General features: G+C 38.5%; 5 protein-coding genes and 1 non-coding gene across 10 annotated transcripts; 2 read left to right on the top strand and 4 right to left on the bottom strand.

Moving 5' to 3' along the window:
• Positions 1-14,250: 14,250 nt before the first annotated feature.
• LOC122017619 lies at positions 14,251-14,813 on the bottom strand. Its single transcript, XM_042575273.1, has one exon. The coding sequence runs from the start codon at positions 14,668-14,670 to the stop codon at positions 14,467-14,469; it is 204 nt and encodes a 67-aa protein (XP_042431207.1). The 5' UTR covers positions 14,671-14,813; the 3' UTR covers positions 14,251-14,466.
• Positions 14,814-27,263: 12,450 nt separating this feature from the next.
• Positions 27,264-30,025, bottom strand: LOC122017688. Its single transcript, XM_042575360.1, has 2 exons — positions 29,636-30,025; positions 27,264-27,467 (listed from the first exon to the last, which is right to left on the bottom strand). The coding sequence occupies exon 1, from the start codon at positions 29,943-29,945 to the stop codon at positions 29,673-29,675; it is 273 nt and encodes a 90-aa protein (XP_042431294.1). The 5' UTR covers positions 29,946-30,025; the 3' UTR covers positions 27,264-27,467; positions 29,636-29,672.
• A 1,486-nt stretch (positions 30,026-31,511) lies between these two features.
• Positions 31,512-35,853, bottom strand: LOC122017410 (putative RNA methyltransferase At5g10620). 3 transcript variants are annotated; one of them, XM_042575023.1, is made up of 7 exons: positions 35,708-35,845; positions 35,559-35,590; positions 35,276-35,418; positions 34,500-34,566; positions 34,206-34,283; positions 32,120-32,265; positions 31,512-31,779 (listed from the first exon to the last, which is right to left on the bottom strand). In XM_042575023.1, the coding sequence occupies exons 1-7, from the start codon at positions 35,787-35,789 to the stop codon at positions 31,740-31,742; spliced, it is 588 nt and encodes a 195-aa protein (XP_042430957.1). In that variant the 5' UTR covers positions 35,790-35,845; the 3' UTR covers positions 31,512-31,739. The 3 variants fall into 3 exon arrangements, with proteins under 3 accessions (XP_042430957.1, XP_042430959.1, XP_042430958.1); XM_042575025.1 differs by having other exon boundaries at positions 35,276-35,390; positions 35,708-35,805; XM_042575024.1 differs by lacking the exon at positions 35,559-35,590 and having other exon boundaries at positions 35,276-35,390; positions 35,708-35,853.
• An 82-nt stretch (positions 35,854-35,935) lies between these two features.
• Positions 35,936-43,437, top strand: LOC122015971 (endonuclease V-like). 2 transcript variants are annotated; one of them, XM_042573086.1, is made up of 8 exons: positions 35,936-36,096; positions 36,175-36,445; positions 38,148-38,210; positions 38,832-38,871; positions 39,256-39,320; positions 41,188-41,304; positions 42,567-42,695; positions 42,967-43,437. In XM_042573086.1, the coding sequence occupies exons 1-8, from the start codon at positions 36,032-36,034 to the stop codon at positions 43,051-43,053; spliced, it is 837 nt and encodes a 278-aa protein (XP_042429020.1). In that variant the 5' UTR covers positions 35,936-36,031; the 3' UTR covers positions 43,054-43,437. The 2 variants fall into 2 exon arrangements, with proteins under 2 accessions (XP_042429020.1, XP_042429019.1); XM_042573085.1 differs by having other exon boundaries at positions 35,941-36,096; positions 36,166-36,445.
• A 248-nt stretch (positions 43,438-43,685) lies between these two features.
• On the top strand, positions 43,686-43,758 carry TRNAE-CUC. The gene has a single exon. It is a non-coding gene; the product is annotated as a tRNA-Glu (tRNA).
• Positions 43,759-44,383: 625 nt separating this feature from the next.
• LOC122015352 (probable chromo domain-containing protein LHP1) lies at positions 44,384-55,072 on the bottom strand. Of its 2 annotated transcripts, XM_042572199.1 has the most exons (5): positions 54,702-55,072; positions 54,526-54,612; positions 53,673-54,383; positions 44,768-44,828; positions 44,384-44,683 (listed from the first exon to the last, which is right to left on the bottom strand). In XM_042572199.1, exons 1-5 carry the CDS (start codon positions 55,055-55,057, stop codon positions 44,636-44,638), a joined length of 1,263 nt encoding a protein of 420 aa, XP_042428133.1. In that variant the 5' UTR covers positions 55,058-55,072; the 3' UTR covers positions 44,384-44,635. The 2 variants fall into 2 exon arrangements, with proteins under 2 accessions (XP_042428133.1, XP_042428134.1); XM_042572200.1 differs by lacking the exons at positions 44,384-44,683; positions 44,768-44,828 and adding an exon at positions 45,586-46,102.
• Between the last annotated feature and the right edge of the window lie 14,899 nt (positions 55,073-69,971).

Below are 69,971 nucleotides of genomic sequence, written 5' to 3'. Positions count from 1 at the left end.
TCGTTGGAAATTTCCAACGAAAATAGGATTCGTTGGAAATTTCCAATGAATCTCAAATTCGTTGGAAATTTCCAACGAATCTCAAATTCGTTGGTAATTTCCAACGAAAACAAGGATTCGTTGGAAATTTCCAACGAATATGTATTTTCGTTACAGAAATTGGATTTTTTAACTTTTGCAACAAATAATCATTCGTCGCAAATCTATTTGCAACGAATCCATATTTTCGTTGTTAATTTGCGACAAATTTGGAATTCGTTGCGGTTTTTTTCTATTAACTGTTCCAACGAATATTTATTTTCGTTGCAAGATTTCCAACGAATTTTGCTACGAATATGATTTTCGTTGCAATATTTCCAACGAATTTTGCAACAAATATGGTTTTCGTTGCAAAATTTCCAACGAATTTTTAATTTTTCGTCCCAAAAATTTGCAACGGCTCATTTCCAACGAATTTTTTTCGTTGCAATTTTCGTCGCAAATTCAATTTCCAACGAATTTTTTTTAAAAAATTTGTTGCAAAATTCATCCCTAAATGCCAATATTTTTGTAGTGAGAGCATCTCTTAAAAGATAGCAAAAGTTTGATGATGTGGCACAGATTGAAGTACACAATATAAATGCTAATAAAATTGGTGCTTGATTGTAAAACCTGTTGGAACTCAATATATTTGATGCTCATAACTAATATATGTTTTAAAGATGTGTTTGCTCATTTGAGATTTTGTAATTCATTGTATAAATGTTCCTCAATAGAGGAGGGGTGGTTGTTAGTAAAAGAGGTATCTCAAATGTTTTGGATCAATATGCACGTGAGAAGGGGGGGGGGGGGGGGGGGGGAATTGCATAGTTTTTAAAAACTCATCTTTTCTTTTTAAAATTTGAAAAAAGAAATAAGAAAGTGAGAGCAAAGAATACAAGAAAACACAATCGATTTACTTGGTTCGGAGCCTTTGACGACTCCTACTCCAAGACCCGAGTCCCGCAGACCTATCGATGGGTAATTTACTAAAAGTCCCTTTCGGTACCTCCAGAAGAGGGAATCGAATACAAGAATAGGGATAGTGTAACAACCTACACTTTCCTTTTAAAGCAGTATAATTAAGAGTGCAACACTAATAAATAGGTTACCAATAAATTGAAGAGCTCGGTGTGTTGCTGTCAGTCTGCCGGAGATGATTCGGACGTCCCGGAAGCGTAGCTCGAAGGCAGACATACTTTCTAGAGTAGCAGTAGGAAGCAGGAGTAGTCAGAGGCCCAATCGAATGCGTAGTAGCTCGTATATGTGTTATGTGTTGAAGCCTTTTCGAGACCCAATTATATAAGGTATGGAAGGCACCTTCCATAGCAGTTGAAGGCGCCTTCAACATGGTAAATTCGATCCCGAACAGCTCGACACTTATCTGCGGTGAAGTCAAAATTTCATCCTGAGGAAGGCACCTTCCATAACCATGGAAGACACTTTCTATGGACAGTACGAAGGTGCCTTCAGTGAAGGCGCCTTCAGTGAAGGCGCCTTCAGACATTGTTCATTCGAAGGTAAATTTGCTCCTTTTTTTTTTACAAAACAACGTTAGTCCAAATAACCCGCAAAACAAGTATTATGATACTAACAATCAATAATAAAGAGTAGTAATTAGTTCTTGTCCTCTCAGGACCAGGAACTAGTTAGGATTTCAGTTTAGGAATCCCAAATGGACCTAAACTGGATCGACGCCTACTACCCCCTCAATCAGAACGCGTCCTCACTTAGTCACTCTCCTCGAGTGATTATCTTTACTTACAACTTTACAGACATCCGGTCAGCCCGTCAACCTGTCTAGACTTCATGCCAGCTACCCGATCGACCCGTTGACCTAGCTAGACTTCTTGCCAGATATCCGCCGTCAACCTATCTGGACTTCGTACCAACTATCCGATCGACCCATTGACCTAGTTAGATTTCCCGCCAGATATCCAGTCAACCCGTCGACCTATCTAGATTTCTCCTGCACACTTAATCAAGTGGTTAGATCACAACAAAATCTAACTTAATTTACTTATTATTCATCAAAACCTGAGGCAGATCACAACAAAACCTCTTCCCTTAATTTATGTTTGTAGTTATTGTTTTTATTTAACTAAGTATGTCCTTACTAAGAACGATAGCAAGAAAAGTTTTATTTTTAACTTGCAAGTCATTGCCCCCTCTCTAGTTGACCTACTAGGATCAACAAGTGGTATCAGAGCATGATGCACTTTAGAATGACTAACTGCAAACTGAAACAACAAAATAGCCGGAGCGAGTATTCATCCACCGAAATTCAAGGGGGATTTCGCAATCTGGAAAAAGAAAATGAAAGTATTCTTTAGATTTTGATATATTTGCCACTATTAAATATAGTTTTGTAGCACTCATAGACTAACACAAAGTTAAAAAAGAAGAGCACTTATGGAGCAAAAAGGAGTAAGCTGATTTTGTGGCATATGATAAAGCAAAGTGTTATTTGCTGCGCATTCTACCGTCACAAGATGTTAATCAGATCGACACCTACGACTTGGTAAAAGAACTTTAGGAAAAATTTCTAGAGCTGCATGAAGGGACTTCGGAGGCTAAACTCGCAAGACGGGACCTGCTCCGGAACTAACTCAGCAATCTCCAGATGGTAAAAGAAGAAATAGTTGCTCATGTACACACCAAGATTAAGGAATTGATCACCAGACTCATGAATCTCGAAGAATAGGAAACAAATCAGAATTCACTAAGGTATGCGTTAAATGCGTTCCCGAGAACACCGGAATGAACATTCATAGTAGACTCTTACTATATCTCCAAAGATCTCAAGGTAAGTAATTTAGAGAGTTTATTTTCAACTTTTAAATTACATGAGTCTAGATGTACAAGTTTAAGAAAATAAAAGGACCCAAGTCAGAATCTAACGTTGAACACCAACAAGAAGTACAAAATGAAGTCTGATTCATCACTCAATGAAGATGAAGAAGCTTTTACGGTAAGAAAGTTTTCAAAGTTACTAAAGTCTAATAATTTTGATAAGAAACATACAACAAAGCTACTTTGAAGTAAAAAGAAGATTCGGTGCTACAACTATCAAGAAGAAGAGCACATCAAATATAACTGCTCAAAATTGAAGAGCAATGCAAAAGACAAAGGAGTTGCAAAATCGAAACACAAGAATCTAAAGGCAATGTTGGACGAAACGTCTTCAAAATCCGAAGTAGAAGCATATGCCAGACTTGTACTAATGTCAAGTCACCAGGAAAAAGATGACGAAGTCACTTCGGAAGCAAGCAAACAACGATGAAGGGGGAGAATCTACCTACGTGTCCGACATTGTAAGTGAAGTAATATTTCTATCCTTCGATCAGTTATATGAAGCTATAAAAATGCAAAGTACATCATTATGCAAAATTAAACAAAATATATAAATTCAAAAAAAGATTACGCTTGTCAACTAGAGAATTTTGAAAAATTGAAAGTTAAAAATGCAAAACAAAAAGATAAAATAGAATTATTAGAAAAGAATTATACAAGTTTAAATTTCAATTGTTTACCAATTTTAAATTTTAGAAATTATAAAGAACTTTATTGGTATATTAGGAATCATAGGAGTCAAATTACAAAAGTAGCGAGTAATATAATCCAAATCACGCTTAGTCTGATTAAATTAATTTTTATGCAAGTTAAAATTTAAATTTAGTTTAATTTTGAACATTGATTACAAAATAAATTATTTCATATACCTTCTTTTATCTTTTGTGCTGAAATTTTTTCCTGTGAAAAATAAAGACATTATCTATTCACAGAAATATTTTTAAAATTTTTTGACTGTTATATTATTTTTTTTATTCTTCTTTCAAAAAATAAATTTTAATGATTAAAAATGTTTTGAAAATTGATTTCTTAAAACCTTAATTTTTCTATGATAATGAATTAGGTTTTCTATTAGAATAACAATTTTCGAGATTTTTAGACAATTATATGATTTTTTTATAAATTTTTTATCAAAAAATCTAATTTTAAAATTTATTTTTTTTGAAAATTTAATTTTTAAAAATTTGATTTTTAAATACTTAAAAAAATCAATAGGGTGTTTATGTGTGGTTTAAGTTAGGCCTTCATTACCTATGGGGGAGGTCATAGGGGGAGAATGAAGGGAACCAACATTCATACTTTGACATGAATGAAGTTAAGGCTATGGGATTAGCTTAACTCAGAATGGTCCAAACTTAAAGGTATTGTCAAACATCAAAAAGGGGGAGATTGTTGGTGCAATATCCCTTAGGTCAAAGTTGACTGGATGTTGGTTTGGGAGGTTTGAGACTTGGTTTTGGGCAAAAACCAAGTGCTGGATCGATCAGTGGATCGATCCAGACCTTTCCCAGCGAACAGAAAGCCTCTGGATCGATCAGTGGATCGATTGGGACGCTGTTGCTTCGCGCGATAAGCGCTGGATCGATCCGTGGATCGATCCAGGCATTTTTCCAGAGCACAGAGGCGCTCTGGATCGGTCCGTGGATCGATCCAAAGCCTCCCCGATCGATTGGGAATAATCGAATCGATTGGGATCCGACCGTTGCGTCGTATTTGAGCCGCAGGCGAGCGTTGTCTTCGGCATCTCTTCACAGATTCATTTCAGATCTTCACCAGCTCCTCCACAGCTCTTCTCAAGCTCGATATCGCCAGTTCTTGAAGGTTCTTGGAGGCTCTTCCAAGTCAAGAGGCGGATCAAAGCAAGAAGAAGAAACTAGGGTTAGGGTTTGTGCACTCATTGTAAGCTTGTAAGCTTGTATTTCTTTACTACCCTTTCTTCTTCTTGTATTGAGTCTTGTAGGGTTTCTCCGCCCTTGGTAGTTATCATAAAGGAGAGTTTCATTAGTGGAGGGTGCGTGCGTTGTGTGGATCCTTGGATTAGTCACCTCCCTTGGAGGTGGATACCAAGTAAAATCCAAGTGTTAGCGTGTTTGTATTTGTTTCTTTGTGTTTCCGCTGCGCATCCTTGAAGAAACAAGCAACGCCGAACACCGGGCACGCGACGAGCTATTCACCCCCCTAGCTACTTTTGGCCCTAACAAGTGGTATCAGAGCAAGGTTGCTCTTCACCGGAATCACTGCCGGAAGGGGCAAACATAACAAGCAAAGCTAGAGGGTGAAGAAGTTGGAGCAAATTCATCAAAGTCAAAGAATTCAAGAAGCTCAACTTCAAGATGCAATTCCAAGATGGACTTGGATTTGATACAAGGGTGGCTCTACCATACACATCCACAAGCTTCGATCTTGGAGATCAAGAATTGAAAATTTCTTGATGATGGAGATAGAGCAATGGTTTGCTCTAATGGAAGGTTCTAAGGCTCCAAGGAATTCAAAGTGCAAAGTTCTCAAAAGGAGCAAATGGAGCCAAGAACAAATCCAAAGATGTGAGGCCAATGACAAAGTGACCAAGCTTTTGGTCAATCTATTGCCGAGCAACATCTTGGAGAAAATTGGAGAATTTGAAGATGCAAAGGACTTATGGAGCAAATTGGCCAAGCTTCATGAAGAGATTCCCTCCACTGTACAAGAGCAAGAAGTATCCAGAGAGGGTGACTCTTTGGAGCAAGACCAAGAGGAGGACTCCGAGGTTGAGAGATGCTTAACCTCCGAAGAAGAAGTCCAAGAAGAAGCTTCATCCTCAAGGGAATGCATCGAAGGGAACAAGGAGGGAGCATACTCCTTGTTTCATATTCAAGATGATGAAGTCTCCACCTCTAGGATTGAGGGGGAGCGATCCTTGGTGACTCCGGATCAAGAAGAAGGAGAAGCCTCTATATCCGGGTCAATAGACGAAGAGGAGGAAGAAGATTCTACCTCCACAAGTCAAGAAAAATCAAATGGAGGGGAATCAAGGTCCGATCAAGAGGAAGCTTCCACCTCCGGATCCGAAGGAAAAGATGTCATCCCTACACAAGAAGGTATAAATGTTTCAATTAGAAATAAAAATCATATAATATGTTTTGAGTGTAGGGAAAGTGGACACTACAAGAGCAAGTGTCCCAACTTGGCCAAGAAGAAGGGTCAAGTGACACAAAATGGCAAGGAGAAGCCCAAGGAGACCACCCTCGGGACAAAGAAGAGCAAGGAGCACATTGTGTGCTTCTTGTGTCAACAAAAAGGGCATTACCGAAGTCAATGCCCCAAGGGGAAGAAGATGGTCAAGGCTCAAGGAGACACTAGTCAAGGGGGAGCCTCCAAGGTAGAGAAGAAGGTAACATTTATTGAGCCTACCCCTTTACGTTATGGTAAAAAGCATGATGATTCTAATTTTTATCATTTTAATGCAATTTACCATAAGAATAGAAAGCATGAGGGCATTAAGGAAAAGCATGTGGCCCTACATGCCAAGACTACCCAACCTAAGGTTAGGAAGGTAGATAGACATTTGGACAAGAACACTAAGGATAATAGATACAAGCCCAAGAATAAAAATGCTCATGGATCAAATGAAAAATCAAATACTAAGGACTTAGTGAGGGAAAATCAAGTCTTGAGGTCAAGACTTGATAAATTAGAAAAGATCCTAAAAAGATTGAAAAATATCCTATTAGGGCAAAATGAGCATAACCTAGGTTTAGGGGTACAAAAGCCACTAAATGGTCATAGAGGTTTGGGATACAAAACCAAAGTAAAAAATGATGTGCCTAGGTATCATAGGGTTCCATATAGTTATGGAACAAACCCTAAGTCTAGAGGTCAAGTCAAGGATACAAGGGAAGATATCCCTAGAAGTATCTTTGCAACCAAAGTGACTAAGACTTCGAAGAAGTCTAAGAAAGTCACTAACAAGGTCACAAGGGAGGCTATCCCTAGAGTTGACCTAGAAAATGTGACCAAGGCTTCTAAGAAGCCCAACAAGGTCACTAGAAAGGTATCTAGGGAAGTTATCCCTAGTGAATACCTAGAGCATCCAAGGAGCACCAATAGGTTTTGGGTTCCTAGGAGCATTTTCTCTATCCCATAGATGGGTTAGAGAGTGTCAACTCTGAGAAGAAGGGTAGTTAACCCAACTTTGAAGAAATTGACACTCAAGGAGCATTTTCAAGGTTTTTGTTAACTTTTGAAAATGAAATGAATTTATTGTTACTCTTGGAAAGAGTAAAATGTGCTATAAAGGAAGAAATTTGAGATGACTTTAAATGGCACAAGAAATCAAGTGTTAAGAAATACCAAATTGAGACTTTGGTATTGTCTTAGGAATTTAAGGCAAATCAAAGCCTTAATTTAAAGTGATTACTCTTATGGGAAAATGAAATATGCCAACATTTGAGGAATGTTTTAAAATTTTAATTGGCATAATTAATTCAAGAGATTAAAGAAATGTCAAGTTGGGTTTTGACATTTTCTTAAGGAAATTGGGTAATCTAGGGTTTATGCTTTAGGATTAGCTAAGGGTTAAGGATACTTAGATAGATAATCTAGATATATTTTATTTATGCTAAACCTTGCCATGATTGTTTGCCCATCATATGTCATGACATCATGTCTATTTTTACATTCATGTTTTATTATAAAAAATCCAAAAATATCATGTCATGACATTCATACATCATGTAGTTATAGGATATTTTCGTTTGAAAAATTATTTCCTTTTGATGTATGCCATAACATATTCATGCATTAAGCTTAATTCCTTGTAATTAGGGACAAATGACATTTAACAATACTTATTAACAAGTGACATCCTAGGTGGATGTCTAATATCTCTAAAATGCCTAGATATATATGCATGATCCCTAGAATAGGGCAAAACTAAAATCTCACATCTCACAAAGACCTATAAGATGAATTGTATGTGTTTTAGTGCACATTAGATACAAGTGAGATGTTAGGATGATGAACAAAACTCAAGATGTTGATTTAGTGCATTCTTTTGAGTTTTAGGTTCATCAAAACACATAGTTATGTGTTTTCCCATCATTGGGAAAGCTAATGTACAAGTCATGTGCATTAAGCCCAAGGAACATGGTGGGATATTGGTTTTGAAAATGTTTTAAAATAATTTTGGAAAACCTTGGTGAAGGCTATCTTTTGATAGTAATAACCATTGAATAGTTAGACACAAACTTGAAGAAAACACTAAAGTTTTTGCAAGTTCTCAAGTTTGTGTAAATCTTTGAAAATATGATGTATTTTCATAGAAAACTATTTTTCTATCTTTTGATAGTAATAACCATTGAATAGTTAGACACAAACTTGAAGAAAACACTAAAGTTTTTGCAAGTTCTCAAGTTTGTGTAAATCTTTGAAAATATGATGTATTTTCATAGAAAACTATTTTTCCATGATAAATTATACCCCAAATAATGTCTATACAAATTTTTACAATTTTTGGAATTTTGTAGAATTTTCTAGGGGTTTCTGAAATTGGCTGAAATTGAATTTCAGCAATTTCAGGCCTCCAATCGATCAATGGATCGATTGGAGTGCCTCAATCGATCAGCCGATCGATTGAGAAGGCATTTCTCGCGAGCAGAAGCTCGCTGGATCGATCAGCCGATCGATCCAAGGAGACTGAATCGATCAGTGGATCGATTCAGCAGGGTTCAATCGATTGGAACCCAACTCCAATCGATTGAAGATGTTGATTTTGGCTGGGAAAGCTTATTTTCAGCATTTTGAACCTATGTTAGTCTAGGTAACCTTTCCAACCCCTCAAAATACATTTGTATACATAAAAAGGGTGTTTTCGTGTTGAAAACAAGGATGGATTGGTTAAGGAAGACTATATTGAAGTCTAGGGTGAGGTTTGTTTCAAATTTTGAATATTTGAACCTCAAAGCTTCTAAATTTGGGTTTCCTAAAGGATTAGGGATTCCAAGTCATTGTTGGTGTAATGACAGAAGTTACCACCATGTCTTTAGGGGGAGGGACTCTTTAAAGATATGAAAATTATTTTTCATGAACCTTGGAAGGTGATTAACCTTCCGTTAAGTGGATAATGCTCAAGGATGAGCATTTGCCTACATTGAGGAAGAATGTAGGGTTAAGGATAAATGAAGGGTATGAGACCTTCATTTGGGTCATTAGACCATGTTAATGCTCAAGAGCGGGCATTATTTGAAAATGAAGGGAATGAGTCCTTCATTATCGTGTTGATCACAACGAGTGAAGTTGTGAACAACGATGAGCAACTCTTCAGGGGGAGAGTTTTTCAACAATGGGGCATTTGTTGAAGTGTGCTCAAAATTGAGGCACGGGTTGATGTGTGCTCAAAGATGGGTTGATGTGTGCCAATAGGGGGAGAATGTGTGGTTTAAGTTAGGCCTTCATTACCTATGGGGGAGGTCATAGGGGGAGAATGAAGGGAACCAACATTCATACTTTGGCATGAATGGAGTTAAGGCTATGGGATTAGCTTAACTCAGAATGGTCCAAACTTAAAGGTATTGTCAAACATCAAAAATGGGAAGATTGTTGGTGCAATATCCCTTAGGTCAAGGTTGACTGGTTGACCAAGCTTGAGTCTTGGTCATAGTTTCGATGTTTGACAATACATGTAGACACATGGACAATGCAGGTGCAGTTGTTCATATGGGGAGATTCTGATCAGGGACTGATCAGTGTGATTGAAGAAGAGTCAAGTAGGTATACTTGACTGGAAGGAAACCCTGGTGAGTGAAGCCAGGTGAAAGTCCTAGTGAGTGAAGCTAGGCAGATAAAAACCCTGGTGAGTGAAGCCAGGTGAAAGTCCTAGTGAGTGAAGCTAGGCAGATAGAAATCCTGGTGAGTGAAGCCAGGTGAAAGTCCTAGTGAGTGAAGCTAGGCAGTATGGAAGTCCTGGTGAGTGAAGCCAGGCAGAAGGAAAATCCTGGTGAGTGAAGCCAGGTGAAAGACCTAGTGAGTGAAGCTAGGCAGATTGAAAACCCTAGTGAGTGAAGCTAGGTGAAAGTCCAAGTAGGTCAAGAGAGTGACCGGATACTTGGCATGAAAGAAAAGCCCAAGTGGGTCAAAGGGATTGACCGGACACTTGGTGAGGGAGTTCTAGCAGGTCAAGGGAGTGACTAGATGCTAGGCATGACGTACCAACAGGTTAAGGTTGACCGGATGTTGGTTTGGGAGGTTTGGGACTTGGTTTTGGGCAAAAACCAAGTGCTGGATCGATCAGTGGATCGATCCAGACCTTTCCCAGCGAACAGAAAGCCTCTGGATCGATCAGTGGATCGATCCAGAGGTCCCAATCGATCAGTGGATCGATTGGGACGCTACTACTTCGCGCGACAAGCGCTGGATCGATCCATGGATCGATCCAAGTGTTTTTCCAGAGCACAGAGGTGCTCTGGATCGATCCGTGGATCGATCCAAAGCCTCCCCGATCGATTGGGAATAATCGAATCGATCGGGATCCGACCGTTGCGTCGTATTTGAGCCGCAGGCGAGTGTTGTCTTCGGCATCTCTTCACAGATTCATTTCAGATCTTCACCAGCTCCTCCACAGCTCTTCTCAAGCTCGAGATCGCCAGTTCTTGAAGGTTCTTGGAGGCTCTTCCAAGTCAAGAGGCGGATCAAAGCAAGAAGAAGAAACTAGGGTTAGGGTTTGTGCACTCATTGTAAACTTGTAAGCTTGTATTTCTTTACTACCCTTTTTTCTTCTTGTATTGAGTCTTGTAGGGTTTCTCCGCCCTTGGTAGTTACCATAAAGGAGAGTTTGATTAGTGGAGAGTGCGTGCGTTGTGTGGATCCTTGGATTAGTCACCTCCCTTGGAGGTGGATACCAAGTAAAATCCAAGTGTTAGTGTGTTTGTATTTGTTTCTTTGTGTTTCCGCTGCGCATCCTTGAAGAAACAAGCAACGCCGAACACCGGGCACGCGACGAGCTATTCACCCCCCCTCTAGCTACTTTTGGTCCTAACAGTTTAGATAAAAAAAATCATATTTTTAATCATTTAAATTTGAAAATGATTATTCTGTTTAAAACTATTTATTATAGTTAAAATAAAGATATTCTAGTTGTGAAAATTTGTCTATTGGTTTGAATATTTATTCTTCGCATTGGCAAAAAATTTTATAATTTTTTGAAACTTAAAAATAATTTTAAAATTATTTTTATAAAAATAGAGGATTAATTGTAAAAATTACTATATTTGAAGTATAATTTCTATAAAAGAGAAGTTTTTGTATACTGATCTATTCAAACCTCTGGAAAAATTTTCAATATTTTTCTAAATTTTTTTAATTTTTCAAATATATTTTTTTTTATGTCATCAAAGGGAAAGAATATTAATGATTAAGTTAAGGGGAGATATATAATTAAATATTATTTTCTTGAATTTATTGTATTTTTTTAAAATTGTAATAATTACAAATTAACTTGTTTAAATTATTTTATTATTATTTTTAACTCTAACTTAACTTGAATTGATGCACATCAAAAAGTGAGAAATTGTAAGTACTCGGGTTAAAACCACGTGAAACGAGTTGATGGGCTCGGTATATCCAAGAGACGAAATGCTGCAGAAGAGTACACCAGCATATGAGAAGGATGCGAGCAGTGCTTCTGAGGGACTAGAAGTCAGGACGGAAGGCCGCTCGAGGAAAAAGCCAGAGTTGGGTTTGAGTGAGCTGAACTTTGGACTGCCGGAAGATCACCCAAGGCACTGAACAAAGTTAACATCGGAAGTTGACTTCATTCAGGCGCTTGCACCTGGTCCATATACTCGAACCAAGTCCAAGCGCTCGGAGTAGTGCAGGCCAAGTTAGCGAGCAATTCGAGCCGTTGTAGTGAGGATCATCATTGGAGTCCATGTCACTAGACTTCAGGCACCCGGATTGGGTTAAGGCACTCGAGAACTGATAAACGGTTGACGAAGAGCTGTTGTAGAGTGGATCAAGTCAACCAAGTCCATGCGCCCGAACCTTATCCAGATGGTCGGGGAGTGCCGTATCAATAAACGACTAGTTGCAACTAGTGAACTATAAATAAAGCTCTAGTATTCGAAGTTAGAAACACACAACTATACTCGAACTCTTTTCATTGTTTATGTGCTTTCAATAATTGTAAGAAGCTACTCCACCTACTTTGAAGGAGAACATTAGTGGAACTTTTTCATCATCTTAAATTAACAACTATCTAGGTTGTAACAAAGTAATTCTAACCTCTTTAATTTATATTAACCTCTTTAATTTATATTTGTATTTATTGTTTTTATTTAACTAAGTATGTCCTTGCTAAGATCGATAGAAAGAGAAGTTTTATTTCTAACTTGCAGGTTATTCATCCCCCTCTAGCTGACTTATTGGGACCAACATAAGATATTTTGTCAAGTTATTGATATATTTTGTTTGGTAATCCAGGTATCCAGTTCTTTGAACCGATTATTCCTGGAGGTGTCTAGTCCGACCCCATAGAAGTTTCCTATCGGCTACCAGGGTAAATTGAAAAGTGCTAATGGAGGCTTATCCAGACGACCAACATTCTTAGGCCCACTTCTCATTAGAGGAAAAATCTCCTACAATATACCATAGTTGATATTCGAATTTTAAATTTCTTAATTATCCATTGAAGAGTCTAACCATTGCAACATTGTCCGGGGACAAGGTTATTGCTACATTGCACTTATTGCAAATTTATTTTCATTTATCTGATAAGCAGACATCCGTATATACTATTGTTTTACTTTTACTAATCAAATAAGGAAATTGAGTATGTTTCTTTTACTTTTTGTTGAATTATTTATCAGCCCACCAATTGTTAACTAGAATTATTATTTTTTTCTTCCAAGTCTTTGACTTACCGCATATCCTTCTTATTCGATGATTTTGCTCATTTTCTAGTTTCTAAAATTTGTGGAGAAAAATGTTCCAGTAGCTGTTTATACTTCAGGAAAAGGTTCATCTGCCGCATCAGTGATTCATGATAGTAGCTCAGTAAGTTTGGTCTCCGTAAACTCACCTTGTTCTTTTTTCTGTTATGTGCTATTCTTTTTTTTTTCTCGTTCTCTTCTCCACTTATTCAGATGCATTTAAGTGAAGTTGAGTATTATTTACAAAAAAAAAAAAACTTTATACCATTGAAATTATAGATCAGGCTTTACATATCTAGAATTATGTGGGATCAAAACATGCTAGTAAAATCTTCTCTACTAACTACAACTTGAAATTCTCTATGCTCGCGAATTTTTTCTGGAAGAGGATGCCATGGTTTTAGCATATATGGTAGTGCAGTCTGTATTGATGAATTTGACAAAATGAGGCCTGAAGCTAGGTAAAAGTCTGTGGTATTCTGTTTATTTTTTTTAAATAAAAGAGAATTGCAAGTAGTTTTTTTTTATAGTGTTAGAAGTCTAACCAATTTATTGTAGCCACGAGGGTAAAAGTTATTTTTTTTTTCCCTTCGACATAGCATTGATGTATCGATGCAGGGGTTAGAAAATATCTCTACAATAACTTTTACCATGGGACATAGCATTAATATTTTTCTAATGCAAGTGGACATGAGGGGCAAGCCGGTCGGCAAGGTACATAATGTTAATGATAATATCCTAAACTAATGAAAAATAATTTTTATTCAGACTTAAAGAGATTAATTAGTTATTTACATTACAACTGTTTGTAGGAGTCTATAGAGTTAGACACTCAAATCTCCATCTCTCAAGAAGATGTGGATAACTAATAGTTAATGGTTGAATATATCATCGTCAGTAACATAATTTCATCAATTATTAAGTAACCTTTTGGTATGTCAATGCATTCGAAAATTCGAATAGATTTAACCCTTGAGACGAATGTTTTAAGATTGATGCTAAATTTAAAACCATTCTTATTAAGATGATATTCCTCTACGAGTACGAAAGCTTTCGATTCATTAATAATCATCTTCTAATATATAATGACTTTTGATTTAGAATACAAGGCTTTGAAACTTTTTAGGAAGGAGAAAAAACTACAAGAACTTAAAAGGAAAATTATGATTAAATTTAAATAGCTTTAAATATTAAAATTTCAAAATTATCCACCAACAATGGATCCACTTTTAAATATTGAATTTTCAGAAAACAGTTTTAATACTCTGCGCGCATGGGCGCCTGAGGGGACGCCAACGTGACCGGAGTGGATCCTCTCCTATCACATGGGGGTGCACAGCACAGCATAAAGGGCCTATGTGCCTATGTGGCTGGAAAAAAAAAACTATAACTATAATTTTTTTTAAAGAAATACTGAAATCCAAAATATTATTATTATTATTATTATTATTATATTTTATATTGTTTAAGTCGATCATTTCAGTTCCATTTCCTCATCCGATATAATTAAAGAAAAGGGGAAAACAAACATATGAAGATCAACGAAGCACCTCTCCTTGAGGCTTAAATCTTAATCAGCAGAGCAGAGCAACTAACAACAGTCGAATTTAGATTTTGACAGAAGAGGAAATCGACGCACAGAGAATTACGTACATTAAGCACGAGGACGAGGAGGTGTTGGTGGCGGCGGCGGCTAGGGATGGGTGACGAGGCGGCGGGAGCAGGCGGAGCACGAGTACCTGCGGATCGTCTTCAGGCACATCGGCAGGAAGCAGAAGCGGATGGCCTTCTCGACGTCGGTGGCCTCCACCGCGCCGCCGCAGAAGGGGCAGCTCCCGGGCGCCTTGTGCGTGCCCACCACCTTCTCCTCCGCGCCACAGCCCAGCGCCCAGCACATTTCCCTCGACTCTCACTCCTTCCGCTTCCGCTTCCGCTGCGCCCCCGCCGGGATTCTTTCTTTCTTTTTATTTTATTTTATTTTATTTTTTCCTATTTTACTATAAATGGAGTAATAGTTTTTTTGTTGGGAGGAAGGACGGTGTGAGGCAGTGAGGGAGGGAGAGGAAATCGGTTTGCGAATTGCGTGAAGTAGTGACAGTGAGAGTGTCAGGCATGCAGAGCAGGTGACACTTGTCTGCGTTTCTCTTCTTTTCGGGTACATTTTTGGCAGGCTGAATCACTGACAAAGTGAGAAGGCTGCAACTCCTGCAGCTGCAGTCTTAACGCACACCGGGCAAGACAAGTTCAACTCACTTTTAACTTTAACGGTGCCGTTATCATAAAACTTCAAATGTACCTCAATGCTTTTACTTTCGGCGTTATCCTAATAGATAGGACTTTGGATTTTTTTTTTTTTTTAAACATTTACCTCGGATAATTTTTTTTACTTTTTAAAAATCAACTCTCAATTTTAATTAAAAAATAATTTTTTCTAAATAAATGATAGACTGAAGAACACTAAAATGATATACCGATTACTGTAAAACTTTTAGATTTATTTAGATGTTTGATGGAAAGCTTATGTAAGATTGGATCGATCGTCTAAGATTAATTGACGTAAATTAGATAAATGATGTCAATTAAAAAAATAGATATGACTAATTGTTACCATATATAAAACTCTTTTATAGTAAATAGTTAGTATAATAATCTTTATTTTCAATGGCATGGTAGTATTAACATTTATTATATAGTGTAGTTGTATTGTAAAATGATTTTAATTAATTTAAAATAATTTTGATGAAGTTTAAATAATTTTAATCAAGTTGGTAAAGAATATTTTGATATAATAGTCTTTAGAATGTAAACCTTGAGTGTATAATTTTAGATTTAATTATAAATATGTAGCTGCTATGTACCTAACTAGTTGCACAATTGTTTTAAAATAATTTTAATCAATTTAAAATGAGTTTGATAAGTTTAAATAATTTTGATTAAGTCAATAAAAAATAGTTTAATATAATAGTGATGTATATAATAGGAATTTTGATTAAAGTGAAATAATTGATTTTTCATATTTTACCAGATATTGAATAGTTGTTACACATGGCATCCGTTTGATTTTTGGCCTAATTTATTCGATGGATCTAGTTACGCAGTCAATTTAGTTGTACAATTAAGTCAATCAAGTTGATAGATCCAATAGTGTTAATCGTTATAAATGAGTACAAATGGATCAGTTCATCCAATCATGTTAGTTGATCCATTACCGATCTATTTAGATAGGTTGATTTGATCAAATCAAATATTTTAATTGGGCCATTCAAGCAAAATTAATTAATGATGATAAAAGGTGAATATATTCGTCTCCAGCGTTCCCGTCAATTCGTCCCAGGGGCAACACAGAAGAGGTAAATCACGGACGGCTACTAACTTTTGGAATAATGACTAACACATAAGGAAGACATTTACCTCGGCTTTGCCAAGATTCGAATCCCAAACATCATGATGACAACACTTCGTGCGCTAGTCACTAGACCCATCCAAGGGGACAGTTAAATTAATCTATGAACAAAAGGATGATCATATTTAGTAAATTAATTAAGCTGAATTAAGTGCTCGAGAATCTCACTCTGAGATCATTGTCTAAGAAAAATAGAAAATTATTAAATTTAAAATTACTGAATTTAAGTTCATATTTTTTTGATCTTCCGATATGGGCATGAACTCTGAGTCAGGAAAGCCAAGCTGCTAGCAAAGACTAGATTGCCAAACATAAACAAGTTGCCAGGGAAGGCTGAGTTGCTTAGAAAGATTGAGTTGCTAAGTTAGTCGAGTGGCTTGAGTGATTGAGTGGTCGAACTGATAAGTGGGCTGAGTGGATTAGCTATTGAGTTGGCCAAGCTAACAAGTGGGTCGAGTTGCTGAGCAGGCCAAGTGGCCAAGTGGGAGTGGTTGGTTGTTGAGCCGGTATATTGAGCAGGGAGGTTGAACTGTTGAGCCAAAAGGCAGAGTTGGCCTTGGGTCAGGGCAACCAGGGCCTTACCTAGGGCCCAAAAATACTAATATATATATATAAACGTTTGTTTTTTTCTTAAAAACATCTTTTCCTCACCCTTGTGTTTCTCATCGCCAAAGCCGTCTCTGAACTCCAAAGTCCTAGCACTCTCGACTCCCACCCTCGCGACAATTCTCCTGGGGACACCATCCTCATCGACCCCTGACTCTCACCCTCGCGACAATTCTCCTGGGGACACCATCCTCATCGACCCCTGACTCTCACCCTCGCGACAATTCTCCTGGGGACACCATCCTCATCGACCCCTGACATTTCCAGTGCCTTTAACCTCACCATCGAGAGGACAACCCATATCGACAGGGCTTGCGCCATCGGCAATCTCAACGGCTACTCCTCCGGTCAATAATCACTTTTATCAATTAGGGCAACCGTGACCAGATCTCGATTCTTTGCCTAGTTAATTAAGGTTTTGTTGTTTATGTGATTAGACAATCGATTAGGAATTTTACTGATTGCAATTACTTCTTTGACGATTGAACAAACAGATCAATTTTCATCCCACACACTTCCTCCTCCTCCCCTCCTTCAGGGACTTGGATTTTACCAAAATTTTAACTTTTTCTTTTCAATTCGATTCTTTGAAATTGTTCTCATTACTATAAGCAGATGATTTCGACTTCTTCTTCTTTGGTACTTATATTTTTCAAAAATTCTACTTTTTTCAAGTTAGATAGAAATTATTCTTATTATTGCAAGCAGATGACTTTTTCTTCTTATTCTTGTTGTTACAAATTAAAATATTGTAGTTGGTAAGATTCAGTTGGCTCCTACAAGTAGATAGCAACAATTTTTCAAACACAAGAAGTTGGAATTCTACCTTAGAACTTAGTCAAGCTCGTTGAACTGGAATTATGATCGAACACGTTTCTCAAATTGATCAAATTAAAGTATTTGGAAGTCAAGTCAATAGCTTGACATGGTTGACAATATGTGTAATATGTGGAATTTAGGAGACCAATATACAGAACTTTCTTATTCTGTTAAAGTCAACAGCTTGATCAAAGTATCTATTGATTTTTTTTCATCTTATGATATTTTTTTTTGTGAGATACAAGAACTTTCTTATTAGTTTACTCTAAAAAACCTTGACTTCCAGTTGTTTATTCGGTTTAGATGGATTCTTTTGGATAGTAAATGGAATAAGTAGATTAACTAAGTTTTCATGTCATTTAGCTAGTTAGATTAATGTACTTGTATTTTTTTCAACGTAGCATCCCTGAGCGGCAAGCTGGTCACTTTTGACTACTCCCACCCGGTCGTCCACCGAAAATTTGATCTTTTGGCAGTATATAGACACCACTGCCCAGAATTCGTTGAGGGTCGGTCGACCTAAGATAACGTTGTAGGCCGACGATGCATCCACCATGATGAAGTTTGAGGTCCTGGTTCTCCTCAACGGCTCTTCTCCAAGCGAGATGTCCAACCGGGCTTATCCGAGCGACAATACCTCATTGCCTGTGAAACCATAGAGCGGGGTTGTCATAGACAGCAACTCGCTTCAATCAGTTTGCAATTGATCAAACGCCTTCTTGAAGATGATGTTCACCGAACTCCTTATGTCAACAAAAGTTTGGTGAATAGTATTATTGGTAATTACCGCTCGGATAATCAGCGCGTCGTGAGGGATCTCCACTCCCTCCAAGTCTTTAGGACCGAAGCCGATCTCGGGCCCTTCAGCCTTCTCCCTGCTACATTCCATGGCGTGGATTTCCAGTCGACGATCGTATGACTTCCTGGCTCTATTGGAGTCGCCACCAATCGACCTCCCAGTGATCATGCCTATTTCTCCTCAGGCGGTATTGCTTATGTTTTCTTCTTCCCGAGCTGAGAGTCTATTATGTTCAGCAGGGTGTCGGGGGGACCCGTGTCATCCCTCCGATGATGTTGTTGATTGCGTCGCTCGGGTGTCCTTCTTTCGTCCTCATGCCGCCCCGTGGATCTATGCCTATGTCGTCGATCGGTCGACGAAGATCGACGGTAGTATCCTCTCAGCGCCCGAAGAGTTCAATATCCGAAACTCTTTATTCTTGATTTCCAGATCTTCAATAGCCCGAAGTTTCTTGGTGTTGGCTGAATGGATTTTGACTTCAAAGGTGTTGGCCTGTTTATTAAGCCGAGCTATCTGGGTGGCCTGCTCAACTTTTTTTCCTTTCTCCGCCTCCAATAGCTCGACGCTCTTAGCTAGATTGGCTCTTAGCTGAGCCATCTCAGTATTCATTTGCTCCAGCCGCTCCTGAGAAGCAGATGATTGGCCGCTCGGCGCCTTCAGTTGCTTAACCTCCTGCTCCAAAAAAGTAAGTCTTTGGCACATAGCCAGACTCTCTACCCAATATTGCGAGTAACCAGGAAAATATAACTGTCGATCGGAGATAAATTTAGAAAATACAACACTTACCCCAGTAGACATCTGGGTGTGGCAGTCCGCGAGTGCCTCCGAAGGCATGACCACTGCACGAGCTCGGGCGTCAGCCCATATCTGTACGAGCGGTCCCTGAATGATTATTTGATGCTCGGGGGCTTGGGATTCAGCGTCATCTGACTCACGCCATTCCTCAGTCGGAAGATGGAGAACCGCTGTTATGTGGCGTTGGCCGCTCGAGGATGATTGGGCCAAGGTCGCTCTTCCGGTTGGCCCAGACAATGACGCAAGACGGATGCCAGAGTTTTGAATCTTTGTTGGCAACGACATGAAGGCAATTGGTGGCGCATAGATGGTTCCCTATGGTAGATTGGATAGGGATGGTGTCTAATCAGATGACATAGGGGGAGCAGTCGTTGGAGCTGGAGCTGGGGTCGATGTTTCAACCCACTCAGCAGAAGGGCGCGGGCTAGTTCTTGTGGGGGTTCGCACCACCGAGGAAGCGAATCGCGATGAAGTCTCCGCCCGACGCCTCTTGCTCCTTATCAATGGTTCCCCAGATGAGGCTGAATCCGATGCCCTCTCAACCGGAATCACCGATAGCCGCTCGAAGGGAGGGTGCAATACACCAACCGGTCCACTGCTGGGTGTCCAACTGGCTATCCCTTCGCTCACTAAGGTTGGAGCTGCCTCGCTGTTGTCATGCAGGTCTTCTTGTGAGCCAATCGGCTGCAAACCGTGGCTCTCCAGTTTAGCCACGGTCGCCGCATTGATTTCAGCATCTACAAGCTTGGCTTTTTCGGCCAGACGCGCACGCAGCATGATATCAGCTACAAAAGAAGAAGAGAAATCAGTTATAATCAAAGGAAGAAGTGAAGAAGTTGCATACCTAGGCTGGACGAAAGCATTGTGTGGATCAGACTCAAGTCGAAAATGTAGAGGATACCCTCCAGCAGTAACTTGTGAATGTCATATTTTTGACCGGCCATCATTGAAGATGCATTGAGGTAGTCCGATTGGCTCTTGTACTCTTTTAGTGGAGGCTGATTCGCCACTTCGAGCTGCTAGTCAGTTGGGAAATCTGGTCGCTCGGAAAGACGCACAAAAAAGAAATACTCCCTTCAATGCTTGTTGGAGGTCAGCATTTTATCGAAAAAAACTAAGCCCACTCGGGCTTGGAAAAGAAAAGTCCCCGGCTCGGACAATTTGGGATAATAAAAATAATGAAAAAGCCAGGGAGTGAGAGGAATGTCGTGCAAGCGGAACAGAACCACCACCCCGCACAGTAGCCGAAAGGAGTTCAACACTAGTTGATGAAGAGAGATGTGAAAATATTTACATACGGCAGGAAAGAAGGGGTTGATTGAAAACCATAGCCCGAAGGTAAACTGATCCCTAAAGAAACAAAGGCAGCCTAGCGGCGGAGCATTCGGTCGATCGGAAGAAGATGAAGAAGAACTTGGTAATCAGAAGGAAACTCAGAGGTGGCTGTCAGGCTCTCAACGTCGCCGACGTCAAACCTGGACTTGGTAGAGATGTACCAAGACCCAGGGATGGTGACGGGAGGCTGTGAAGAACTCTCCATCATAAAAAGCAAAGAAGGCAGTGAAAAGATACGATTGGAGGGAAGGAAAGCTTACTGGAATGTCGCCGGAGGAGCAGGAGAGGAAAGATATCTTCGAGAAATGAAGGCGGAGTATTGTTGAAGAGCTTGAAGACGGAAATGTGCAAAAGGAGAAGGCGGCGTGCATGGGTTTATAAACCCCAGGACCGCTTGATTGAGGTCGTTCGATCTAGGGTCGTAGAGACCTAGGCATAAATATGGCCGTTGAATTCAAAGCGCTAAAAGTCACATCACCAGAGGATATCCGCTTATCATGTCAAGCGTATGGCGGTAGCAGGAGGGACACGTGGCGCTTGGCCACGGGATGACATTTAATGAAGGAAATTAAGAGGCATGGAGGCATGCTCAGCTATAATGAGCGGGGATTTGCACGATCTCTCGGAAATATGGATGGCGTAAACTCAGATCGCGCCCACCCAAGGGAGCGTAAGAGAAGATCTTGAGGATGGATCTTGCTTGTGTTGATCGACGTAAGGAAGCAGACGTATCGCCGAATGGTAGTCTTCAATAGGTCAATCGGCAAAGAAAGTTGCTAACACTTGCTCAGTTACAAGGGAGAGGTCACATAGCCAATCGTTGGGATACGTCGATCCAATCAGAAGCTAAGGAGTGTCATAAACCGATCGGGTGGAAAGCGTTATTGATAATTTGTCCAGTCAGTCGGACTTGCAGCCTTCATCGACTAGACTTGAGGGGGAGACATGTGATGTGGTGGTAAGGAAGGGTCCACCCTGCAGGGGTTAGTTGCCATGATGGAGGTCAAGATTAAGGCGGTCAATGTTCAGGTATCATATGGCCAAACTGATGATAATCGTATTGGCCGATCGGGCGATCAAGCCCCCGACCAAGAAGAGATGGTTGCGGTCCGACCCCACCTTTGACTCGGGGAGGTGTGTCAAACAATCGATGCTCAACGGGGTGTTATTGGATGCCAAAAGGAGGAGACGATATGCAGAATCCTAGCCGAGCCGCTACCCCGCTCGGCCGAGCAACAGGACTTGACACAGGCGCAGCGGAGTTCCGGTTGAGCGGACGCGACACAAGGTGTCAGACGCCAAAAGGAGGAGATGATATGCAGAATCCTGGTCGAGCAGCTACCCCGCTCGGCCCAACAGCAAGACTCGGCACAGGCGCAGCGGAGTTTCGGCCGAGCGGACGAGGTATAGGCGCAACAAAGTTCTAGCCGAGCGGCTAACCCACTCGGCCTAGCAACAGACCCATTGTGTTATCTCTCGACATCCTTTTGGGAGTTAGTATCATTGACACCAGACATGGTCGACAAGAAGATCGTACGACGGAAGTTTCCACTATCACATCAGAGATATACTCGACTTGTTAAGATATTGTGTCAGAGACACTTTACTAATAAGTCTTTTCAGGGGAAACTTAGAGAAGCATGCTCACTTGGGGAAGCATGCATGCGCGTTACAAGAACTCTATATAAAGGGGGGGTCCAAACATTGACGGGGGTACGCGATATACACTATTTGCGCTACAGTGTTCATTCTTGTTGCTCCACCCTCTATATCATCATCGATGACTGACTTGAGCATCGGAGGGCCAACGCCGAGGACCCCTTCCCTGGCTCGGCACTGACGTCATCTGTTTTATAGGGCAGAGCGGAGTCTATGAGCAGTCAGCGGGACCTCCACATCCCCAACTTTCCATCTCATCGACTTTTGGAGAGGATCAGCTTTCATTTCCCAATTTTGGTACGATTTGTTTACTAGGTGTTACTTGAGTTATAATATGCACCAATTCTGATTACAGTTTGCATTTAAGTTACAATCTGCACCAATTCTGGACGTGCATTTCCAATTTAGTAACTGATGGTTACTACTTCATTTTTTGTTATTACTTGTGTGAAGCTACTTGCAAACTAATGGCTGCTTCATATAATGGCAGATGGCTTCTTCTACTATTGTGTTTCTTTTTATAGTTGATGAATTGTCTTGTTTAGTTAGTACATTTTGAAGTGGTAACTTAATTTATTTCTTCTGAACTGCCTTGTTTAGTTATAGTTAATGGATGCTTCTACTATTATATAGATTATCTCCATCTATTGAAACTTGTGATGACATTCAAAACTTTGATCGTGTGCAAACTTTTGATGTCATTCAAAACTTTGATCATGGGTAAGAAGTTATCCATGAGCTAAGGTCTTATGTGTGATCTTTTGTGATATGATCCTGACGATAGATATAATTGGTCATAGTATAGTAAATAAATATTTCTGAATTGAACTGGATGTACATATATTATAAATATTTTATTTTTGATTGGTTATTTTTTATTATAAATATTTTCTTTTTGATTGGTTATTTTTTATTATAAATATTTTATTTTTGATTGGTTATTTTTTATGTATATACTATAAATAGATAATAGTTTTTCTTATAAAGATAATGATTTTCAACCATTAGAAAAAGTGATTAAAGATAATTATTTTAAAATATTGTGTGAAAAAAATAACGATTTTTAACTATTGAAAAAAGTGATATAAGACAATGATTTTGAAATCATGTGAAAAAAATTCAAAGACAACAATTTTTAATCGTTGTCAAAGTAATTTTAAATTAAGATAAACAATGATTTTTAAATTGTTGTGAAAAGAAATTAAAGATAATGATTTTAAACTGTTGTTATCGATTCATCAATTAACATTGAAGTCCTTAAGGAAGATGATAGTATTTAACTATTGTCAAAAGCATCAAAAGAACGATTTTATATCATTGCGAAACTATTGTATTTGATGTTAAAATATAACAGTTTAAAACTATTGTAGAACTATTGTCTATGGCATTCAAAGACTGGTTTAAAATCATTGTCATTAGTGCACTTTTTACAACACTACTAATTACAATCGTTTTTAAAAGACTATGACAACGGATCTTATCTGTTATCTTTAACTATTTTTGTTGTAGTATATTAAATAATTTTTTTTTTTCGAAAAGATATAATAGTTATTTATTCTTGTCTTCTCCTCAAAATTTCGTTCTGATCAATCCGTAGGATAATCATTATCCTATCGGTATTAGTACATGGAAGAAGTTGGGAATGAATTATTCTCTGTTATTTGCCATGGAGGCTTTTAACCCTGTAGCTAGATACTAGCCTTGAGTTTATCATGATGAGAAAAAAAATATAGAACCGTCCTATCAAAACCCGTAGAGCCGGTCTCACTTGAGTTTACCACGAGAGAAATCTAGAAAGTTGTGGGCTCCACGAAAGAAGCATATTGTATATATTTACCTTTGTTGGACGTGTGAAGAGTCACAACATACGAAAGGGTAAGGTTTACTTGCCCTTTCATCTTCCGCTGTTAATGTACAATTAGAGCACAAGTACTCACCATTTCCTTTCCTATAAATTCGTCCAAGGCAAACAGAGGAGGTAAAGGTTGGTTCATACAAGAACGGGGGATGTAATTTATGAATCATTGAAGAGCTTTTTCTGATTCACTCATGATCATTATTTTTCAATTCACTCGTGATCGCTCTTCCGCCGGAAAGTCCTCTAATTTCTTCTCCAAGCGCAAAATCTTGTAAGTCTTGTTTTTTTGGTACGAATTTTTTTACTGTTGGCGATGGTATCAAAGCGGGTTTGGGTGGATAGAAATCTCGAGCGCCGAGAAATCGTGACTCTCTATCGCGATTTCCGGACGTCACGGGCGCAGAAGTGAACTGCATCCCGGGCACTGACCGCCTTCGGCGAGCAGCGGCCAATGGACGCTGGTACACGCGTCGTGAGCTGGCGAATGAGTTGCATGCCGACGACTGCGTTGCAGCAGAACCGCATCGTGAGCTGTCGTGTCGCGGCAAAGCCGTATCGCAGGAGGATCCCGACGACCACATCCCGAGGGCCGGGGACCATATTTAATGGTTGGTGATTAGCGTTCGAGGTTGGTAATTGGAAGCCATCGGCCGGCGACGTCGCATTTGTCGCGACAGGGAAGAAATTTTTTCTTCCTCTGCTCTGTCAAATGAGAAAATGCTTGATTTAAATTTAAATCAAACATTTTCAAAAACGTGAGAATTATTTCTCACGTGTGAAATATAAAAAATTAAATGGTTCATTTGAAACGGATCATGTTGGTTCATTTAAACGAGATCAAGTTAGGTCCAATCAGATTAGGTCGGATTTAAATTATTAGTTAGATTGATCCTTTTAAATATTCGATATAGTTCAAACTATTAATTAATTTAACCATATCAATTTGATTCAATCAAATCAGATTTAATCTAATTAGGATGATTTAATTAAATAGATATGAGCTAATTGAAATTTATCAAAATTATAGAATTGGGCTGTTTTAATTTATTGGGCTAGATCTTTTAAAATCTGTTCAAATGGACTAGATTTATTCTAATGGACCATATTTGATCAAAATTGAATCAGAATTAATCAAATAAATCTTGGTTTGATCAATAGGTCGGAGTCAGAATTAAATGAACTTAGTTTACACAATAATAATATTACATCTTAATTAGATCAGTTCTAATGAGAACAAGAGACTAAACTAATACTTAGGATCAAGATTCTCAATCAATCGTGTGTCATTCAACTGGAGCTTCTCAAATAAAGACAATTTATTTTTCTTATTTACTTATGGATTTTGTGTGTTTATTCTATGCATATATGTGAATTGAATTGAATCAATTTTATTATTAGTTTGTCAATTTTGCACTAATATTATTATTTTTAATTCTAGATGCCAGAGCTGATATATATGATGACTCATCCCGATGTACGACGAAATGAGCTAAGTGAGGAGATAGAGAATGACCCGATTTACAGGCTCCAGGACATATTGGATGGCTCAATTAATTTTCTAGAAACTCAAACATGAAAAATTTCCAATCCTAGATAACTACATGATCTAAGTTTTGATTTAATCATTATCAAGACATCCCAAGGTAGCACACCATGTATAGGGGTGCTATGAAGGGCATATCTCATAATTAGAATAGTGTGTAGAGCTACTTCACTATGAGAATCCAGAAGAGGATCTTGAACATTCGGAGGATGATCTTAAAGATTCTAAAGAGGATTAAAAAGAGAATCATGAAGATTCTAAAGAATATTCAGAAAAAAAAAATTCAAATATGGATCAAATAGAAAATTACCGATCTAGAGATCATTAATATGATAAAATAGAAAATTACCGATCTAGAGATCATTAATACGATAAACTTGTGTTGCAACTTTAAGAAGATTACCTAACTGCTAGTGAATTCTAATAAAATAACTATTGACAAACCCATACTGAAATGATTGAAAAACTAATCAATTGATGGGACACTCAATTAGTTGATTGATGATAAATCAATAGACGAGCAAGTGTTTGAAAGCTAAATAAAGTGAGACAAGAGGGGTATTTAATTAGAGATTAGTAAAATAATGATTGAATAAATCCTATTTAGTCTTTTTCTTAGTTTTTTTATTTATTTAGAGCAGATATTAAATTTTTAAGATAACTCAACCATAACTAAAGTAAGAACGAAGATTTAAACCATGTTACATTAACTTATTAGCAATTTGAATATGTAAATGTATTAATACTCTTTACGCAGCAATAATATACGGTTATATAAAAATAATTGCTATTCACTCCTTTAGTTATTCAATCATACACATCGATTCTTGACAGACGAACGCATTTACTTTAAAAAAAGAAAAAAGAAAAAACTCCTCCTTTCACATAATGTACGAAAAAAAACCCCTCCCGCCATATAATCTAAAGACCAACTATGAGTAAAATCTAAGTGAACATAATCATCTTTTTATTATAATCTATACATATCAATCAATAGCCCCGGGTGCAACTACTAAACACCTACAATTCAATTCTCAACTATAACACAATGCTTGTTATAACACCTACAATTCAATTCTCAACTATAACACAATGCTTAATATTTTATTCTAATAGAATAACAAACTTAAACTTAAAGATATTAAACTGTTGACTAGTCGTTGGAACCAAACTAATCATCCCAGGATTAATGAAGAATCGAATACTCAGTGGCAGCTTAAAAAAAAAAAAATCTATACACATCAATCCTAACAATACAATGTACTAAATTATCTCAATTGAAGTTCCATGGGTTGTTGTAGGGGCAAAAGCATATTGCAGTGGGGGGAGGATCACTAAATTAAACTATGACATCAAAATTGAAATTCCATATACTGTTGTAGGGGCAGAGCATATTGACGTGGAGGACCACTAAATTAAGTTGTTGATTTGAGAGAAGTTAAAGCTAGAGTAGGTTCATGATGAAGAGAATAGTGTTGATCTGCTGACCACGCCAAAGCTGCTTGCATTATATATCCATGGGGTTGTGCATAGATGCAGTGAAATGTTGATTAGTATTCAGTTGATACTAGATTGGATTCTTTGGCATAGCATTTGATGATACGTGGTGTGAGCATATGTCGAAACCAGAAAAAAAAAGAGAAATGCAATTTACAAATAAATAGGCGACAGTCTAAAATGGGAAACACTGCATGCAGTGACATACTATTTATCACAATATAACTCCAGTAAAGAGAACCACAATTAGAGGTATCTTAAAATTTATTTTTGCAATCCTTGCAAGTAAATCACAAGACAACTTGGATAATGCAACTGCAGGTAGGCAAGAGAATTCCAGAGACACATTGCTCAACTTCAATGACAAAAGCTGTTAAACCCTGACAAGAGGCAAAAATGAAATTCAGTGAGGTTCAGAGCTACAGCCAAGCTAACAGATAATGTGAGTTGGTTTTTTACACTGATGACACTTTGAGAGAATGAAAAAGAAAATCTATTTGACTTTAACTAATCTGCAATTGCGCATTATATATGAAACAAAGTCATGATTAATCAAACAAGTTCTGCTATGTGCATAAAAATATTTAAGATAAAACAAAATTAATACCAGCAAGCAAGATTGTCATATGATAAAAGAAAAAAAAAAAAGACAAATAGGATCTAGCTTCATATGCACATGCTGATGGGGGATTATTCCACAGTACGACAGTCTACCAGCAAGCCAAGAACATAACCCGTAAGGTTATTATTTGCAACCTACTCTCGTGTATAAAAGCTAGGAAAGTTACACATTTGAGAAAGTAGTGCGGTTGGCAAATTGGCATCACAATGAAAGATCCTAATCATTGTTATCTTGTGGGAAGCCCACATAGTATTAGTTGCAATGCAAATACTAATCGCTCATTTTCTTGGGTAGTTGAGTAGAAGAGAAGAGAGCGGGATAGACAAGCAAAGAGATAGAACAACACCTAAGCATTTATGCCAATTCAGTGGAGGAGATAAACTAGTGCCAACCAAGTAAAATATAAGAAGGAAAAGGCCGGATGTCTTGTAATCAATTCCTTAAACATTTCTGTTGGCTCTGCATTTGTAAACATGGAGAGGAATTTCTTGAACATTTAAAAGTGACAAATAGCTTCAATAATTTCATAATTGTTTAAAGAGAGACCATAATTTACTTCAAATTCAGTGCAAAATAATGGATTAACTCTTTTCAAATCACAGAGCATAAGGATATATTCATAAAAATTAAAAGATGCATAGCAAATGCACTATAGAAGTCCTGGTCAACCAAAAGAAACAATTTAGCAAAGGAAAACACTAAAAGAAGATCAAACGACAAATATATCAATATATACACAGAAGTAATGGAAAGAGTGAGCACAGTGAAGATCACATACAATCTATATAGGCAAACATGATACTGAGGAAAAAATTTAGTGTGTTACAAATGGACTGCAGAATTGCAAAGTGGAAGTAGAAAAGAAAAGAATGTGTCACCATCATGATTATCAACATGCAACAGAATAAATATTTTATTTCTTAAAAAATTATCAGGCATAAACTAAGAAAATATTATTTCTTGACATCTCATAATCTGGGGTGTCCTAGATGAAGTTTGAAAGGTAGGTAGGTAGGTCAATGTGACATAGACAAGATGAAGCCATAAGTAACAACTCCACCTAAAGTATTTTTATTTGATATCTCTTTTCTTTACTATCATGTGGATGTCCTAAAGCTATTCATAATACCATCATGAATATAGAAGCCAAATTATCAAATCATAAAATATATATGCCCAATTAAAATGTGATATGCATATGCTTGCATAAAATATTATCACTTAATATCCTAGTATTCCATACATAGTAATGCAATACTATTGAATTTCAACCAATTTAAGTAGTCCAAAACCAAATTAGTCCTATTGTATTTCCATCTTTTAACTAAAAAAATATTGTCAGCATAGCATATAGAAAAATGCAAAGTAGTAATTTCAAGAAAATTACTAGATCTCATGGAAGACCAAAATCCACTACAAGCGACCAGTGGCCTCCCATTTTCAGCCATGTCCTATTACACTTATTGCAAAATGTGAAGCTAATTTGACCAACAATTATAGATTCACTTTAAAACTTCAACTGGTCACAAAAGAACAGAAATAGAATCAACCATGACCCACTGCTATCAAAATTCATATATATAACCAAGAGCATCATCATAATGTTCTGCATTTCAAAAGTTGATCATTATATTGAATTTATCTAGCAAATCCTGTTTCACAAAAGCAATAGATAAATCTTCACTTACCTGTAGAGGAGATAGTTAGGTGATATTTACAAGCAACAACTAGTATGTCCTCTCTAATAAGGAATCATGGATGTGTTCCATTAATCGTAAAAATATTAATTGACAAAAAAATTTTAGTGGATATATGTATAATTCGCATTAAACAAACATAACATACGAAATCAATATCACCAAACCTAGATCGATATAGTTAAAAATATCTTTTTTTTTTATAATAAGATATCGTAACGCACTGTACCTGGAGGATCGAAGAGAGAGGGAGACAGCAGCCACGATTAGTGGTGGCCGCCAGAGGCCTGTTGCTGCTGATGCTCGAGGTGGCGGCGCTCGTGTGGAAGGGCCACAAGGTAGGATATCACCATGCCGCCGATGATGACGTGATAGAGGGGCTGGATCGAACTGGTATCGATGTACTTCTCGATGTAGCGATCCACCGCCTTGTCCGTACTGCTTTTGATGTACTCCCACGACAGCTTCGGCTTCACGTATGCAGGGAGATCCCTCACCTTCAAGCCTTTGATCTCGTTGTAGAACGCCCGGAGAGCCATCGTAGCAACTGCAAATCTGAAGCCCTAACCCTAGAAATCGCGATTACACGCAGCCGTGTAGAGCGAGGTGATTTGAGGATGACTGAAATGCTCAATATAAGCGACGACTGAGATGGTACGGGCCTATGGCCCGGCCCATATAAGTGTACAGTTAGTTTTGATCCATTCATATGTATTATTAATATATCAATAAACAATTATTTATATACTTATAAAAACTAACAATAAATACTATTTATTTTAGATACAAATTATTAGTCGAATGCATATGGCTAATTTATTGGTGGTTTATAGAATATTTAGGGGGCGTTTGGTTTAGGGGAATAGGAGTGGGAAATAGGAATATGAATCATTGATTGTCATTGTTAATGTTTGGATTATAGAAATAGGAATACAAATAAGGGAATGAATCCTTAAAATTGGGTAATAACTCATTCCCATGTACCTCCCCTTCAATGAGTCATTACCCTATTTTCATCAATCAAAATATTCCCTTATTCCAAAAATACCCTTGACCTAAAATTAAAATTTTCTCCCTTAATACCAAATATCAAAATATATTTATTTATTTTTTTTCATATCGCTTCTCTCTCCTTGTTCTTTCTCATCATATTTTCTCTCTCATCATTTTATCACACACTTTCTCTCTCCTTAATCTCTCCTATTATACTCTCTTTCCCTTTTTTTTCTCATCATACTTTCTCTCTCATCATACTTTCTATATCCTCAATCTCTTCCATCGCACTCTCTTCCTTCTTTTTCTCTCATTATACTTTCTCTCTCATCATACTTTCTCTCTCCTCAATCTCTCCCATCACACTATCTTTTCTCTTTTTTTCTTATCACACTTTCGCTCTCATCACACTTTCTCTCTCCTCAATCTCTCTTGTCACACTCCCTCTTTTTTTTTTTTCCTCAACACACTTTCTCTCTCCTCAATCTCTCCCATCACACCACTGCTCTCTTTTTTCCTCATCACACTTTCTCTCTCATCATACTTTCTCTTTCCTCAATCTCTCTCATCACACTCTCTCCCCTCATTTTTCTCATTACATTTTCTCTCTCTTCATCCTCTCCCATCATGCTTTCTCTCATATCATATTCTCTCTCTCATCTTCTCTCATTATGATCTCTCCTATCACACTCTCTTTTCTCATTTTCTCTTATCACACTTTCTCTCTCTTCATTCTTTCTCATCACACTTTCTCTCTCATCAGACTTTCTCCCTCATCATTCTTTTTCATTATATTTTTCTCTTACATTCATTTTTCTCTCACATCTAATTTTTTCTCTTATTTTCCTTTAAGGGTAAATAGGAAAATTTTGATTTATTCCGATAGAAAATATGCAACTAACCAAACATTGCTTTTATGAGTGATATTCATGCTCATACCCATTCTCATTCCATAATACAATGATTCTCATTCCGATTCCTATTCCTAGGAAAGAACCAAACGCCCCCTTAATTTTAACTTTCATTTTAATTAACTGCTAAATCATTTTTAATTTTTATGATATGCATTCACATCCACCAACTATTTTAGTGCTGCCAATTGCCCCCAAAACTTTGAAGAAGTTAATTTTGAGTCGAGTAAAATTTAACTATTTTACATGCCCAGCTGTATGAAGCGTTTAGAAGATAACACAAGGTTGCTCAAATATGGGCCTACAATCCAAACTTTAAGATTGTAGATTTAAAGAGCGAGCGGACGATCATACTCAGCCCCCAAACTTGTTTGCTGCTGCGAATTTTTGGAGGATATTGCGGACTCTGGAAGTTCATGAGAGGTCATGCTAATGGTGGTACTTCTGGCCTTTGATGATCGTCCATGATCTACAAAGTCAATGCAGTGAAGTATCACACACCCATGGAAGCAAAGGAAATTAGGTTGCAAAGTTATATAACCACTTTGACTTTGCTGAATTTCAAGCTATCGAAAAGAGAATGTGTAATTGCAAACAGGTAACAACAACAAAAAACAAACAAGAAAAACTGTTGAGTTCAAAATGGGCTGTATCATAGCATTCAATGTCAAGGTGATGCTGATCAGTACATTTGCAAGATATTAGTGCAGTCGGGTAAGTGTAACAACCAAAGAGAATATCGAATTGCACAGGAATTTACCGGATTCAAAGCACTAGATGAAGTGGAAGGAAGTTGGTGACAGACTTACCTGTAGAGTTGCTCTAACAACACGATCAATGCAATCTGATGATTCAAGACCATAGATGATAATCGAATTGTCACATCTGCCCGTTTTCGCAACTGTGGCCCGTGCCCGTATGGGCCACCGATGCAAAATGCAAGTCTAGCTGAACCCTGCAAGTACAAGAAGAAAATATTGAACTTCATGGAATCATTACAAGACTTGTGGTGCGTGCAAAATGCAATTGAGAAAGAATAAAACAGCTACTTCTATCGAATGGCACATGAATATATATGCCTTGTGTGAAGAAAAGATGGTCCATTCATTCTTATGTTTAGTTTTTTAAGAATTTTTTAAGAAACAGTTCCACAATTAATATATTCTTTGAAAAAATATTTGCTCAGTCCTGTTCATCCACTTGGTCCATCCGACCATCCTTATCTCGTATCACCACCAATTTATCTAGCTTGCTTGAGACATACAACCTTTTCAACTCACTCATCCCCACATCCATCCAACTGGCATGACCCTTCCATCCTACTCATTTTGCACTATCCATCCGGTTCGCTTGTTTCATTTGACCCGCTTGACTTGTTTGGGCTGCTCAAACAGTCTAACCCACCAGGCTTCCTCAATGTATTGATCTCATTTGATTTACTCAACTTGTTCAGCATTTGACCTACCTGTTCTGCTTGGTCCACTCTACTTGCTTTGCGTCTCCATCCTACCCAATCTATTCGTTCTTCTTAGATAGTACAATTTGCCCATTTCACTTGACTAATCTAACCTACTCAGTCCATCTAACTTGCCTAATCTGCTCGTTTATTCAATCAACATGCTCAATTTGCTTGGTTTGTTTAGCTTGTTCGATTCGCTTGGCTCATCTGACCTACTTGGAATATATATTTCTTAGAGAACGAAATAAAGTAAAAATATACATTCTTTAGAATGATAAGGGAGTAGCTAAGACAAATCAGAAGGGAATAAAAATATCATCAGAATTGGTAATCCAAGTTTATTTTTTTTAATCAAACATGTAAAAGGAAATATATTCCAAGTCAATTTTTTAAAGTCAAACATAAGAATTCATAAGGAATAGAATAACTATTGATCTGAATCAAACACAATACGAGTGTTTGGCAAATAACAATTAAAATAAATATAAAGAAAATGTTTTCTATATAGAATACCATATTGACTCTTCTACTGGAAAAGCAGTACAAATTTGCATCCATTTTATGCAGTCTAATAAGCTCAAGAAAATCTCAAATGTTAATTTATGTAAATTTCATATATGATTGCATAGAATGGAGATCATGAAGGTTAGATATACAACAACACGAGGCTGCTAGGTTCAACAAAACTATTATAAGTGAAACTCCAGCAACCAATTCATGAGTCTCAGTTAGGACAACCAATAGAGTTCGACCCAAACTTCAAAAATAGTTAGAAATTATTTTTTTTTTTAAAAAAAAAAAGGATCAAATTTCATTACATCTGGCAATCACATTCTGGCTTACATTAGAGTATTCTTCATGCTCATGTGTGGTTGGAGAGTGTAGCTTGGAACACAATTGAGAGGACATCATTCAGAAGGGTAATGGCAAAGTTTTTTGCTGACTGATGGCCGATGTATCCCACTATACATGAAATGAGAATCACCTTAACTCTTCACAAATATTTTTGTAAAAGGGTGTTGCAACATTAACTTTGAGAATGTCTTGGAACCATGAACATATTGCAGAAGCTAATGCAGATACATATTCCTCCAAGAGACACATGATCTCCTTCTACGAAGCTTCTAGATTGGAAATTTAATTTTTCTCGACCAAATAGTTTTCACTAACAATTAGAAAAACTGCTAAGATATGCAATACATTTATCACTACCATGTAAGGCAAACAAGACGGTGCATACTTACGAATGTGTAAATAGAAGCCTAACAAGCTTAACATGTCACCTTTGGAATGACAGAATGTAGAGCAATAGCAAAAGAGTACTAAACTTTATGCATGAATCTAGTTGTCTTTTCAATTTAGTCTTTTTTATCAAGTTCAGTTTATCAGGCAGCAATAAAACAAAATGTTGCTGAAATACAAGATAAGGTACTTACTGTTTGCCCTCCATCCCCCACCAAATCAGCTAATTGCTCTGATCCAATATCTCTTCCATGCTCATCCAACACAATAACCTACTTCATTAGGATCACATGAAATAAGTTCTTATTCAACACAACTACAAGAAAATTACGCAAAAATAGATAAATAATTAAATTTGATGATGATTCCTATATTAACATTATCCTCTTAGATTTTAATGACATTATTTGTTACTTTGGATAGAAGGCAATGAGTTCAATGTTCTTTCTGGGTAGTACTTGAAAATCAGAGGGAAATTTACATCATACCCAATCTTCAGATCTGATTTGCTGCATAATAACACTGTCTTCAGCATCAATCTGAGCTTTCACATTGCTGTGGTACATGAGAAACATCGAACTTATAGTAAGAGTAACAATTCAATAACAGCACCTGAATAAGTTTTCGTTTTTTTTGTGTAAGAAAAGAACAAGTCCATCGGGAAATTCCTATCCATGAATTAAATCACACATCGCCAGCCATAAACCATAAGATTTGCTTACACACAGAAATCTGTAGCTACTAATTATTCAAGAAAAGGATTCATTACATGTTGACATCTCTCTCTATTTCTACAGCAAATACAGATCCCTTGAATTGATACTACTCCCAACACATTAGTCTGTTGGATTTATTTCCCTAAAAGATGAGTAAACTTGGGTTAATTGGATTGAGCCTATTAAATGAGATATGGAAGTGTGCCCATGTAGATATCTTATTATCACACCAAGTGAATCGTGTCAAAAAGTCTAAATGGCTTGTTCGAATTCAATTAGGAGATGAAGAAGCTAACAAAGATGAGGCTAGACTCCTTCTTTTCCCTAAATCCAGTTGTCTCAACCCATTATCGATCTCTTACTAGTAGATGATGAGGAACATTAAACTGCGCAGCAATTGGAGAACAACAAAATTTGTGAATGACGAAGATCTTCAATTTACTTATATACATTTTTGTTTCATATTGATGTATATAATAATAAAAAAAAAAAATGCATAGATGAACAAATACTCATCTTCGCAGTAATGTTGGCCATCTAGTGTGTACCTGCTACCTTTTGGATTAGACTTCAAGTGTACGTCCTCGACGCAGCAATAGTACTTGAGCTTCTCCATGTACTCCTCGACCAATAGTTGCACCCCTCTGGATCTCTTCTTGCCGACTGTCAATATTCGTAACGGAATTGTTCTCTTCAAGCGAAAATTTATGCCAAAAGAGAAAATTGAATAAAAAACTAAGGAAAAAAAGGCCAGTGTTCGGTATTAGAATGACCCAAAATGCCAAATCCCAGAGAAAGACCCTTTGGAGCAAACAAGAGGAGCTGACTTACGATTGCTTGGCCGGAGTACTTAGATTTCCTAGCTGCCGGAGGGAATCGAACACGAAAGAGAAAGAACGATTTTAAAAAAAAAAGGATTTTTAGGAGGAAGTGAGAAAGAGAAATCGGGGGGAAAAAGGAAATAGGTGAAACGATTGAACCTGGGGGAATGGAGGCAGGGTTGCTGCTCTTCAACCGAGTCGAGAGAAGAGTAGGGCTTTGGCCCAACAGAGAGACTTCCATTTCGCCAAGTCGCTAGAGCGAGAAAGCTCGGACGACCATTTTAAGGGCAGGTTCCTGCAGTTTTCATTTCAGACCTTGTTGTTTGAAATTTCACAATTAGAATCAAAGAGGGAGTCCGATTTTAACATTTTGTAATACAAGGGGCCCTCGTTCTCCGTTTCGTTTCCCCTCCGCATCCTAATTCCTGTATTCGATTCGTCGAAATCTCACTGAGCTTCCTTCTACATCAAGGGCGATCGCTCATGGGAGATTCTCCCGATCAAGGAGAGGACGAAAATTTCGCATCGTATCATCAGGAATGGGCCAAGTATGCATCTACACCAATTTTCCTCCATTTTTTTTTGGTGATTCTTATCATGCAAAATGACAATTTCAGTCTTCTCAGAGCTCAGGAGTCGCTTAAGGAACGATTGGTCCTTGAGGATGATTTTTCGTGGGGAATATCCTCGCAAGAATCGCCTTCAGAGGATGGGTCAGCAAGGGAGAAGCTGAAGTACATCGGCGGTGTTGATATAAGCTTCTTGAAGAAGGATCCTTCGTTGGCGTGCGGTGCTCTCGTGGTGCTCGATTCTGATACTCTCAACGTTGTGCACGAAGAGTTTGATGTTGCCCGCCTGCATGTTCCTTATGTTCCTGGATTTCTTGCGTTCAGAGAAGTATTTGGCCTGCCTGATGTTAACAATCTTATCAAAATTTTAAACAATTGAGGCTTTAATATTCCTATTCATAATCTCATTTAGTGTACCTATGTGGGCTTGTTTAAACACTCAATTAATTATGTTTTATATAAGTTAAAAGGCTTAATGATGAATTAAGAATGACTTTTGTACATATATCATTAGGAATAGTTTACAAATCTTATTTAAGTAAAGAGAATTTATATATATAAACAAGCTTGAAAAGAATTTTGAGCTCGAATTGGATTTGACTAGCCTTTTGGTAGAAAAATTGAATGCCCAAGTTTGGTTTGGTACATTTGCATACTTGAACAACTCAAGCAAACTCACTTGAATCCACTTGAGTGGTTGAGCTAAGTTCAACTAGGTCCAACCCAAACATAGTAGTTTTTAAGTGAGAGCGATCTAATAGAATAAATATACTCTCTATTTTCTTCATTTTCTAGGCCGTGTGTCGGATATTGCTCAAATATGGATCCAGTAGATCTGCCTCGGTGAAAATCCATGTTTACATGCAACACCATTTTGTGTTTTGAATATATGGGAAATTTGGCGAGATTGATTAACTTGATTGAGATTATATCTCCATATCATCAATGCGTCGTCATATAGTGGTCAAGACATGTTTTATTTTTGCTTTTTGACTCATGATTTCATCCTTGGAATCAGATGATTCCTTCTACCTTTGTTCGCTGCCAATATTTTGGAAAAGTAGGCATCCTAAGACCAGCAAAATTTATTGCACATTTTGCATCAGATACTAAACCTATCAAAGGAAGTTCTTTATAGGCCTTTCAATATCAATGACTTATTTGTTTGTCCCTTCTGTGAATCCTGTGTCTTATTATGGAAGAACTCACTAGTAGGACATGTCGTAAGACATTTCTTATCATCATTGTGTCATATAGTGGTCAAGAAATGTGTTATTATTGCTTCTCGACTCACGATTTCATCCTTGGAGTTAGGTGATTCCATCTACCTTTCTCACTGCCCATATGTTGGAAAAGTTGGAATCCTAAGACATGTATTTGACAAAATTTGTTGCATATTCTGCATCAGATACTAAACCTATCAAAAGAAGTTTTTTATAGACCTTTCATCGCATGATATCAATGACTTATTTGTTTGTCCCTTCTATTGATACCGTGGCTTGTTATGGAAGAACTCACTGGTAGAACATTTCATACGGCATTTCTTAGCCATAGACCTTGACATGGGTTGCTACAACTACTAAAACACACTATACTTTTTTCATAAACCACAACTTTACATCCCCACATCTTGAAATTAGAATACAATTTATGAGTCCTTGGTTACTTAATAAAAGAATGATGAAATGATTCTAGGCCAAAGGATTTTTTGAAATACAGGATTTGGGAAGGTTATCTCATGTTCATAGCTTTAACCTTGTACAACAAATAGTCTATTTTTTATTTAGCCCATGATCTCTTGCATTACTAGAGACGAACTATACCAGTTTCACAAGGTTTGCTAAGAAAGATGAGAACGACAATACAAAAGGCGTATGAATTGAATGCAAAACAAATATTAGTCAATTCTGTTGGAAACAGTCTTAGCCTGACAACTTCGCAATTATGAGGTTCACTCTCTCATTTTTCAAAATGATCATTCCATAAGATGAGTATATTGGAGTTGTGAATCATTTTTTGTACTATTATAGGCACCAATACTTTTGGGTCTTCTCGACAAGATGAAGTTCAACGCTCATCCTTTCTATCCTCAGGTGAATTTACAATAACTTTAGGCATTAAACAAGTCATAAAAGGTTCAATTGTTTGGATATTATTTGTTTAGTAAAATGTCATTCTATTCAACAAAGACAAAAATTCATTTCTTCGAAACATCTCATTTAAGAAGTTAGAATATTAGCACATATTTGGAAAATAACCTTTACTAGAATTCTTAAACTGCGCATCTAATTTTGGACGCCCATGGCTTAGAAAGGTAACTGTGTCATGGTATCTCTTGGTTCTCTTCTTAAAATAAAATATCAATTTAGTATCAAATGAAACATTCCAAGACAATACAATGCATGATCATTTTGTATTTCAGTTAACAAAAATTTAATTTTCAACAAGATTCTTTCATTGCATAGCAGAAGAGCTCATGACCAGATTCTTATTTTATAATTCACTGGTGGTTTTCTTTCATTAACTACGATACAAGTATCTCCAAAAAAAAATTTATCAAAGAATCATTTTGAAGTTATGAATGGAGGAGCATAACAGTAGCAAAATTTTGAGACAAATGGTTTCTCAGCAGAGCTGATTCATATCATTTTTCGTCTGAATGAAAATTGAAACTTTGAGCCACTTAAGACTCTTGCTCATCTCTATGTTGGCAGTTACTGATGGTCGATGGCAATGGCTTACTTCATCCTCGAGGTAAGTTCCATCTCTTTCCCTCATTTTATATGCACCGCCTAGTCATCCTGATGCTAAGTACCATATTTTAAGAGCTAGTATTAGCATCCCGTCATTTTAAATAGATTCATTCATGGTATCTCATTCTGATTGTTAGATACAGTGTAGTAGTGTACCACATTTCAGAGCATCTAAATTTGCTGAGTTCTTTTCTTTTGGCTACTCTTAATCATAAAGTGTAATGGATTTTAAGCTAGAGTATCAAACAAATGAAACTCAAAATTTTCATTTGGTCCTTGAATAAATGCAGTGTCATTCGCATTATTCTTCTTTTTTCCTTTGTTTTAGGTCTGAAAGTTGTTTTCAGTTTCATTAATGGGTTTTGCTACGCATGCTCTAACATAGGTCTTGGGTTAGCTTGCCATCTTGGTGTCTTGGCTAATCTTCCCACCATTGGAATTGGAAAAAATGTAAGTAAATTAAAGCTTTCCTTTTTTTCTAAGGGAATATTTCATTTCACCTCCCTCAATCTATCTCCTTAATCCTCCCCAAAGTTTCAAAAAAAACATAAAAATGCCTCCTTAAAATTTCAAATTCTTATCATTTTAATCCCATCTTCTGATTCTTTCATTTAATGGTGGGAAGCATGTGACATTTTTTTTATTAGAGTTGAAAGTATTCCTATATATTATTCTAGAGAAAGTGACAATAAAAGGACTTAATTTTGAAAACATTATGAGGCATTTTGACATTTATGAAGTTGGATGTAGTGCTCAACTATATTTTAATTTTATGGAAAGCAAGGCCAAACTCTTACCACCATGTACCAAAAGAATTATACCCTAGCACCAAGATTTTAAAAGACAATTTCAAGTGGCAGAAGGTCTCAAGTGGCAGAGGGTCGACCCACTAATAGCACCTAGGAAATAGGTGAGGCCTAGATATTAAAATAATATTGATATTAACATTAGACATAACTAAATCTATATATTTAACAAAATGAATTAATCATTCAAAAAAAAGTTTGCAATTACATGTAAATAAGTGATAATTGATTAAGAAATAAATTATAACAACAAAATACATCATACTTCCTGTTGCAAGGAAGGAAACATATAGATAGAAGAAATAAAGTAGAGAGGAAGAGAAGATGGAGAAGACACTTCGAGAAGGAATGGAAGAAGAAGATGGTTGGAATTATTAGGATGTCCTTGAGGGTATGGCATTGAGTGAAAAATCAAGGCTTGGATGATTTTTTTTAAGAAAATAAGGGTAGGATAAGGTTGAACCTTTAGGGTTTATTCAAGTGAATCTGTTTCTATACTAAATCAAAATTTGAAAATAAACATATGCTTGGACCAATCATTTGGACTGCATGGGCTGCCTAGGCAGACTGCCTAGATTGCTTTCTGTAAGAATGCTTAAAGGGGACAACTTATTGACTAAGTGAAGCAATCCCCTTCCAACTTCGTAAGTTTTAGAACAATGCTTAACACAAAAAATTATGATCCTTCCTACCTGATAGAGCTATGTTTTGGTAGACAAAGAAGGTCAGTACTTAAAAGGAAATTATGGTGATAATGTCATAAAGCACAAGGATCATTTGATATATGAAAACTTTAAAAAGGAATATACAAAGTACACAAGCTCTTTCCTTACAGATTTACAATACTACAATGGAAACATACCATTCTTATTATCATACCTTGTGAAATTTGCTTGTAGGATAACATAAATTTATGATATTTTACCTTGGGTTCTAATTGCATTAAATCCTCTAAAACCTTTCTCTTATAATGTACATTATATCAGAATCTTCACAGAGATATAAAGTATTAGGACAGAAAGGGTCAAATATTTATCATGAACTTTTCATAATATGTCTTGATTGGATAAATTAATAATGGATAGGAAAACAATAAATTGACAATAGATGTATAAACTGATCTCTTAAGTGTGCCTAGAAACATTATCACTTAAGCTCGATTAACTTCTCCAGAGCTGGAATTTTATTTTATTTTAAAATTCTTGGTTAGTATCATTATTCTTTTCATTATATCATTACCTTATTTCCTAGGAAAGTATACATGGTCTTTATCATAGCGGTTCTTCCAACTGGGTAAGGTAGCAATTGTCAACCTTAATTGACTTCTCTATTACCGGATAGATATGGCCTATTAGATTAAAGATAAAATGAAAAAGTTATTAAAAATCTGGTCGACTTTGGCTTGTTGGTACACAGACAGGATTATCTTTGGGCTGGAATTGTTCTTCTAGGATATGGTAATATTTTATTTCCCTAAGAATTTACTTGTAATTTGTCGTTGTATTCTTCAGTTGCATCACATTGATGGACTAACTCAGTCTGAAGTGAGACGATGCTTTGAAGCTAGTGGAACCTATGATGAGGATCTGATACCTTTGATCGGGAAGTCTGGAAAAACATGGGGAATGGTAAGAGATATTGAAGTCCATACTCAAAAGTTAAATATTCTGCAATCCCTGTTTATGTTATTGTGTTTTATGATAAAGAATTAGTGATTGAAATGGAGAGGAGGTTCTTATGTGATTATTGTTTGTCCCTTGGCTAAAAGAAAAAAAGTTCAAGATCGCAACGTTTAGATATGAATTAAGATGTCAGACTCGTCCCTTCAAAATAATTATATTTAATAAAATGCAATATAGATGAATGTGTGAGATTATTTAAAAGTTGAAAAAAAATATTATATTGCCCAAGAACATTTAGATGTAGTTCCCATAGATAATAAATGAAAAAATATATTGAAACGTATTGGACTTGCTCATAAATGAGTTATAGTTTTTGTATCTTAATGAGTTAAATCAATTAGAATTGGAGACGTAGAAGATAAAAGTAGATAAAAGAAAAAGCTTTAGCCAGTGTAATAATGAAAATGTTAATAGTAAAAATAACTTTGTGTTGCGATCAATTTATCCATGTAGACAATCTATAAGTCTTGAATGTATTGCAGATCTTCTAGCTGGTACCTTACTGAGAATTTTGTCATTCTGGTAGATATAAATGCATCTGACAGCATTTTTCCTATTCCAGCCAGACCTTACAATCCAAGGAACAATAGCAGTCCATCCATGTTTTGCACTCAATAATTACTTTATTTTCTCTACGGCCATGCATATTAAAAACAAGGAGTGAGTTAGATTAGGAATACATAATGTGGAAAGGATATACAAGTAGCACGTCAACCATCTTCAATGACATGCCACTCAGTTATTTGAGCTTATAGCAGTGGATTTTGGAATGTAACAAAAACCATGGCTACGGGAAAAAAGAAGAATGTGTGGATCCACAGCTGCTTCAATCTACTGCTAGGTAGAGTGTTCAGCTTATGTCTTCATCCCCATCTGCTCTGTTGTGTATTGTATGGAATGGTTCTTCTGTCGAGATCTTACTAGATAGGAACACCAGCTTCATTATGCTTGTTTAGGCTCCAGGCAAAGATTTTGTTTTCTAAGACTCACTATTAGTTATGCATCATATGATAGTTGGTGGCCTTCTAATTAGGCTCATGGAGGATATTCCCATCTGCTCTATGACATAATATTTTTTGGCTTCATGGAATTTATATTTTTTAGGTTGCACTAAGAAGATGGCATATGTCATATACATTGTTATTTTGATGTGTAATATCATCGAGAATTTCCTATTCTTCTGAACTGAACTACTTCTATATTACCAGGCAATGCACTCCAGTCATTCCTCATCAAAACCTATATATGTGTCCATTGGTCATCGAATATCGCTTGGTTCTGCCATAATGATTGTCAAATCATCTTGCAAATATCGCATCCCTGAGCCTATTCGACAGGTAAGCTCCAATTTTTTTTTGTGAATAATGAACACATCCTATATGGTTTCTTCACAGATGGAATGAACAAATATTTAGTTCCCAATGGTTTCTTCACAATATTTATTTTCAAACCAGACGTGTTGAAGAAAATATTTTCTTGACCATATAACTCTATTGGTCAATTAGATTAAACATCTGTATCATTACTCCAAGTTATTGTCAGTGTGGACTAACATTTCTGAAGCAACCATTTCTTGAATATCTAAGAAATCTTGTTTTCGATTTGCAGGCTGATATTAGATCGAAGGCATTCCTTCAGGAGTTCCAAGGAGTAACTAATTTGGTGAAACCATCTCACAGTTTGCCTTATTCTTAATTCCTTAGGCAAACTATTGAGAAAAGGGGGGAAAAACACAATTATGCAAGCTGTTTGTTTAAGAATACTGTTTTACAGTCTTTAACACCGCAATGTACCATCTTCATTCGACTTTGGTGCAAAATGCCGTTCCGTTTCTGATGACCAAACAAAGTGCAAATTCCCAACATCACCAAACAAAGAATAGTATCATTGCTGGTGGTTCTTGTATTTCTAACTACTTTCTCTTCATTTTCTTAAGCATGCTAATTGACCTTGTTCATCAAACACAGGAACCCTGCGTTCAAAGAAGCCCCAAGGGCCCAAGTTTTGTTGATAAATTGTAATATCCCTTCTGTTGTGAACCAGAATATAATTTTAAAATTGACACTTCTTTTTTAGCTATTTGCATGTTCTACTAGTTGCTTATGTCCCTGATATCGTTCTAGATACCTTGCATTCATGAAGATGGACTTGTCAAATAAAACAAAAACATTTTTTTAATTACTACATCTACATTGCCATCGAAACATGGAAGGTTGCTTAATAGACTACGTGGATTGCTAAAGATTTACTTCTCTGATGTTCATGATAGGTAGACCATCTACAAGAATAATATATATCTTATTAAAAATAAGTCATAAAAATAGCATTCCGTTGTAGTCTAGTTGGTTAGGATATTCGGCTCTCACCCGAAAGACCCGGGTTCGAGTCCCGGCAACGGAATTCAATTTTTTATGAAAAAAAAGAAGATAATTTTCTTCCTTTGAGCAGCATTAACTGTCTTAATGTTGACGCTCATCGCTTATCCATTTTGCAGATTCTGAATCTAATTATGACACGTTTTTGAATTAGGCACGTCAAGTTACATTACACCAAAAATGTGCAATTTTACATTTATCAAGTGCGCACTGCCGAAATGAGACACCCAAAGTATTTTTTTTTTACCCTTCGTGATCAACCCTGTATCCTAAAACGGCAGTCAGAAAATTTCCGTTCATATGCCATCTCGAAAAAAGAATTGAATAGCATTGAGTCTATTGTAAGCAATATTACCTTACATTGCAAAGACAGTTTCGCAACTCAATTTCATGACCAAAATCACAATAATTTTACTTTTATCCCAAAGGCTCAACATCTGATCAACCTTCTGTCTGAATGGGATAAATTTTAGAATTGACTATCTTCCAATATAAATCAACACACTCCAATGCTAACATTCAATGTCGACCATATTTGCCTATCTTCCAATTTGGAAGTTTGTCAAAGATCCAGATAGATACAACTACAAACAGGTATTGCCAAACACCATCAGTTGGCAGAAAAAAAAAAAAAAAAAGAGGATAACCACTTGACAAAAAGAATTTGTCGATAAAAGTTATATACACGGGAATGCGTGGTAACGTAATGATACAAACATCAGATTCTTAGTTGCCAATGCTACAACACGTACTTCACAAGAAAATATAAAAAAGCTCAAACCATCTTGATTGGTATTTGCATGGAAAAAGATCCAGCCTACCATTTGTAAGCATATAATTAACTACCACAGTCTCCGGCATGCTTTATGAAGGAAATTGTCGATATACTTTGTTGAAATAGATCATTGGTTTGGGTTGTAGCGAATGTGTTGCTCGTAGAAACTGATTAACTGTGGTATGAAAAAGTTCAATCTCAGCATCTATACTAATGCCAAAAAAATTACAGCAATGCGACAATAGCCTGCACAGCTTACCAACAATGGGTTTTTAGCTTTCAGTTCTTTGTCATCGACAAGGACTTCTTTTCCGTCAGATCTGTACAGAAAAATGGATGTCAAAATCACCTGAAGCTAGTGCAAGTTTTGCAATGAGTGGACAGAAAAGATGAAGTCTCAAAGTAAACTCAATATGGCTAGTGCAACCTCTGCAATGCTTCTGATCTATGAGCTTGGTTTGTGTTTGGAAAATATACAGAGATGCTATCCCTAGGACTAGTAAATGGCATCATAGTAAAATGGAAGCATCTATGCATATAAATAAACGATATGGTGCGTTAGGGCTGGCTTCGATAAACTACACAATGGTGCACTAGGGCCGGCTTCGATAACTTCATGACCTGATTTCAGACTTGGACTAGCTCTGTGAGAAAGAACAAATTCAAGCCCACCAAGTCAGATATCGCCAGTGAAAATCTTGAATGTCTAATAAATGCTCCCACATGGTACAGAGACAGAAGATCAATCAGAAATTGTCAATTACAATCTCCATTCTTAGATAGAATATGAATTGTAATCTAATTCTATAGCATTATTTGAAATAGGAAACAACCTAGATATTTATCAACTACATAACAAATTAACTAATTATACTAAGTAATTTGCTCCTATTCTATCGAGCATCATACCATATAAATGCATTAAAAAGGAAAGGTGGACTATCAAATATTATTAGCATGCCATTGTTACGAGTACAAATAGGCTATTCTCTTTATAAAAGTATAGCTCCAAGCACATGAGACTTGTCAATGCTACGTTCAGAAGAAAAGGACAATTTATGCTAGCCACCTTTGTATCTATCACACAACTGTTGTCTACATGGTTGCATCATACAAATTTATCCTCTATACAGAAAATCAGCTGGTCCTCAATTCCTCTATACAGAAAACCAGTTGGTCCTTAATTTCACTGTGATGTTGGAAACTCTGTGCATGGTTGAATATCCAAGTCCTAGCTACGAGTAGCAATACCAATGAGCTGAATCTCACTTTGGGGTTTAAAAGGGCAACAAATACATGGATGAGGAGAGGACTTCTGACAACCTGCTAAAATGACTACAGTGACACGAGAGGTTCTGTGCAGTTCCTAAGCGACAAATTTGTCACCCATCTCCACCATGGTCCACATCTAGCTCTACCCCATAACTCCACTTCAGCTTGTTCACTTATTCTTCAGTCCAAAAGAGGCCTTCTTCCTACCTGATCTGCATTGTAGCCAGTTTTAATAAAGTTCTTCCTCCTTGTCCAAAGTGCTTTACAGTTTCCTTTCAGTTCAAAATTGAGCTCAATTGACTCTCGTCAGACCAAAGTTGACCTGAATATAAGAATAAGAAAGAAAGTTGGTTGGAAGGATTCTTTCTCCCTAAAATCTTAGGCTTGTGGGACTAAAGTAATAGGGTTGGAATGACAATATTGTTGAACTTTAGGCTAACACAAAGCACATGGATAAAGTTATGTCTTCAAATGAAAGAGAATTTCAAATCTGTTTTATCCATTAATATGGTAACTATAAGTAATACAACTGAATCTCCTGGAGAGGTTGATCTTGGCTTTGGATGAACACTGACAGCACACAAAACAATTAGTGATATCTAATGTACAAATCAAGCATTATCCTCGTGCTTTTACTAGCCTTGACATGAGACACATCTATATCTATGGTTATCCATATTGTATTCTTTCCCATATCACCAACAAAAGAGGTTGCTTAAGTGTGAGCTACAAGTACAGCAACAACCAAGTCTTATCCCACTAGATGGAATCGGCTATATGGTAAGTGTGATGTACAAGTAATTAACATAAATAATAATTACATATCCACACAAACTTTTTAACTTTTTCATGTAAAAACTGGGCAATGAATTCCATGGGAACCTTTACAATAAATGGAATAATAGAGGCTGTGACTAATACAAATATGCATAATTGACATAGATCTAATATGTACTACTATTCAAAATTGACATATCTACATATTGTGTGAGTAGGAAACAAAGAATGTCAATTCCCGTTATGAATTTGAATCTAAGAGAAATTCTAGATAATATTTATTACAAAAAAAATATTCTTGTTTTTCCTGTATAGTAAGGACAAAAAAGAAAAAGATGGGGTCAAAAGAAATTTTCCTTTATTTTAGTTGATCTCATGCTTGATCAAATGCTAAATAACTTCTTGAAATAGGTTAAAAATTAGCTTCAACGAGGGAAAAAATATAATTTCAGCGTGTCAATTAATCTTGGCAACCAATCACACTATATAAAATCAAAATGAGAGCAATTCATTCTTATCACAGTTACCTTCCTAGCATATCCATGGTCTCATAAGCTTGGTATAATATCCTACTTAGTAAATAAAAAGTAAGAAGAGAGTCAATGCTCATCCTACTGGTCAACATGGTTCTACCATATATTCTCATGATTATCATATCAATCTTTCAGGTACCCTACAAGCGATGCATGTGAGAGAGCCACATAGGATAAGATTGGTTAATGGAAGAAGCTTCACTTACACTGTTCTATTGTCAGTAAAGGCATAATTTAGAAACATGACACGTGCTACTGACAACTCCAAATACAAGTGAAAAATATCAGTTGTAGATCCCAGCTATTCTGAAATTCTGCACGCTATTTCACACATAAAAAACAAAAATCATAATTTCTTTTAACACTACAAAGTCAAATTTCTTGATTCACTCCAGGAGACAGGTGCTTCAGCCTAAGAGTAAATTTGTTGCTTAAGGTTTGGCTGTGGACTTATCATTGACAAATCAAATAGCATTCAGTGTTTGGAAGGGTCATGGGGAAGGTTGTAAGTGTTATGCATAACATTAGAGAATCTAAAAACATCAGCTACTAGAACTGGAAAACTACAAAAACAACCAGCTGAAATAAAAAAGGTGCAGACGCAAGACAATACTATTAGAATCTACATGTAGGGATCCATTTAGGATTTGGTCATTAATTACCAACTAGGTGTACGAGATGCTTAAATGACAAAAATGGAGTGGTCTATAAATTTTTGGCATTAACTCATATCAATGATGATCCATTGATCATTCAACAATTAAGTGGTTAAGGGGGTGAGTCAAATAGAACAATCTATAAATTTATTGGCATTAAATTTTTGTTGATGTTGATCCTTTAACAGTTGAATAGCTAAGTGCTCAAATGAATCAAGCTACCAAACACAAGAAGATAGAAAGTGAACTTATTTCTTATTTGACATTGAATTTACATTAATGTGAATCCTTTACTATTCAATAGCTACATTGCTCAAGCAAGCGAGAGTCTTTTCCTAAGCTTGGGTGGCCTTTTCCTTGAGCGTCTTCGACTAGAGGATCGCCTTCTCGTTGTTAGCAATTGATTGTCGACCAGAGGATGCCAATGATAACATTTGTATTCCTTGAGATTCAATAATCAACATTGATCAAATAACATCTCAATTACAGAGGATATCGAATAATTGTGATACAATATCTTTTACATTGTTCCTTTGATATTTCAGTCGTTTAAAATAAGTGAAAATTTTCTAACAATGTCTTTAGTTTTTTATTGCATCTTGATATTTGTGTCAATGTGGTTTATTAATGATACTATGATGTTAATAGGATATTCATACAAAGTTTAGTAAGATGGAATTATTTTTTGACTTATTTATCCCTTTAACATGAAACTTATGATTTGTGTTTCTATATGATTCACGATTGGCAAAAACACCATATTTATTCAAGGTGGATTGAAAAATGCTAAGGTTCATTCTAGTACTTTTTTTAGACACTTTTGATCATGTACCCAGTAGCAAGTTACTTCTTTCCCCATACTGAGAGGTCAGTTTCTGATTATAACAAATTTCTTGAACAGGTAGAAAGTTTTTTGTTTGAGGATTGAAGGTTCAGCCCATATCACAAAAGCTTAACTGCTTTGAAATGAGAATGAATGCAAAGAACCATAGAACATCCTCATAGCAGCAATTCTCACAGAAAATATATCAACGGTTACAGTTTTTCAGCATAGAGATAGGTATGTCCAAAGAATCTCGTGGGGTTCACTTAAAAGAGGGGAATTACTCATGGGTATGAGGATTTCCAGCTACCTATTGATAATGATGTGGATCTATGTCAACATTACTTAATAGTAGGGACTAAGGTACGCCTTAAGCATAGCATCAATAGAAGGAAAATATGCACGACTACTAGAATTAAATGGTGAAAGTTAAAGGATGGAAAGCAAAACATATTTAAGGACAGGATAGTATTACAAGTATTAGCAAAAATATACAATGACTCGAATACGATATGGGATAAGATAATATCAAAGATAAAAATAGTAGCCAAGAATGTACTCGGTAAGTCAAAGGAATGTGCACCACCGAGTAAAGAATATTAATAGTGGAATGAGAAAGTACAAGAGAAATTGAAGGAAAAAACAAATAATTTGTAAGGAATTATATGCTTTTAAAATGAGAAAAACTTTAAAAAATATACGGTAACTAAGAAAGAGGCAAAAAAAAAAAGGAAGCTAAAAATGAAACTTTTGAACGCATATCGAAAATTGAATACAAAAGAAAGAGAAAGAGACATTTATAGAATAGCTAAAGCGAGAAATTGGAAAATAAGATATTTTATCCAAATAAGATGTATTAAAGATTAATGTAATATGATACTATTAAATGACGAGGAAATAAAATAACAATGGAAGAGGTATTTTTATCAACTTTTTAATGAAGGTTTAGATGACCAACTTAATTTAGGTAATTTAATTAGGTCAAATGACTATAGAAATTTAAATTTTTATCGTCAGTAGTAGAGCAAACTTTAAATAGGATGCAAAATGGAAAAAAAACCAAATGATATTCCGATAGAGGTATGAAAGTGTATTGGGAAACAAAGTATTGAGTAACTCACAAAGTAACCCAACATAATATTGAAAACTTAAAGGTACTCTAGTTCCTTTATATAAAAAAAGGAGACGTACATAATTGTGTAAATTATAGGGGTATTAAACTAATGAGTCATATCATGAAACTAAAGAAAAGAGTAATATGAAAAATGATTAAGGAAGGAGATCATGGTGATCGAAAATCAATTTGGATTTATGCCTAGGAGGTTGACAATAGAAGCTATCTATCTTGTCAAATAACTAATTGAAAAATATCGAGAACGGAAGCAAGACTTACACATAGTATTCGTTGACCTAGAAAAACCTTATGATAGAGTCCTTGGAAAATTACATGGAGAACTCTAGAAATTAGGATGTTAGCATAGCGTATATTGAAGTAATTAAGGATATGTATGAATATGTAATGACAGCAATAAAAACTTCAAGCAGATTAACCGAAACGTTTCTTATGAAGATAAGGTTTCTTATGTAATAGAAGTGAAGGGTTTTAAGTTTAGTAGAGAAAAGACAGAATATATAGAATTTAAGTTTAGTAATATTAGATGTAATTAAACAATTATTAATATAGGAAATAACGAGATGTCTATAACGGAAGAGTTTTAAGTATTTAGAATCTTTTTTATAAAATGATGGAGGGATTGAGAGAGATGTCTTACATAGAACACAAGTGAGATGATTAAAATTGAGGAGAGGGTCATGTGTTCTTCATGATCTTAAAGTACCTCTAAGACTTAAAAGAAAATTTTACAAGATGACGGTTAGACCTGTAATGTTATATGGAGCTGAATGTTGGGCTATGACACAAGCACATAAGCAGAAGATGAGAGTTGCAGAGATGAGGATATTAAGGTGGATGTGCGAATATACAAGGATGGACAGGATAAGAAATAAAAATATTAGAGAGAAAGTCGGGATTGCGAGAGAAAATTCTGGGAGACGCGTTTAAAATGGTACAAACATACAATTAGACGGCCAATAAATGCTCCAATTAGGCGATGTGAAACTATGGCAAACATCTATATCAAACGAGGAAAACCAAAAACGACTTGGTTAACAACAAATCAAGATAAAATTTATTTAAATATAAATGATGATATAGTAGGGAATAGAGCCTAAGAGCATTCACATCAGATACTCCAAATATACATTTTACCTAAAAAAATCCCTTGTATCAGATACCCTACTAGTTCCCTAAATTTAGATTCTATGAACAGAAACTCCCTAAATTTAGGAAATGAAAACGCTACCCTAAACATTAAATGAATAATAAAAAAGTATAGAGGAGAGAGAAATAATAATAAATAAATAAAGATATGGTAAATTATAGAGTAGCTGGTGTACCATGTATTGAAAAGAGATTCTCTAAATTTAATAAAGTTGATGATTTATCTTAAATTTTAGAGATATTGATAGGGAAACTGATGTGGATGCTCTAATGACGTAGAAGGATTCATATAACTGATCTCATCTAGTAAGATAAGGATTGGTTGTTGTTGTATCATTTAATTTTAATTTGATTTTGTTTCGTTCATGTAACTAACAATTATTAGAGTAAATGAAAAACAAAAAATATAAAATTTTCAAATTTTGGGATGTAAAATATTATATTCTAGCTTAAATTAGATTTTAAATTTTGTAATTAAATTTATTTAATTTTATAAGTATAAAATTTTTGCAAGAGGCTGTTTCCAGGATTCGAAGCCATGTGACCAAAAGGTCACGGGTTCGAATCCTGGAAACAGCCTCTTGCAAAAAGTAGGGTAAGGCTGCGTACAATGGATCCTTCCCCGAAACCCCGCATGGCGAGAGCTTCGTGCACCGGGCTGCCCTTTTTTTTTTTTATAAGTATAAAATTTTTAAAAACTAAAAACATAAATTTTAACTTACATTTTGAAATGTTTTCCACAAAATTAAGTTTGAATTTAAAATTTTTTATACATCAAAATTAAAATAGATAGAGTTTTTTTTTAAAAAAATAATCTAATCCCTTCAATTGCAATCATCACATATCTTCAATGATATTCCAATAAAATGAATTAAAAATAGTGAAAGGAAAATAAATGACTTATCTTTTAACTTAATCAAATAAATTTCATTTAATCATAAGGTTGTGTCAAATTCTAGTTGTTTCTTAGTACTCTATTCAAAGTTGAGAGAGAACATATACGAGGAGAAAAAGTTTGACAATCCAACCTAGTTTTCCTGTTCCTTGCTCATACACTTCTAACGTCATAAAAGTCCAAAGATGAAAAAAAAATCTTTATCGTTGTTAGATACCAAATTTATCCTACTTAAAATTTTCACATTTTAAATTATTTTTTCAAAATCCTTTAGATACTAATGAAGCTAAGTTGAACCAATATTTTGAGTTTTAGCTCAAGTGGAAGTCGAATTAGGAGAAGGTGGAGTCCATCAAATAAACAGTGACTAAAATTAAGTGAGTTTAAATTGGGCTCAATTTGAATTTATTTTGACCAATTTAAAACTGAACCAACAAAATTTATATATAGGATACTTGAGTTCAATCATATTTAATTAGATTAACAACATTTTAAAAGATTAAAAATTATTCCCTCTCTCTCTCCACTCAACGCAAGTTTTCTTGATTTCTCTTATGCAGCACTGGCCCACAACCCACTCATCACCTACCCACACCCCTCCCTCTGGTAATCTTCCTCTTCTCCCTTCTCTCCCTCAATCTCTTCTCTCTTCTCTGTTTCTCAGTGCCAAATTAGGTGTTGTGCCGATTGGTAGGTGGAACAACAAATTGTGCCCATGTCGATTGGCATAGCTAGGTACTTCATACCATGGATTTGACAATCTAGGTTGCATGTGATTTGGGCTGAAATTTGTTCTATTTTGCAAAAGCATTGTGTCCTGATGAAAAGTCTACAAAACAATTACAAAGGCAAATTCCTTGATTTGGCTTTCATCTATATTCTCTCAAAATCCATTCTACAGCATAACCCTTTGTGCATATCACACTTCTTCACCCAGAATTCTTCTTTTCCTTATTTTCACAAGATTTTGAATACTTGCCTCTAGTCCTATGCATCATATAAAACTATGACAAGGAAACTTGTGTTTAGCAAGCATTTTGTGTTTAGCACCCCTTTAGGTATATTTTTCTCCATTTCCTATTTATAGGGGAAGAACATTGATAGCACATTTAAGTGTTCTTGTCAGGGACACAAAGTTACACATGTAGCAATATAGATGCATATATATCACACATGGCTCCAGACTATTATTCTATTCAAGAACCTAGATCTGCATTGATGCTGAACACAATCATAACAGAAAGTTGAAGTATCAATCAGAAAAAAAAAAATACAACTAATATTGCTGATTTGGATGTGCGAGCATAGATTATCCTTTGTTCAATACCAAAATTTTTACCATTTTCTGATCGACCCTATAACCCAAGTGTCACCTATGCTATCTAAAGTTTTAAACAAGACCTCAAACAGTAGAAATGATCCCGTATGTCTCAACCACTCAGGGTATATTGGAAAATATGTCAGATAATTATAATTTTGAACTTAAATACTTCTATCTAGAGAATAACATTACTAGGTATTACGCATTAGAAATATTCAGGTCAAATGTACAATAGATAATACTACAACGATCACAATAAAGAATGTGACTTACAACTCCAATCATTCAACCCAAAAATAAAAAGGAAAAAAATATACTGTGCACTTTGAGCAAAAAAAGGGACATGCTCGCAAACTTTCATGCAACATCATAAGTAATTAAACAGTCATATTCTTAGTGAAAATTAAGACAAGATATTCTGAGCAGAAAGATTGCAAAGCTATATTGTAAGGTGTTCCATATAAACATCCATAAACTGGACAAACAGAAGCATACCCAGTTCAAACCACTTAACTTGCCTTAGTAAAAAAGACCAAATCAAGGATCTAGATGAACGACTTTATAAATGATTCAAAGAGGTAAAGCAATAGCCAATTGCAAACTCACCTAAGAGCCTTGAAAGTTATGGATACTTGTTGCACATTGTTTACTACAGAAGCATAGAAACGAACTGGCTTTAAAAGCTTGGTGATTGGAGGTGACTTTCCAGCATCATCCAACTTATTTTTGTCATCAAATTCAGAAACATGTGCATTCTCAAACTTTTCCCCTTTGCCACAAGGTCCAGTTTCCTTTCTTGCAGTTACTGTCTGCTGCTCATCCTGTTGACCTGTTACAGAACCCTGTGTGAACCTTCTCACGCACCCAGATTTCCTCCTCTTTGCACCAGTAGGTATATTGGCCTGTAGTGCCTGGGTGCATTCCACCTTCGAGAACCCATCCAATGAACCATCCTCCTCCCGACCACAAGGAGGGCTCAAAGAAGCGTGTCCATTTGTTCCAATCTGCTCTGTTGAATTAAGAGCCTCTAGGCTCTGTCCATTCTCCACTCGAGATAAAGTCACCTCGATCTCCTCATCTCTGCTCTTGTTCTTTGACTCTCCAATTTCCTTCTCCACTACTTCTGCCCTCTCAACTTGTTGGTTGTTTTTAGCGGCATCAGCACCTACCACTGAATTGCAAATGGAATCTATCTGATTGAGAGATGTAAGAATCGTTTTTAATTCCTCATTTTGGACGCAGCGCTTCTTCTGGGCAGCGATACCATACGGTCCTCCATGTCTCCGCTTGCGCTTTCGTGATCGAGGCGACCTCGATCTGTCCACAGAAAGAAAAGCTCAACTCATGAGGCAAACAGATGTTCGGAGAAGAGAAAGCAGCCCTTCTCTTTTTTTTTTCAAACAATAATAATAATAATTAAAGAAAGCGATTTCGGAGTGGCGAAGAGAGAAACTCCGACCTTTCTTCGAAAACTTCGATGATATCGGCACAGGTCTGGATGTTCTCTAAGGGCTCCCAGGTGTTGGCCGTCTCCGGCCATCCTCGCCTTCCGTCCAAGAAGCAAATAACCATGAAATAAATAGACGAATCCCTAGAGCGAGGAAAAGATGGAGATCAAAAAGACAGCGGAATTACCACTTGATGAGGTATTGGATTTGACCCTTTCGAACTCGTTTCTTCCTGATGTCTTCGATCTCGTAGAAGCCGTCCTCCAGTTTGGGAGCTTCACCTCCTTCTCCAACTAATTCTCCCTCTCCCTCTTCCTCTCCCTCCTCCTCCTCCTCCTCCTCTTTCTCCTCATCTTTCTCCACATCCTCCCGTCCGGCGACGGCGCCACCCTCCTTCATAGGGGCGTAGGCGGTGCCGTTCACTGAGGCGTCGGTCTGCTGTCGGCTGTCGGCTGTCGGCTGTCGGCGTCCACTTCGTAGTCTGGTAATTGGTTTATTATTTATCTGCTGATAAAAATCAAAGTAGTTAATTACCAAATACATATACTGTTTTTTTATTAAAAAAATAATAATAAATCTGCCCGTTACAATTTTTAAAAAAATAATTAATTTGTTGTGAATTGTATTAAATCTATAACACTATTAAAATTCTATTAACCTTTTGTAAGTTCGACTTATTGTTCTTATTCTTAAAAAAATATCTTACAATATAGAAATATCTCATTATTAAAATTAAAAATAATTAACTATTATTGTATTTGTCTAATTATTAGTTTATCTAATATTATCTATCAATTAATTATGTACTTGTATATAATAAATAAGCCGGTCCACTTCATCTATACAGCATTTTTATCTAAATAAGATCAATTGTTAAATAAGTGGATTTGCCCTTTGTTATCCTGATTAATTATTAGATAGTTAAAAGCTAATTATTTTAAATAATTAATAAAAAGTTAAGAACTAATTTATGTAATTAAAATTGAGAGAGGTAAATCAAACTTAATGAAGAGTTACATAGATTTTCATTAAAAAATTTAAAAGGCATAAATGAATTTTTACAATTATTGTATAACTTAATTTAGAGAAAATCATTTAGAAATTATTTAAATGAATTGTAAATATTTTTCAGAAGTTTTAAATTATTTTAAAATTTATTTTTAAAAAATAAGTTATTAAAAAATTTTAAAAATTATGTTGTATAATTTATATGAGTTTTGTTACTTGTACATTCATACCTGAGCACCACTGAACAACTAGTATTAATTTTTTAAAAAAACAAGTCACTTCTTTTAACCTAAATACTATACTTTGAACATTAAGTCCTAAATTCTAAGCCCTAAAGAAAATTTTAAAAAATAACCCTAATTTATACCGTCCTTTAATTATGGCAACTTAGATACCTAAATACTATACTTTAAACATTAAGTCCTAACTTCTAAGCCCTAAAGAAAATTTTAAAAAATAACCCTAATTTATATAGTCCTTTAATTATGACAACTTAGATTAAAGACAGATTGTTCTTGCCCTGAAGTTGAGTAGACGGCTGCCGGGAAATAACGCTGATGTGGATCTCCATGTGCGCGGGAAACGCCTCGCTCCTGCAATCACAAGTCGTTAGTGCCAAGCCGGGTAGGGGTTCCCGGTGACGGCCCTCCAACGCACAAGTCACACAACAGCAGGAAGGGAAAATAAAGGAAACAAAGAAGTGAATGGTGGTGCTCAAAGACGTATCTACGCGTACCTCCGCGGATGACCACCTCCTCTCTTATATAGAGCTTCGGCAGGCTGACTGCACATTCCCTGAGTAGTCGCGCATTCCCAAAATTTCCCCAAAAGCTAACATCGAGAAAGGGTCCCTAACGTCCTACTATAACGGGACGAACACCTCTCTGTCAAGGCGGCGGGATCTTCTCCCGTACGATTTTCCGTCCATCAGCACCGTCAGCCAACGGTATTGACTCCCAAAAGGATGTTGGCACATATCTCCCGTCTGATTTGTCGGCCGTTAATCTGATTGAACTTCCCTTGATCGTTCCGACCAGCCAATTCCATATCCCCTTACGAGTATATCACATCCGAGCGGCGTGAGTGACTTTGGTTTCAGTGCGCCGCAGGCTGACCCAACTCTTCTTGAATTCTTCCGGTCGGTCGGCGAATTCTTCCAGCCGACCGGCCTGTATAGACGTCCGCTCAGCTGGTCCCTTAGCTGACCACCTCTCGATTTTGACGTCCACCTAAGCGTTGCACTTCCTGGGAGGGGGGGCCCTCCTAGATTATCACCGGATCACATGCCTCCCCTTTGAGTCTAGTCGAAGGAGGTTGTAAGTCCAACTGACTGGACAAAATGTTGTGAAGATGTGATTTCCTACGGGCATGGCGGTCACCTATGTCGGTCGGCCCCCTTCACGAGCCCATCGGCCGGCCTGCCGGATTGTTTATCCGTGAGCTTTCTATCTTTGCTCGGTTGGCTTCTGGATCCTTCGCTAAGGCGCTCCTTGCAAAAATCTCTTCGAAACTTGTATCAGCCCGAGGCATTGATGTGAAGCATGCTTCCTTAATTGCTCTGACAACCGCCTTATCAACGCACGCCACACGTCTCCTCCTGCTAGCGCACGTTTGAGGTGACAGGCTGGGATGTGACCTTTGGGTTATTTGAATTTCAATGGTCGGATTTGCCTCTAGGTGTTCGCGCTGTCAATCGGACGGCTAAGCGAGGTCCCTTGATGTTTATAAGCTTGTCGCCGTCGTCTTCTTTCTCTCATGCTTTTGCTTCCGGCGACTTCGTCCGCGTTCTTTGGCGATTTTCCCCGTGTTCCCGACGAATACTTTGTGTTCTTTAGCAAATCCTCCTGTTCCCCTGTCATTCCCGTTCCTGGTGAGTCCATTGTCTTCTTCTGTAGCCCCTAACTGCTTTGTCTCCTGCGATCTTCCGGCGAGCTCCTTCTCTTGCTTCTGCCCTCTTTTTCTTTTTGCACTTCCTCCCGACTCCTCTCGTTTCCTCCCTTCTATCATGGTCGGTGCATCGCAGCCTTCGTCCTCTGCTCCGAGCCCTTGGTACGATACTATGGAGTCGCGATTCGATGAGAATGATGCCCAAACCCTAGTCAATACCTTTGAACTCCCTCCCGGCTACGAGATCCATGTCCCGCTAGCCACCGATCGGCCTTCCGCCCCGCCGACCGGCTGTGTCTGCTTTTTCCGCGACCAATTTGCTGCCGGTCTGCGGCTTCCTCTTCATCCCTTCATCCTTGATGTTTGTAGATACTTCGGTCTATCCCTTTCTCAGCTAGTCCCTAACTCCTTTCGCCTTCTGTGAGGGATAATTATCCTATTCCGCTTACATCGCATTCCCTTGACCCCTTCGATTTTTCACTTTTTTTATTACCCCAAGCTGTCCGATCAGCCAGGCACTTTCCTCCTACAAGCTCGACCGGGCTTGGTCTTTTTTAATAGGATGTCTTCTTCCAATAAGCATTGGAGAGAACACTTCTTCTTTGTCCACTTCCCCGACCGGCCTTCCTTCCAAACCACTTGGCAACTTTCCCTGGGGCCCCAACCTTCGTTGACTCGCTACAAGAACACTCCCGCCTACTTGCTTGCTGCCTCCATGCTAGCTGGTCAGAAGTTCAACATTCACAAGCTGCTGGAGGAATGAGTCTTGGCGCTTTTTGGCCTTAGTCCGATCAGCCCCGACGAGCCGATCAACCTAGGTACACCATCAATTTTCCTCCTTTCTCTTTATCTAACTGATTTCTTTCTTTATTTTGCAGCTGACATCATGATGCGAGCACGCTTGGTCGGGCAGTCGAAGCTTACCACTGCCGATGTTGACCAGGTAGTGGTTGAAGTGTTGGTCGAGCGGGGGTTTCAGCCGGAAGATCTCCCCGGACCGGTACTGCCCGAACAGGGGCCTACTAAGGAGGCCGGTGGGGAATACAACCTGATGCCAGTCGGAGCAACAGCAGCGAGAGTGCCAATCGCGGAGCTTCTGACGGATCAGCTAGCTCCAGAAGAGGGCTCGCAATCGGAAGCGCCACTTGAGAATACGCGCAAGAGGCGTCGCGCAAAGAAAGTTGCGTGCTCCGCGACTTCGGTGGCGAGGGTTGCCGATCAGAGCGGTGCTTCCGGTCAGATACTGTCAGAGGCTGCCAATGTTTCTTCTGACCGGACACCCTCCGCCCCTCTCGTTGCCTCTCTCGCCGCTAGTCTGCCGCCACTATCGGCTCAGGGCCGCATCTTAAGGTCAAGCATGAACCCAGTGCCCTCTTCTTCCCGCACGGGCCGATCAGCCTCTTCCCATTCGCCCACAACTCGTCGGAGACACGTCACGACCACACTCCACCTTCCTACTGAAGATCTTTCAGCGCCAGGCAGCTCAGCCGATCAGACTGAACACCGGATTATCATTAAAGGTCATTTGGCCGAGATATGGGAAGATGCGCGCGCTCGGGCCGTGGCTACTCCTCCGGGTGTATTAGTGAACAACTACACTAAGTAGATTACCGGCGTGAGTTTTTCTCTTAACTTCCATATCGATTAATTTGGTCTTGTTTATGATCCCCTTCCAATCACGACTTTCGCAGTTTTGGGTGGATGGTTTGACTATGAGCTAGAGACTTGCCTTTGTAGAGGATGAGTTGAAATGGCTGAAGGAAACCCCAGGCCAGTCAGGCACCACTCACGGTCTAAACGACACTCAGGTGGCTCAGCTGCAAGCTGACTTAGCCAAGAGTGAAGAGCTGCTGATCGCCGAGTGGGGTAAGAGCGCCGAGTAAGTCGGGTATATTGACTGACTCAAGAAAGATATCTCCACCTTCGAGGGAAAAATCACTTTGGCCACCAACCGCAAGTAAAGGGCTGTTGAGGATCTGGAGAAGAAAAATGTGGAAGCCCGGGCTCTCGAGCAGAAGTTAAAGCAGACGGAAGACAAGCTGAAAAATGTTGAAGGTCTGTTGATGTCTGAGCGGCAAGCTCGCAAGTCTGAAGAGGCCACTTTAAGAAGCCAGCTATCTGACAAGGATGCCGATCTTGCGGTGGTGAAGGCAGATTTGGAGAGTGCCTGGTCGGCCTTGGAGGCCTATAAGGAAAGCGAGCGTAGCCGATTTGAAGAGATGAAGGTGGCTTACATTCGGTCTGACACCTTCGTGGATAAGTTCGTTGCCCGAGTTCTCCGACTCTTCGGCTGCACCATGGGCAACATTTTTGATCAACTCAAGAAAAAGGGGCATCTGCCTGCCGATCTGCCCGGCTCCATGATTGATCGCGATCAGCTCAATGACTGTATCCCCGACGATGCCTTGGCTTATTTGGAGTGAACCCTCTAAAGCGTTTCTGTTCGCTTGGTTTGCTAAGTGCTTTTTTCAGTTGTACTAATCGGCCATCGGGTGTACCCGGTTGACATGAACTTTTAAGACGTAACTAGCTTCTGTCTTATCTTTGACAATTTTCCTCGATATTTTTATCGTCTTTGAATATGATTAGGCAATCATCTTGTTCTTACTTGTCGCTCGATCATACGAGGGTTTAAGGTCCCCGATCCACAGTCGATGACGCGAGGGTTTAAGGTCGCCGCTCGACCGTCGATGACGTGAGAGTTTAAGGCCGCCGCTCGACCGTCGATGACGCGAGGGTTTAAGGTCGCCGCTCGACCGTCGATGATGTGAGGGTTTAAGGTCATCGCTCGATCGTTGATGACGCAAGGGTTTAAGGTCGCCGCTCGACCATCGATGAAGCGTTTGATATGAAGGGGTTAGGAGAGATCCCATTGTTTTCTTCCTGTGTCCAAGAAAACATACATTTAAGCAAGTGTACATGAATTCACTCGCTCACCTCTCATCCGGCTCTGTAAGGTTGGAGGTGATTTGCGCTCCACGGTCTCTCCAGCTTCCTTCCCTCCGCGTCCTCCAAGTAGTATGCACCCGACCGCAACCTTTCTGCTACTTTGAATGGGCCCATCCATGGAGCTTCCAACTTTTTGACATCTCCGACCGGCTTGACCCTTTTCCAGACTAGGTCGCCCACCTGGAAAGATCTGGGGATCACCCAGCGATTGTAGTTTTGCCGCATCCTTTGTCTATATGCTGCCAGTCGGGCGGCCGCTTTGTCGCGCGTCTCATCGACCATGTCGAGCTCCAACCGTCGCCTTTCCCCATTTTCTTCGTCGTAGTGAAGCACCCGATCAGACTCAATCCCAACCTTGACTGGGACGACCGCCTCTCCTCCGTATACTAAATGGAATGACGTGAAGCCAGTCCCTTCCTTGGGAGTCTTCCGTAGCGCCCATAACACACTGGGTAGCTCATCCACCCAGCTGCCCCCCATGTGATCAAGCCGAGCGCGCAACGCCTTGAGGATTTCCCGGTTGGTAACTTTAGCCTGTCCATTACTTTGAGGGTAGGCCACGGAGGTAAAAGCTTGATGTATGTCATAACCCGCGCACCATTCCCCCAACTCTTGGCCCGTGAATTGTCTACCATTATCTGAGACAAGTCGGCATTGTATGCCAAACCAGCATATAATATTCTGCCATAAAAACTTCTTGACCATGCTTTCCGTTATTCTCGCCAGCGGTTCGGCTTCCACCCATTTTGAAAATAATCAACGGCCACAAGTACGAACCTTCTCTGACCGATCGTCATAGGGAAAGGGCCGACTATATCCATTCCCCACTGGTCGAATGAGCACTCAACAGAGGACACTTTCATTTCGGAGGTCGGTCGGTGAGTCAGATTACTGTACTTTTGGCAGGATAAGCAAGTGGCTACCAACTTGCTCGCATCTTTCTGGAGTGTTGGCCAAAAATATCCTGCTAGGATAACTTTCTTCGCTAGTGATCGCCCACCCGGGTGCCCTCCACAAGAGCCCTGATGTACTTCTTGAAGGATGTATTCAGTGTCCTCAGTTCCCACACATTTGAGCAGAGGGCGTGAGAAAGCTTTTTTATACAATTGTTCGCCCACCAGGGTGAACCGAGCGGCTTTCCTTCTTAAGATTCAATCGGCTTCATGACCTCCTGGTAAGCCTCCTGACTGGAGGAACCTAATGATGGGTGTCCTCCAGTCTTCCGGAAATGGTATCCCCCTTGACTGGTCAACGTGCGCCACTAGGGAGACCCGCTCAATGGGGGAAGTGGTGATGATCATTGCGCTAGCCAGCTTTGCCAGTTCATCTGCCGCTTGGTTATCTGATCGGGAAATTTTGTAAATAACGACCTCTTGAAAATTTGCCTTAAGTTTTTCGAAGGCGTCCGCATATAGCCTGAGCCAGCGCTATTGATCTCGAACGTTCCGTTCAGCTGCTGAGCCGCCAACTGTGAATCCGAATGTAAGAGTACCTTCGTGGCCCCGACGTGCCGAGCGGCTTGGAGACCAGCTATGAGCGCTTCGTACTCAGCCTCGTCGTTGGTGGCTCGGTAATCCAATCGAATGGATAGATGCATTCGGTCTTCTTTTGGAGATATAAGCAGGATGCCTATTCCACTACCTGGTCGGGTGGACGAACCATCCACATATACCCTCCATGAGGACTCTGGCTCAGGGTCTGGTACTTCTGTGATGAAATCCGCCAACGCCTGCGCTCTAATAGCCGACCGGGGTCGGTATTGGATATCGAACTCACTGAGCTCAGTGGTCCATTTGATTAACCAGCTAGACACTTCAGGGTTGAGCAAGACCCGACCCAAGGCGCTATTGGTCATCACAATTATAGAGTGGGCCAAAAAATAGGGTCGAAGCCTCCGAGCGGCAAGGATCAGAGCGTAAGCGAGCTTCTCAAGACCTATATAGCGAGACTCAGCGTCTTTCAATATGTGGCTCAAAATACACCTGTTGCTGCTTCCCCCCTTTCTCAGTGATTAACGCTGAACCGATGGCATGCTCGGTTGATGATAAATAAATTAAAAGCGGCTCCCCCACAGCTGGCTTGGCTAAGATGGGCAAGGAGTTGAGATATTGCTTGAGTTCCTCGAACGCCGTGTCACACTCGCCATCCCACTGGAACTTGGTCGCTCGCCTCAGAATATTGAAAAATGTCAGGCTCCGGTCAACTGATTTAGATATGAACCTTGATAGAGCCGTGATTCTTTCGGTCAGCCTTTGTACTTCCTTCAGGTTGTGAGGCGGCACAATGTCTTGGAGAGCTTTTACTTTACCGGGGTTCGCCTCGATTCCCTGTTCGGTGACTATGTAGCCCAGAAACCATCCATCCTTAGCGCCGAACAGGCACTTGGTTGGGTTGAGCTTGATCCCGTAATTTCGCAGCGTCTGGCATGTTTCTTCCACATCTGCACATAGGTCGACAGATCATAGTGACTTAATGAGTATGTCGTCAACGTATACCTCCAAATTCTACCCGATCTACTTCCGGAACACCTTGTTCATCATTCTTTGATAGGTGGAGCCTGTGTTCTTCAATCCGAACGGCATGACCTTGTAACAAAACGTCCCATCAGCCGTGACGAAACTGACCTTCTCCTTGTCTTCGCGCGCGAGTGGAACCTGGTGATAGCCCTGATAGGCATCGAGCATGCAAATCAGCTCGCATCTGGCCGTCGAGTCCACCATCTGGTCTATCCTTGGTAGCGGGTAGGAGTCCTTGGGGCAGGCTTTGTTTAAATCCCTGAAATCGATGCACACTCGCCATTTATTACATGGCTTGGAGACCAGCACTACATTGGCGAGCCAGGTTGGAAACTGAATTTCCTCGATGTGTCCGGCCTCCAGTAGCTTTTCTACCTCGGCTCGGATAATCAGGTCTTGCTCAGCGCTAAAGTCGTGCTTCCTTTGCTTGACCGGTCGGGCGTCTGGTCGAACGTGCAGCTCATGCAGTGCCACACTTGGATCGACCCCGGGTAGCTCGTGCGTCGACCAGGCAAACACATCATGGTTTCTTTGAAGGCAGGCGACCAACTCCTCCTTTTGCGGGCTGGCCAGATTGGATGCTACAAATGTAGTAGCCTCCGACCGGCTCGGATGTATCTGTACCTCCTCCTTGTTGTCGTATACCAGTGGGGGCGGCTTTTCTCTAATGGCGTTTACTTCCAATCGGGGGCATTTCCTGGCGGCTTTAGTGTCCTCCTTGACCATCTCAACATAACACCGCCGGGCTGCCACTTGGTCCCCTCGAACTTCGCCTACTAGATTCCCCACTGAGAATTTGATCTTCTGGCAGTAGGTCGACACTACCGCTCGAAATTCGTTGAGGGTCGGTCGGCCCAATATCACGTTGTACGCCGAGGGCGCATCTACCATAATAAAATTCATGGTGCGCGTCCTAATCAGGGGCTCCTCTCCAAGCGAGATGCCCATCCTCGTCTGCCTGATTGGCGAGACTTCATTGCCGGTGAAGCCGTACAGCGGTGTTGCCATGGGTAGGAGTTCAGCCTGATCAATCTGCAATAAATCAAATGCTTGTTTGAAAATAATGTTTACCGAGCTTCCTGTGTCGATGAAAGTCCGGCGAATGGTGTAATTTGCGATCATCGCCTTGATGATCAGTGCGTCATCATGAGGGATCTCGATCTCCTCCAAGTCCTTAGGGCCAAAACTGATCTCGGGCCCCTCTGCCTTCTCCTTGCTGCACCCTACCGCATATATGGTCAGCTGCCTCGCGTGGCCCTTCCGGGCTCGGTTGGAATCTCCCCCGGTCGGGCCACCTGAGATCATCCCAATTTCTCCACAGGAGGCGATCCTTCTGTTCTCCTCTTCTCGCACCGAATGTCTGTTCCGATCGGCCGAGGCGTGAGTAGGGTTTCTTTCTCGGGGATGATGGTCCCGTGGCTTGTGAGCCCTTCGACCCTCGGTTTTTCGGTCGATTCGACACTCGGGCTGCCGATCCGGCGTAGGAGTCCGACGTTTATACTCCTTTGTCGCGGGCCGATGCACATTAGGGTCGCCTCGGCACTCCCACGTGTTGTGCGTCCCTGATTGATTGAACTTACAGAACATCGGGGTCCACTTTTTGCCCTTCTTGAGTTGGGCGGCCTCCATATGGATTGCATGCGTTCTCGGCTCGGGATACGGTTGCGACCCCGCGGCCCGGGGACCGGTCGGAGGCTGGTGGTTGCTTGGTCTCCTCCGATCGGCCGCCAGTTGAGGCTCGGCAGGCGCCTCTTTCCTTCGGGCCGCTTGTGCTTCTTCTACGTTGATGTACTCCGTGGCCTTCCTTTGGAGATGAGCGAAATCTTTCGGGGGTTTGCGGATGAGGGATCGGAAGAACTCACCCTCTACGAGCCCTTGAGTGAAAGCGTTTACTAGCACTTCTGATGAGACTACTGGTATGTCCATCGTCGTCTGGTTAAATTGTTGAATGTATGCCCTGAGAGCTTCTCGGGGACCTTGCTTCAGTGAAAACAAGTTGACGCTCATTTTCTGATGTTGGCGGCTACTCGTGAAGTGGTGTAGGAAAGCGGCCCGAAAATCCTTGAAGTTGCGTATGAACCCGGTCGGCAACCTGGTGAACCACCGTTGAGCTGGTCCCGAAAGCGTTGTCAAGAATACCCTGCACTTCACCCCATCAGTGTACTGATGCAGAGTGGCCGCATTGTCGAACTTGGCCAAGTGATCATCTGGATCGGCGCTCCCATTGTACTCCCCAATCGCCAATGGGGTGTAGTGGCGAGGTAAGGGATCCTCCATGATTCCTAGCGAGAACTTGTCGTTGATCCGTTCGGGCGAGTCTCTGTCTCGTGGTGCTTTTCCCTTCCTCGCATCCCTTTCGGGCGCCTCATCTGACGAGGAACCTCGATCTCGGCGGGCTCTGCCTCCTTCCTCTGAGGACGTCCTAAACAATGCTCGGTGAAAAGGGATTGGCACGTTTGGTGCTGGCCCAGTCGTGTCTGATCTCTTGTCCATGTCTGGGTGGGCTATGGGTTCAGCTCCGCGACCAGGATCTACAGGCTGGCCAGATCCTGAGATGGCTGGCTCCTGTGCCGGTCGATCAACTAGCATTCGCTGCTGTTGTTCCATTGCTCTTGCCACTCCGGCTTGGATCAGCCTCTCCAACTCTTCTGTCGTCAGCGTTACGGTTGTTGATCGTCTGGTGTCTTCCATCCTTCGCTTCTGGGTTCAGGTTGAAGTTCCCACAGACGGCGCCAATTTGATCCTGCCTTGAAGTTGAGTAGACGGCTGCCGGGAAATAACGCTGATGTGGATCTCCATGTGCGCTGGAAACGCCTCGCTCCTGCAATCACAAGTCGTTAGTGCCAAGCCGGGTAGGGGTTCCCGGCGACGGCCCTCCGACGCACAAGTCACACAACAGCAGGAAGGGAAAATAAAGGAAACAAAGAAGTGAATGGTGGTGCTCAAAGACGTATCTGCGCGTACCTCCGCGGATGACCACCTCCTCTCTTATATAGAGCTTCGGCAGGCTGACTGCACATTCCCTGAGCAGTCGCGCATTCCCAAAATTTCCCTGACGTCCTACTATAACGGGACGAACACCTCTCTGTCAAGGCAGCGGGATCTTCTCCCGTACGATTTTCCGTCCATCAGCACCGTCAGCCAACGGCATTGACTCCCAAAAGGATGTTGGCACATATCTCCCGTCTGATTTGTCGGCCGTTAATCTGATTGAACTTCCCTTGATCGTTCTGACCAGCCAATTCCATATCCCCTTACGAGTATATCACATCCGAGCGGCGTGAGTGACTTTGGTTTCAGTGCGCCGCAGGCTGACCCAACTCTTCTTGAATTCTTCCGGTCGGTCGGCGAATTCTTCCAGCCGACCGACCTGTATAGACGTCCGCTCGGCTGGTCCCTTAGCTGACCACCTCTCGGTTTTGACGTCCACCTAAGCGTTGCACTTCCTGGGAGAGGGGCCCTCCTAGATTATCACCAGATCACAGATGATTGATGTAAGTATCTTGGGTGAGTTTTGATATAATATAATTAGGTTAAGTCAGCCTCTGTGTTTTTATACCTTGTGTGTAAGTGTGCAAGAACTTAGAAGCATAAAAAATTAAGTTAAAGACACAGCAAGCGAGAAGCGTGACATGGAAAGTGAGTCGATGGGCTCGGTGCATCCGAGTGATAAGGTGCTGCAGAAGAATATACCAGCGCACAAGAAGGATATGCACTACGCTTTCGAGGAACGAAAAGCTCGAGTGGAAAACTGCTCGAAGAGAAGGCCGGAGTTGGGTTCAGGTGAACTCAACTCTAGATGCCCGGAAAATTACCCAAGTAACCAGAGCAGAAGCAGGACAAGTTGACATCCAAGCGCCCGGACCAACCTGGTACAGAACATGTGTCTTGTCGAGACGTTGCTGCGGATGACGTTTGGAGTCCACGTCAACAACACTCCATATACCCAAACCGGTCTAGGTGGCGAGGTGAGGATAAAATTTTATCCTAAAGCTGTTGAAGAGCAGTTGCGAAGCAGATAGAGTGTACTGCCGGGGCGCTCGAACCTACTCTAAGCGCCCGAAGCTGTCACGTCAGCCAACGGATAAATTTATTTTTGTTTTTCATATTTACAATTCATGCTTTCAAACGATGTACGGGGTTTCTTCGCCTTCGACTTTGCTCGAAAAAGGAGACTTTGCTAGTATTTACATTGTCTTAGATTAACAATCTTCTTGGTTGCAAATCAAATAAATTTCGGTAGCCTCTTATTTATTTATATCTATTTTTTATTTATTAAATGTTTATCTAACTCAAGTCGAAAGAATAAGAAAGGTATAATCATAATTTCAAGATAATTCACCTTCTCTTTTACCGATCGCATCAGGACATACAGTTGAAAGTCCCACTAATCTACACCCATATATAAATAATCTTACCTTTACTATTCTCAACCGTCACTTAGAGTATCCAAATCAGTTTCTCTATTAATATATCTAAAATTTAGGGTAAATGCCTCACTTTATTAAATTTAGATAATAAATTTTTACTACACACTATATCAAATACCCTAAAAATTTCATCATCCTTAATTTTTTATTATTTTTATTTTGTTTCTTCTATTTTTTATTATTATATTTATGGAATGAGTGGAAGGAGAGAGATTGAGTGGAAGGAGTGAGATTAAAAAGAAATATTATTTTATTTTTAGTGTAGATGTTTCATTCCCTAAATTTAGAGAATCACTATTCATCAAATCTAAATTTACGGAATGGATAGGGTAATTAATGCAGAGGATTTTTAGTTAATCTATCCAAAATTTTTGAATAAGGTAATTGACGTGGGTGCTCTAAAGGAATAAAGAATCAATTAATTAAAGAAATTCATTAATTAATTACATGAGATTTGTGTTGGTCTACCCGCATGTCAATTAAAAAATATTACACAAATTAACTTGATAAATTTAAATTAATTAAATCAATACTTTTTAAGAAAAAAAAAATCACTTTTCACCTCTTAAAAAATCCCTTCGTCCTTTTATATATATATATATATATATATATAACTGTAGCTCAAGATACTCGGTTCTCAAATTAAGATTTTTTTTCTTTTTTTAAAAATTTTTTTAAAAGTTCGTTGAAGATTCAAATTTAGAGGTCTCTATTTTATGAGTCCTAAGTTATTATATCTTTAAAGACGATTATTAATAAATCATAAATATTTGAATTGGATAATAACTTCTTTCATGGCCTCACCTCAAACTTAAATTCCCTGATTTGAAGGGATAAACAGACCCAAAAGGATGGGTCAATATCCATAGAAGTGATTTGACGATCAATATTATTAGATACGTGGCTAATAATATTAAATTGATGAAGATGCAATTATAAGAAATATGTGTCTACTACTCGAATGGGTGCATCACCAACTAAATGGGTTTATCGAGAATCTCAAAGGGATATGACCTATGTTGTCATATTTAATGTTTCACCGGTTCAAGTTGTTGAATTGCTAATCGCTATATTGGCTGACCGGCCGGCAAGCCCCAATCTAGTGGACCACTTTCATTAATTAAGAGAAATTCTAATAACAATGTTATAGTCAGCGCTATGCTATATAACATTAAGAAGAAATTAAGATGTGATCATTGTGTGAGAATTGGGATTAGGACGATCGACAAGCAACTATTACCACTTGGAGTGGTAAAATTTCACCGATTGACAAATGTCGATGTCCGCCAAGAGGATGACAGAATAGAGGAAATCACTAATTAATGGAGTTGGTTTAAGGCAATAGAGTTAGTAATAGGGAATTAAGGGTCAAACATATTTGTTTTTTATAAAGATTGGCTTAATTAGGATTAGATATGGCATGCGTAATAGATAAATGTTGATAATACAAGTAGGCACATTAAGCTTAGATGTTAGAATCAATAATCCTTGTGAGGCGTCTGGAACGAAGATAATTACCTTTTACTAAATCACTAATCCAATGTTATCAAGTTACATTATAGCCTAAGTAAAAAGCTACATGAATCCGAAAGCAAAACAATCAACTCTTCTTACAACTAGTGTTTATCTTACGGTTTGATTTTGTCATCAAAGCCATCTACTCGAACGTATAACTTAATGACTCACAATTGTAACTAGGTCAATGGGTTGGTCAAGGAGTTCGTCACTCATTGAATTGGTTTAACAAGTCAAACAGTAAGTAATCAATGAATCAATGGTTCATTAGTTCGGCTATATTTTTAATTAAAAATCTGATTTTTTTTTAATTAGTTAAAAAATTTCAACCTCTCATTTAATAAAATTTATAGCATTCCAATGACATTAACATATGATTCAATATAACCCAACTTATTTACTTTAAAATTTTCAATGTTGAGCATTCTACCTCTTAATTTTTCAATTTATTTATCTTGAATTTTCTACCGTGGAACTATTCCACTTAACCTATTTAATTTATTAATCTCATTTAACTTTATTAATAGGTCACTCATTAGTTGTATTCTATTATATATATAGAAAATTTTTGCTATGGACCACTACTCATTTCAACTTTTTTTTTTTTTTTGTATTTTTTATTATTTTTCTTTGAGAGAACATAAGTTTACAAATCGATTTGTCGATCGATTGAAAATATCAATTGATTGGTGATATCCATTAATTGATTGAGCTTTTAAATTAGGACAATCTTAATCATTGATCTGGAATAAGTGACCATTCAACGAATAGTTAATAGTCAACAATTGATTAGTAAATTTTGCAATTGATTGATGGCAACAAAATATGAAAAAACAACCCGATTCTTAGATGTTTAAGGGAGGCTTAGAGCACAACAAGAAGATAATGTTCCATTGCTAGTCTTCTTGTCAAAATCCATATGCAATATCCTCAGGCAACCAAAAGAAGGAGAACACAGCTAAAGAGAGATATTTCCTCTCTTTTGTTGTTTCTTCATCTTTGTGAGAGTTGTAAGCTAGTGTAATTGTGCTGTAAAAAGATTTCTTCCCCTTTCAATTTTGTTTGAAATGGAGAATATTTAGTGCAAGAAAAGAACTGGGAGTTAACTTTTAGATTATCGTCTCAAGGAGACGGATACCGTAACATAGATGA

Source organism: Zingiber officinale, chromosome 8B (assembly GCF_018446385.1).
Source record: "Zingiber officinale cultivar Zhangliang chromosome 8B, Zo_v1.1, whole genome shotgun sequence".
Classification (NCBI taxonomy): domain Eukaryota; kingdom Viridiplantae; phylum Streptophyta; class Magnoliopsida; order Zingiberales; family Zingiberaceae; genus Zingiber; species Zingiber officinale.
The sequence above is the reverse complement of the archived record's forward strand: the minus strand, read 5'-3'. Positions and strand labels throughout refer to the sequence as shown.

What these genes read in the sequence shown, in the direction of transcription:
- LOC122017410 (XM_042575023.1), bottom strand. Translation starts at nt 35,789, where the DNA reads ATGGAAGTCTCTCTGTTGGGCCAAAGCCCTACTCTTCTCTCGACTCGG. An exon ending in CCCTGCCTCCATTCCCCCAG is followed by an intron (nt 35,591 to 35,707) that starts GTTCAATCGTTT and finishes TCCCTCCGGCAG; the next exon opens with CTAGGAAATCTAAGTACTCC. An exon ending in TCTAATCCAAAAGGTAGCAG is followed by an intron (nt 34,567 to 35,275) that starts GTACACACTAGA and finishes CATGTACCACAG; the next exon opens with CAATGTGAAAGCTCAGATTG.
- LOC122015971 (XM_042573085.1), top strand. Translation starts at nt 36,032, where the DNA reads ATGGGAGATTCTCCCGATCAAGGAGAGGACGAAAATTTCGCATCGTAT. An exon ending in GATTTCTTGCGTTCAGAGAA is followed by an intron (nt 36,446 to 38,147) that starts GTATTTGGCCTG and finishes GTACTATTATAG; the next exon opens with GCACCAATACTTTTGGGTCT. An exon ending in CTCATCCTTTCTATCCTCAG is followed by an intron (nt 38,211 to 38,831) that starts GTGAATTTACAA and finishes CTATGTTGGCAG; the next exon opens with TTACTGATGGTCGATGGCAA.
- LOC122015352 (XM_042572199.1), bottom strand. Translation starts at nt 55,057, where the DNA reads ATGTATTTGGTAATTAACTACTTTGATTTTTATCAGCAGATAAATAAT. An exon ending in ATCGAAGTTTTCGAAGAAAG is followed by an intron (nt 54,384 to 54,525) that starts GTCGGAGTTTCT and finishes TTCTGTGGACAG; the next exon opens with ATCGAGGTCGCCTCGATCAC. An exon ending in ATAACTTTCAAGGCTCTTAG is followed by an intron (nt 44,829 to 53,672) that starts GTGAGTTTGCAA and finishes TTTTCTGTACAG; the next exon opens with ATCTGACGGAAAAGAAGTCC.
- LOC122017688 (XM_042575360.1), bottom strand. Translation starts at nt 29,945, where the DNA reads ATGGCTCTCCGGGCGTTCTACAACGAGATCAAAGGCTTGAAGGTGAGG.
- LOC122017619 (XM_042575273.1), bottom strand. Translation starts at nt 14,670, where the DNA reads ATGTGCTGGGCGCTGGGCTGTGGCGCGGAGGAGAAGGTGGTGGGCACG.